This window comes from Dendrobates tinctorius, unplaced genomic scaffold (assembly GCF_039654945.1).
Source record: "Dendrobates tinctorius isolate UK_male_01 unplaced genomic scaffold, ASM3965494v1 ptg000042l, whole genome shotgun sequence".
NCBI classification, from domain to species: Eukaryota; Metazoa; Chordata; class Amphibia; order Anura; family Dendrobatidae; genus Dendrobates; species Dendrobates tinctorius.
The window spans coordinates 5,944,685-6,016,773 of NW_027361710.1; the positions used below are offsets into that span (position 1 = coordinate 5,944,685).

Below are 72,089 nucleotides of genomic sequence, written 5' to 3' on the forward strand. Positions count from 1 at the left end.
ATTCCGAAACGTGTAAGATAGTTTGGTCCTTTCAGCGTTCCTTAGCCAGTCATGTGACATTTCAGGTGACCGTGGCGTCATGCAATGTCCTGCAAGCTTTCTGCTTCACCTTGCCGGCTACAGCTTACACACTGTGCCTTTACCGCTTTATAGTAGCGGCTGGCACGCGGTAAATGGGACGTCTGTCACCGGTCAGGACAGCGTCCAATACCCAAGACATCACCTTGTGTTTGAAACAACTGGAAATCCATATCCCTATCTGGGCTGCGGCATACATCGGTGTTTTTTCATTGGATCTTCACAATCAAAAACTATCGCCTTATGCTTCACTGAGTTTAAGGTAATTTTAGACCGCCGTATGACCTGGCATCAGTAGTCATCTGGCTTTTAATAACTATTGCTATCTAATAACCGATGCCGGCATTGCGCTGCATGTATTGTTATAAACTTCACTGCTGTGCAGGTCCTCCAGAGAATTTTGTTTTTTAAATTATTTTTATAATAGCTGCAGGCATTTTTGTGTGTGCATTTATATAAACTTCACTGCTGTGTAGGCCTTATGATATATTCCTTCTTTCCGGATACCACTCTAGCACAAATAATTATTTTATTTAGTTTCTATATAAACCTTTCTATATAAATTCCATGACGAATTTTCCACTTGCTGTCCGACGAAAGGAACCTGTAACATTTTCATGTAATTTTATAGGAATTAACAATTGCGGACCTATCCTTAGAATAGGATAGGGTGAAAGGTGTTAGACCGCCACCAATCTCATATTGATGACCTATGCTACAGCTGGCGCAAACGCTAGAGCAGATGTCAGCTATGGGTAGAGTATTGTTTATTTAGTCCATGACAACCCTTTTAATCTCTTCTTGACCAGCTATGCATCATAAATAAGTCATATGGCTGCACAGGGTCTATGGCGTAGACTCATGGGTTAGACTCCTAAGTAAACAATGAACACCCTCCGATCTCAAGTCGATGGTTCCATGATGTTGGTAAACCAATCTTACGTCTTGCTCCCACATGTACAGTATTCATTTGCTAAAATGGTAACATTACTACAGTGAACCAGTCACTGAAAAAACAAAATAGAGAGCTGAAGGCCAGAAAACAAGGGTGCAGATAGGAAAGGTAAGGGCAGTATGTTAACTTGTTCATTTTATTGAAAACAAATGTTTTGGGCTAGAAACCTCTCTGGATAGGCTTTACCTTCAGGTAATCAGTGGTAGTCTATCTAGGATTAGAATTAAGTGTTCTCACGTGTACCTGTGTTACATCTAACAAACTTTTATTTTTGTAGGCTTAATACATTTAGAGCCAATGCTTGTAGCTTTATGTCAGTTTCAAACTAAAGTCCCTCGTATGCATTAGAGATGGTCAATTTGCCAATTTTAGCAGGACCGTCTGATGGGTAATTGGGGCCTGATACTCTACTAGGTTAGAAGATTCCAGGGGAGAAAAGAATAGAGCTGTCTGACAGCAGCTTTCTCCCCTCTGCCCATATGGGGAGTCTTAAGAAATACTAGTCATGCAAAAGCCATGTAACGTAGAGACAAGAGAATCAATTAGCAGAACATGGTGAAGTGGCCAAATCAATAATGCAAGGCTATCCTTCAGGAGTCAAGTGACCCATCTCCCATCTACTGGAATCCCTGGCACCTCTCCTGATCAGTAAGCTTGGCCTAACAAGGGTGCGACAGAGGCAGATCCTGTGCGGCACCCGTGGACCTCAAATTTAGCCCACTGGTCCTTCAAATTAAATCATTCATCTTTAACCTCACGTGTATGCGCCATCTTAGAAGAAAAGAAAATAGTTAACAGAAGTTGTTCTAGTATTAAATAGATCTGGCATTAAAGTGATTGGTATCAAAGTATCAGATATTCTAGAGAATTAAAAAAAAAAAAAAAAAATCAGAAAATTTTAAATTTTAAAGACTAGAATACCAGAAGGATGAAATAGCAAATTCTAAATTTCCTGGGTCACAACAATTTGGAGATCTATGGTGTTCATCATACAGGTCTTATGAGGCACAAATGGCATCTGGAACAAGGTTTTGGAAAAAAGTTCTGTGCAGGCCACCAATTTAAACACAGGCATCAAAGGCCAGGTAAGCAAAGCATAATTTTGGGAATGGGATGGGCTCCTTCTCTACATCTATTATCTCTCCCCAGCAAGCGTAAGTGATTTGAAACCTCTCAAAAACACTAAGAAAAATAAGATTATGAAGTATTTTTGTAAATGAATTACAGTTACCATGATACAACCCCTGGCAAAAATTATGCAATCACTGGCCTTGGAGGATGTTCATTCAGTTTAATTTTGCAGAAAAAAAAAAAGCAGATCACAGACATGGCACAAAACTAAAGTTATTTCAAATGGCAACTTTCTGGCTTTAAGAAACAATAAAAGAAATCAAGAACAAAAAATGTTGTAGTCAGTAATGGTTACTTTTTTTTAACCAAGCACATGGGAAAAATTATGGAGTCGCTCAATTCTGAGGGAAAAAATTATGGAATCATGAAAAACAAACCAACAAAAAACACTCCAACACATCACTAGTATTTTGTTGCACCAGCTCTGGCTTTTATAACAGCTTGCAGTCTGAGGCATGGACTTAATGAGTGTCAAACAGTACCCTTCATCAATCTGGCTCCAACTTTCTCTGATTGCTGTTGCCAGATCAGCTTTGCAGGTTGGAGCCTTGTCATGGACCATTTTCTGCAACTTCCAAAGATTTTCAATTGGATTGAGATCCGGACTATTTGCAGGCCATGACATTGACCTTATTTGTCTTTTTTCAAGGAATGTTTGCACAGTTTTTGCTCTATGGCAGGATGAATTTCATCATCCCCAAACATCCTTTCAATTGATGGGATAAGAAAAGTGTCCAAAATATCAACAAACTTGTGTATTTATTGAAGATGTAATTACAGCCATCTCCCCAGTGCCTTTATCTGACATGCAGCCCCATATCATCAATGACTTTAGAAATTTGCATGTTCTCTTCAGGCAGTCATCTTTATAAATCTCATTTGAATGGCACCAAACAAAAGTTCCAGCATCATCACCTTGCCCAATGCAGATTCGCGATACATCACTGAATAGGACTTTCATCCAGTCATCCACTGTCCATGATTGCTTTTCCTTAGCCCATTGTAACCTTGTTTTTTTCTGTTTAGGTGTTAATGATGGCTTTTGTTAAGCTTTTCTGTATGTAAATCCCATATCCTTTAGGCGTTTTCTTACAGTTCGGTCACAGACGTTCACTCCAGTTTCCTCCCATTTGTTCATTTGTTTTGCTGTGCATTTCCTGTTTTGGAGACATATTGCTTTAAGTTTCCGGTCTTGACGCTTTGATGTCTTCCTTGGTCTACCAGTATGTTTGCCTTTAACAACCTTCCTATGTTTGTATTTGGTCCAGATTTTAGACAACTGACTGAACAACCAACAACTTTTGCAACATTGCGTGATGATTTACCCTCTTAAGAGTTTGATGATCCTCTCCTTTGCTTCAATTGACATCTCTCATGTTGGAGCCATGATTCATGTCAGTCCACTTGGTGCAACAGCTCTCCAAGGTGTGATCACTAATTTGTAGATGCAGACTAACGAGCAGATCTAATTTGATGCAGGTGTTCGTTTTGGGAATGAATATTTACAGGATGATTCCTTAACTTTTTCCCCTCAGAATTGAGTGACTAATTTTTCCCCTATGCTTGGTTAAAAAAAGTAACCATTACTACCACATTTTTTGTTCTTGATTTTTTAGTGATTCTTAAAGCCAGAAAGTTGCCATTTGAAATGACTTTAGTTTTGTGCCATGTCTGTGATCTGCTTTTTTTTTCTACAAAATTAAACAACTGAATGAACATCCTCCAAGGCCACTGATTACATAATTTTTGCCAGGGGTTGTAATTGTTTTTCAGATTCCAGTTTGAAATATCTTTTAAAAAAAAAAAAAAAAAGCAATAAAAACAAAATTGAGGGAAACATTTCAGGTTAATTGCTGCAGGAAACAAATTCTTGTTTACGTTTCCAGTGACAGACCGGCTGATAGAATGATGAATCAGCAATATGACCAGGGAAACCTTATCTAAGTAAAACTTCTGAGGAATTATTGCTTGGTAGTCTAATCTGTGAAAGCCAACTACAGGACATGTTTTAGAGACAGATGTAGGAACAGTTTATGAATTACAAAGTCAGCTATTACAATATGTCTAAAAAACAAATCCTGTATCATTTCTAAACAAAGTCTAACAGCTCATATGATCACTAGATGAATGCGTTACAAAAAGCTGGTCTTACCATCATGAATATGCCTTCTATGACATTGACGTGTAAGACCGGTTTCACATTTGTGTTAAAGGCCGCAGCGTCGGCCTGCGCACGGCCGCCGCTAAGCCCCGCCCCCTGCCGCATGACGCAGCATGCGTTCCCTATCTTTATCACTGAGGACGCAGGCCGTGCGCAGTAAGCGTTTTGGTGGCGCCTGCGTCCTTTTGACAGTGCGCCGACCAGCGCCAAACACAACCTGTTGCAATTTGGTTGCGCTCGGCGGGGGCGTGGCTTAGCAGCGGCCGTGCGCAGGCTGACGCTGCGGCCTTTAACGGAAATGTGAAACCGGCCTAACCCTTTTACGATTGCTACTTCCAATAGGTGACACTAAAGTTGAAGCCTTTTTCCTCTGTGAAGAGAACTTGCAAATTTTAATTTCCCAGAGAAGCATTGACCTACAAGTCTCCTTACACTGGCCAATTAGGCACGTCATTCTCCATAAAGAGACACATTACTGCTTCAACCCGAGAGGACTCTCAGCCAGCCAAATCAGATGTCATACTTTACTCTTAGGAGGGGAAACATCCCCAAAACATGTCTGCAAACAAATTCTGGTTTGGCTTTTAAGTACTATCGCTTGGTTCGTTAAAGGGTCATTATTCACTTTTATGATTGCAACTTCCACTAGGTGGCACTAGAGTTCAAGTTCTCTTCCTCTCTAAAGAGGCAATTTGTATATTGACACGTAAGAAACGCCACTGGATAGGACATTAACCTTCACATGCCTCCCCAAGTGACCTTTCTGCAACAGTCACACAGTAGTATGTTAGTAAGTTTTCCACATCACATCAAAATTTATATGTCAAATTCAGGAGTGGAACAAGTATAATAAACACGTGCACCACTTCTGCATTTGTCACCCACTCCTGGATATTCGTTAGTGACACAAGCACAATAGGAAATGTTACAGTTCATAAAATACATTACTACTACTAGGTCATTAGTGAGCCCTAGAGCTTCAGATACTCGCTGACCAACAAGCCTTTTTATATTCTTGAATGACTGGTCCCCCTGCTGCCCCTTTATATAACTGTATTAATCTATAATTATATGCCAATTTGTTACTGTATGTTTATAAAGATCAGAGCTCAATATTTCTTTCAGACACAGGACCAAATTCATTAAGACTGGCATTTTGAACAAGAGACTTGCAAAAGGGTGCACCAAATTCATCAAGAGGCAGGTTTTCAAGATGCTTTTGGGTAGATTCGTCATTTGCGACTTTTTAAAAAGGTTGCATTTTTTGAGCAAGTTCACTCCAGTGCTCCCTTGGAGTAACTGTATGTACGTCTCTAATTTTTGCAACATTTTAGTGGAACATTGACTTTCTGTTCTAATAAGGCACAAAAAAGGTAAAGAATTACAGAACACTTAATTTTGCACAAAATTCATAAACATTTTAAATAATTTAGCGCAAAATAAACCTGCCAAATGATGACTCATGCTTTATGTACTTTTGTTAATGAAGGCATTTGTTATGCTTGTATTATGTAATTAGCCCGACCTGGAAACCAGTACAATAACCTTACATTTTTCACTTCCAAATCTTTTCAAGATATCCGAACAGACCGGCTCTTTACAACCTGCGCTGCCTTAGGACCCCTTCACATATACGTGTCTCCAGTACACGTAGCATCCGTTTTTACACGTAACAATTCTAACCTATGGGGTTGCACACAAGTCCATGTGACCCACATGTAGATATGTCAATTTTTTTCTGGTAGCACAGATGACAAGGGCCAATACACGTCAATGGGTCTATTGTAGATACATACAGCACACGGATGGCATCCGTGTGATATACCGGAATAGAATGCAGAATGGAAATTACAGATTATATATATAAAAATGAATGTATATGTGTATGTACTGGCAATCGGCATAATGGTGCTTGGGGTTGATGTCAGCTGTGTTTTTGTACAATTCACAGCTGACATCAAGTCCAGTGAATCAGCCATACAAAGCCTATGGAGCCTTGCTCCGAAGCTTCATAGGCTTTGAGATCAACCACTTCGAGTGAAGCAGCGCTGTGCAAGACCTGGCGTTTCTGACATTACCGCTTTTCAGAGTCGCTGGGTCTTGCGTAGCGATGAATGACCCGAAAGTGGCTGTCCGCAAAGCCTATTGAGCATCAGAACGAGGTTCCATAGGCTTTGTATGGATTTTGCTTGGACTCAGACCTACATGGGAACACCTATATTATACACACACGGGAAAGTGTTAGGGAGTGTCAATTCAAATGTGTGTTTCGTTTCTATTACCCAGTTAGAAATGGGGTGTCTGATAGATGCCTTTCCAGTATTAAAAGCAGGGCTTGATGTCAGCTGTGTTTTTGAATTCACAACTGACATGAACCCCAAGCACCATTACCCCATTTGCCAATGCACCAGGTCATCAAGAAAAGCCAAGGCTAAGCGCCAGAATTGGAACATCAGTGGTAGCTGTGATATTTTTTGGCTGGGACGGGCCCAATAACCAAGGACATTCCCAGCCTTGTATCAGCTCTCAACGGTCTGCTTTAACTTTGCTGGTTACTTGTGTTAAATGCAAGTGCTCGCTACTCAAGTTTACATCAGGGGCCTGGGAAGCACATATCACTAGTGTGAGTGTTTGAGTGATATGCTTAAGTCCCAGCACTGTCTGTCTGACAGCCTCCCAAAAATGCAGGAAATGCCTGCCATACATGGGCAATCCAAGCATGTTTTTGGCTAACACCCACAAAACATGTGGGGCGGGGATTTGAGCATCTCACCAGAGTACCTGAGATGCGCTACATACCAGAGCAACCAATGCAAATCCCAGTAGGGAGAACTTGCACTCAATACCACTGGTTACCAAAAATGGGGGAAGGGATCCACTTTATTTATTAGGTTAATACATGAACGGTAAGCTACACTTGCAAGGCACAAATTATCTACATCTTTAAACAATTTTATTTTCTAATCTGCATTTTATTCTGGTACATGTCATATGGACAGCACAAGGATTTCACACGGACAGCTTATAGAAAACCACACTGATTAAAGGTGGTGTCATCACAAAAGTGGGAAATGCACAGCATATGGGGATATTATGTAGACTGCTGATTGAAGAAAGCCAGCAATATATAGATTGTAAGCTCACAAAGGCAGGGTCCTCTCACCTCTGTATCAGTCTGTCATTGTTAGTTTGTTTACTGTGATACCTGTAAGGCCGGTTTCACATTAGCGCTTTTTAAGCGCACGCACGGCCGGGGGTAGCTCCGCCCCCGAGCCGGCTCTCTGCCCGGCGTGCCCGCCCCTTGCTTGTAGCGCCGCCTCCTAGTGGACAGCGGCGCCTGCGATCGGCGCACCCTATCTTTAGCATAGGGTGCGCAGATCGTGCGCAGGCCGTGCGCTAGTTGCGCTTTGACCTGCGCTGCGCACTTTTGACGGTGCGCCGTGCGCGCCAAAATCCGAAAAGTTTGATTTTGGCGCGCACGGCGCACCGTCAAAAGTGCGCAGCGCAGGTCAAAGCGCAACTAGCGCACGGCCTGCGCACGATCTGCGCACCCTATGCTAAAGATAGGGTGCGCCGATCGCAGGCGCCGCTGTCCGCTAGTAGGCGGCGCTACAAGCAAGGGGCGGGCACGCCGGGCAGAGAGCCGGCTCGGGGGCGGAGCTACCCCCAGCCGTGCGTGCGCTTAAAAAGCGCTAATGTGAAACCGGCCTAATTTGTATGCTATCCTTTCTCGTGTACAGCACCATGGAATCAATGGTGTAATAATAATAATAAATGCAGTGAATGGTGGGGGCAGGGAGCAGCAGCCCCAATTCTCTTGCAACAGTTCTTTGATAGCCTTCCTGCTGGGTCTAACCAGGAGGAAGGGGGGAGAAGACTTGTAAACATCTATAGGCAACCACTGACGGGAAAACTTCTGCATACTTCAAGCCTCCCATAGGCTAAGGAAGGACATGGGCATGTCCATAATGTTACAGTGGCTCACCAGAAACATTTATTAAACAATGTCTGCAATTACATGGTTGATTTAGTCCTGCTTTTGTGCATTTCCTTAAACCCAGATGCTCAGGGAAAGGCAGCAAGCGTAAGGGGCTGACTGCTTCCCAGGAAGAAAGGGGAAACCGGTAGATTTGCACAACAGCAGTTACAGTCTCAGCGAGAGTCCTTTGGATCAAACCCCCCTAAAACAGTAATGCGAAACCTGTCAGCACAAAATGACTGTTCAAACAAAGCTGCTTAATGAACCTTTTCACTTACTTTTGCATAAACCTTCCTTAAAGATTCAGGTGTGTCACAACCCACCCGATCCTTGATGAACAGGGACCATAGTGTGTACGCAATTTCCATTAAAATCAATTGACTAATTATTTCAACAGGGGTAGTGCTTCTAGCAAATTCAGACATTCCCTAATACAAATTGCCATAGGTGTTTACAGAAACTATAACAAAGAAAAAAAGAATGATAATTACAACTTCTTTGTGTATGAGAAGCAAATCTAAAGGTGCTGTCACACTTAGCAATGCACCAGCGATCCCGACCAGCGATATGACACGGTCAGGATCGCTGGTGCATCACTAAGTGGTCGCTAGTGAGCTGCCACACAGGCCGATCTCACCAGCGACATAGCAGTGGTTGGGGGTCGCTACTTACCTGTCACACAAGGCGATCCTGCGTCCTCCCGCCCGCGTCCACGCATCGCTCGTCAGCGCCACAGGAAGCCCAGCAGGAAGCTGAAGACGAGAAACGGCCCAGGACGTTCTCGTGCGATCAGAGATAACCAGCGGGGCCGCCGGTCGGAGGTAAGTATCAGACATAGCGATATTGCTAGCAATATCGCTGCTACGTCACAAAAACCAGTGACGTTACAGCGATATTGCTAGCGATATCGCTTAGTGTGACAGGCCCTTAAGACGAGAAAAGCTGTGCACAACAGTACAAAGGCCTTATATACGCCAAAGTCCAAAGTGTCATATGGCAGAAAAAGTAGTTCTGTAATAATTGAAAAAAGTTTGCTCCTTAGTAATCCGAATCTGACATTTATGCTTAGAAGATAGACGAATCTAAATTTCAAATTATTGAAAACTGAATGAAAATTAAAAACTTTTATTTGAGAACAAGTTACACACAGTACATCAATCTTATGGGCCCAAAACGCATTATCCGGGTTGTCAACTGTTTTTCTGGCAGTGGTTGCCACAAATGATCCTTTAATAAGCCAAACTGCATGAAGCGGCAGATTGCTTTTATTACGGAGAGGAGGGTTTTGCATAAATATGTTGGTGACTTTATCAATACTATTACTATACAAGACACTAGCAGATCACTAAAAAGATAGAGGTAGCAATAGTACAAGCCAGCTGGCCAGGTTAAGTGATAGGAGGTAGGGAATTAAAGCCCCACGCTACCATTTTTTCTCCCATTTCATTATTTGTTAGCCATCAGTAAAGTATGTTCAGCGTGCATTGAAATACATACCAGTTGCCGTCATCTGCCGTTTGCAGCGTAGCTCGGGACCGTCTCTTCAATCATGTTACTGCAGACATTTGTTGCCAGATCACACAGTCAGTTTCTTTTCCTAATTTTAGTCTACAAGAGCTTCAAAACACACTAAAGCCGAACATAGATGACTGTCAGGCAAACACTTCCGACGATTATTTTGCGCAACGGCATCTCAGCAGACTCTCAAATGCACAGGAGCACTTGTTCAGCTGAGCGCTCCTGTGACCCGAGAGCCCCCACCGGCTGACATGCCAGACAGCTTATCTCCGGCAAAACAATGCGATCGACATCTCCCTTAACCATTAATCAGCCGGTGCCCCCCATATACATAAGGTTGGTCGAATCCATCAATATTGGTGGGTCCAATCGACATTAGGCTAAAGGCTTGAAAAAGTGACTTCCGGTCACACACAGGAACGACATGTCAGTAGGGTGGTCAAGGTCACAACAACTGTCACATAATCCAGGGAGAAAACTGGAACAGTGCTGGAAGTGGCAGAAGACCGCAGCTGGTAAGCATTTTATTGAACACCCAGAACAAACTTTACTGATCGTTAACAAATTGGGGAAAAACAAACAAAATAGAGTGGGGCTTTTTAAGCTTGTTACCATAATGTCAACTCCATTATTAAATGGCAACAGCATTTAGCCTTAATTTTCACTTTCCGCATTTGTCACAATATTATTGGCATAGACAATAAGGGGATCCATTTGATGATGGGGGTCACACTATACCTGTACCTGTCTGTGGTCCCTTCCATGTAGCATTCACAAATGAGCACTGTACGTCACAGGCAAGAACAAAAAAAAGCAAAACCAATAGTACAGCTCACCCCTAAGAAAGTGACATGGAATGAAGTAGAGGAAATTGTGAAGACCAAAATTACTACATTTTAAATATTAAATAGGATTGGAAATAAAAATACACCTTAAAAAAAAAAAAAAAAAAATAGTTTTTCCACATTTGTGTGGGATTGTATTGTAGCTTAAACCTGTCCAACTTTAATGGAGTCAATAGACAATGACTTTTCAAACCAAACAGGGGCACTAGGGTGCAACCTTGACGTGGCCCAACTGTCCCAACTATCTCCACCCCCTCTGACAGTTGTTGATTCACAGGGGGAAAATAAGTATTTGGAAAGGTGCACTGAACAGTTTGGTCACGAAAAGGGTCCACAAAGTGCCTGTGCTTGGGTTGTTGGTGTTGACGGACTCCCTTTAAAAGGGAATCTGTCAGCACAGAATGACTGTTCAAATCAAGCAGAGGTGCTCTGTGCTGCAGTGAGCTGCCAATCATTTAAAAGGAATCTGTCACCTAATTTTTCCTATATGAGATGTGGCCACCGCCATCAGGGGCTTATCTACAGCATTCTGTAATGCTGTAGATAAGCCCCTGAAGTAACCTGAAAGGCTAAACTAAGACTAACTAAACATCGCGAGCGCTTAGTTACCCGCTGTTTACCCTGGATATCAGCTCCCAGCGTTAGCACGCTGATATCAGGTAACCGAGTGACACGCGTGCTTGTTACCCGCGTCGTCGCTGGTCCTGATCACTGGTGAGATCTGCCTGTTTGACAGCTTACCAGCAATCATGTAGCGACACACCAGCGATCCTGACGAGGTCATATCGTTGTCGGGATAGCTGGTGCGTCGCTTAGTGTGACGGGGGCTTTAGTCATTATGTGCTGACAGAGTCCCTTTAAATGGGCTGAGCTGCAATTCCAATATTACTCCGACATGTGTGGGGCCATTGCTGGTGGGATACGGCTATGTTCTTAGTTTTCTACAATCCTTTTAGACTGTATCTGGGGAGATTCCATATATTTTGTAACTGGCAAAGAAAAATTGGGGGTAGTAGACAGGATAGATCATTTTAATGTTTATTTGCCACTTTAAAGTAAAATCGGCATCACCCTAAATATTAGGGCTGATTGAATGTTGGTTTTGAAGCATACATTAAACTGCATGCACACTGTTGTTGTTACATCCGATACCCATCTGCCACTCGTTACCACACAAGGGAATAAAACCTATCACCCAGAACTTCTGAACACTACTGTCTATGCAGCCCAAAGTGAAAATATACAACTAGCTGTCGGTCCTGTTACCAGGCACATATACCCCTTTTAAAATGCTGCCTCGATTATACGAGAAAAAGCAATTCTATCCTAAAGTTATACAGCTCACAATAGAGTTATACTTCATCAGTCACAATACAATATACAAGTTACTAGTCACTTGTTATGAAATCAATGTTTGTTAGATTTTGACATGATTTTAAAACTGTTCTGGTAGCACATTGTTATAAAAAAAAATATATATATATCAAGAACTGATTCGTAAGATACGTGTTAAATAGCTCATTAATTAAAATGCTTGGAATACTTTCATAGGGCAGAACATGACTGCCTTATCGGCTACTGGAAGATTTTACACACGGTCATTAATACTGGAAACCAGCACTACATCCCCCCCACAGAAAAAACAAAGGCATTAAAAAAAATTTTTTTTATAAGAGGCTAGATCCTCTGCCATGATCCATTCAGAAACCTGCCAGCCGAGACCCTGGAGATTATTTCCAATGATTGATGTATTGTAGCAGCATCTTATCTAGTGGAAGTAGTCCTTGGAAGACAGAATCCAAGCGTTGCATATGGGTTAACTTAAGTTTTCTCCAATTGTTCCTGTTAATTAAAACCTTCCGGTGGGTGGCAAGACCATGGCCACATAAGTCAAATATAAAAAATAAAAACAAATGCTATGGTTTACAGAAGGCTCCTTTTGGAGGAAAAAAAAAAAAAAGTTAAATGGATTTGTGAACAACAGCATTAATAAGGCACAAGTTAACGGTCCAGACAACTGAAGGATTAAAATTGCAACGTTTAGTTTCTGTCTGATGAAATGTTTGTTTTTTTTGTGTTTTTTTTCATAGATCGGCTAAAAAAAAAAAAAGTTTCAAATAAGGCTTAAAAATAAATCCTATCCTAACATGAGACTACTGTGCAGTATCAGTGTCCTGTGACTGTGTCCAGCAAAACCAGCAGTCTCATATGTTACTTTCCTCCTCTTTCACCACTTCATCAGAATTCTGAGGAAGGACTGAGAGTTCATTGTTGACTTTGTGTTCAGATTCCCCACCATTTGCCTCCTGGCTCTTCTTTTTCTCTTCGGCTTTTTGCTCTCTTGCTACAAGTCTGTAGTGGATGGTCATTCCAATAAAGAGGTAGATGGAAGCAACAATCAACACGATCCCACAAGCTCGGTAAGTGTACTCGTAGTCTCCATACACATCGTGCAGTCTACCTAGAAGTCAAAACATCACACAAGGTTTTAGTCAGCAGTAGACTGAACTGACAGCTCAGCCCATATGAACAAAATCCAGTCTAGGCATCTAGTAATGGCAAGCGATTTAAAAGTGATATTCTGATTCCAGCAAATAACTTATTCTTTGTATACTGTAGGGCTATATAGAATTTAGTATAATTTCTTTATCAATTAATCAGTATTTTCAAAACGTCTGCTTGCCATCATTAGGAAATCGCGTGGACACTGCACCATTTTCAGCTTAACTGCATATATTCTTCATAACGTACTTGAATTACAAAACGTGTACATCAAAATAGTGAGGCACATATACCTATACTGCATCTATCTACGCTCACTGTGGATAGAATAATCATTTTTCCAAAAGGTAGCTGTATAATGCTTAAGTTGAATATAACCCAATCATCTAAGTGTGCGATCTCTTGCCGTATAAACCTGTGCCTCTACCAGCATCTCCCAGTCAAGCCCTGTACAGCTTCCTTTGGATAAAGGATTGTTCTACCCACAGTGGCTGGCGATAGATGCAATATAAGTATATATGCCTCATTGCTGTGATGCTCAAGTTTATTTTCTTATAGTCAAATAATGAATATATGATATATAATCTATAATGAAAAACGTGATCAATACAGAAGCTATAAAAGACAATAAGAAAATGTATGAAAAGCAAAATGCCATATAAAACAACCTTCACATCTGAAATACATTGTAGTTTACATTAAAATATTTTGCTTAACATATTAATCTGAAAACAATGCAGTGCCCTTAGGGTTTCTTCATTTGTTGGAATCCATTACATAAGATTTGAGAGGATATTTGCTAGCAAGTGGGTGCTAGTGGCTGTGAAGCAAATGGTCATCACTGACAAATGGCCCATCATTTGATTGGAATAATCTGTGGGTGCAACGGGTCCATCAGAGTGGATGTGCAAGGCCAGATTAGATGTGCTACATGATAGTTCGTAAATTAGGGACTGAGAAGACAATGGATCCTAACTTCCCTGTTAAGTTTGTGCATACATAATGTATGCCAGTCATGCAATTGGCACAAAGGCAGGTCCACTTACAGTTACATATGCAAAATAGTCTAAGGGCCCCAATACATAGACTTAAAATCGGCTGAACCAGCCAATATCGGCAGTGTCAGCTGATTGTCTAATGTGCATCGGGGTGTGCCGGCCAGTTGACTGTAGGGAGAGATGTTGATCGTGCCTTGTCAGATTTCAGACTGCCAATCTCATTCTTCTTCCTGGGATAAGCCACCGGCCGAAGGGCCAGCCTGCAGCTTTCTCAGAGAACACCAAAGCGCTCAGCCAAGCGAGAACGCCTGCGTCTTTCGAGAGACAGGAGAGATGGCTGCCGTCCAAACGTCCGGTTGACAACTGTCTAATGTGTATGGCCAGCTTAAAGTGTATCCGTAATTTTTAAATGTACAAGCTTTTATCTTTTTGGGTATAAATACTGAAGGTTTTTATTAGATAACGACAAGCGTACATCTTGAAAAACGTGATCAATACAGAAGCTATAAAAGACAATAAGAAAATGTATGAAAAGCAAAATGCCATATAAACCAACCTTCACATCTGAAAGACATTGTAGTTTACATTAAAATATTTTGCTTAACATATAAAATTTTAAGTGAGACAAAATACCATTGTCTGACAGAATGCTACATTTAGAAATCTGGTGAGTTTCAGTTATAAGTGTATCACGGGATCGCCAATTGCTTGGTATAGTTTGCTTCATGGTTCATTTTCAAGATCGGATGTTATTACAGGAGGTGGCTTATGAATGGCACCCCCGTCAATAAGATGAACCAGTCATGTGCCATCCTCTTTCGACTTAATGTTCGGTGTCATCCACTTTAGAATGCCAACTGATAGAAGACCTAGCAATCATATTCCAATTAGCCTTACCTAAAATGGGTGGTCCAAGGAGGACAGGGCAGCACTCCACAATGGTCACCAATCCGACAGCACTGGAAAATCTCTGTGCACCAACCAAGTCCATCAAAGTTTCAAAGAGGACTGAGCTTAGCCAACCAAAAGCAAATCCAAAAAAGGCAGCATATAAGGCAAAACCTAAATAATTTGTTGATATGGGAGCCAAAAGGTGACATATCCCATTGAGAAGCACAGCAATGGCAAAGAAATACTGAATTTTTGGTCTGATCCACTTTGTATTGGCTACCAGCCCCATGGATGGCCTTGCAACCATATCAACAAAAGCAAGGATAGAAAGCAAGAAGGCAGCAGACTCATTTGAAATATGCTTGCTTTTTGCATAATTGCTAAGGAAGACTAAAGGTGCAAAAAGTCCAAAGAACATGATTGTGTGCCCAGACAGGTAAATCAGAAATCCCCGATGAGTAAAAAGAGAAAAGTCCAGAAATTTGTTGATTGTCTGAAAAAAGGTTGGCTTTGTTTTTGCCTTGCCATCAATTAGATCTTTATTAACATCCCCATCATCCTTTGAGGTGCATTTCCCTGCTTCTTCCAAAACCTCCTTGGTCACTTTCTTTTTCAAGTCCTCAGGTTTTGGTCCAATGGGACGCATTAAAGAACCAGCAACACAGCAATTCAGCAGAAGACCACCCAGGATCAAGAAGCTTCCTCTCCATCCAAAGATGTTATAAAAGTATTGATTCATTGGAGCCAATGTTGACAAAAATACTGGGCTTCCTGCCATGGCAAGTCCATTAGCTATTGGTCTTTTCTTAAAGAAATATTTACCAATCATTGTTAGAGCTGGATTCAAGTTAAAGGCCAGACCAAATCCTGTGGACAAAAAAAAAAAAAAAAAAATTATATATATATAAAATTTTGATTGCATTACTCTTTACATTTTTTGATGTCTAACTTTCAAATTATTCTTAATAAGGCACTTAAAAATTGGGAATCCCCCTTCCCCCCACTAAATCCTTACAAATCCTCCTGTTCTGATGCCTACTTGGTCCTTGTCTCTTCTTCTGGACACCATCTCAACATTGGCTTGGCAGGCAGTTTGGCAATCAATGAAAGCAGTGGTGACCTGCCTGTTCCAAATATTGGCTGTTTGAGACATGTTGAATACAACAAAGACCAGTGAGGACCAGGAAAGCATGAAAACAGGAGCAGCAAGAGGAGTGTTGAGGGTATCTGAGCTCATTAAATAAATACCATTGATGATTTCAATGAATTTTAGGGTTTACAAAAACATCTGATCTGTAAAATTGCAAAATTATAGTGACGTGCAGCAGACTTTGAAAGCTGGATAATAAACGTGTTTGCTTGGAGGATGTCATTTGTGAAGGGAGGTCTCTGTCAAGATGTAATAGGTGAAAAAAGAAAAAAAAAAAAAAAAAAACTTTGGAAAGGAGAATAATTAGCATAAAATACTACATTACATGGACTCCTAGACCGCTACGAGCGCATGTGTGTAACATAAAAGCTCAAGAGTAATACTCCTAGAAGGGCACAAGCTAATATCTTGCCACGTGAAACATTCTAATATTAGACCCTTGAATTCTTCAGAGAATGCATATAGTCAGCTTGCATAAAACAAAAAACACTTACCACCAATAACACCAATGCAAAAGTATAACTGGCTCACAGTATTACAAAATGAGGCTGCGATTAAACCAATGCCTGCAAGAAGGCCACCACCAATCATGATAGGTCGGCTTCCATATTTGTTCACCAAAACGCTGCTTATGGGACCTGAGAAATGAGGGAGGTGGGGAAAAAAAAAAAAGTTACATTCTTTTATAAAACATTAAGAGCAACTTTTAGCACATGAAAGAAAACAAGTAAACAGAAAGTAATGCAAACAAGATTCATGAAAAATGATTGATTAGTGATTGTTGTAGTGCAACATCGGACACTGGGCAGTGTTCACACAGATAATAGTTGTGATAAAGGGTTAAGGCCCCGTCACACAAAGCGACTCACCAGCGATCCCGATAACGATATCAACGTGTCAGGATCACTGGTGAGTCGCTACATGATCGCTGGTGAGCTGTCAAACAGGCAGCTTCACCAGCGACGCCGAGCGCACGGCGTCGCTGTGTACTTTAGTTACCAGTGTGCTGATGCAGGGAGCTGGTAACTAAGGTACACATCGGGTTTCTAAGGGGCGTGCGTCACTTAGAAACCCGATGTGTACCTTGGTTACCAGCTCCCTGCATCAGCGCACTGGTAACTAAGGTACACATCGGGTTTCTAGGCACAGCGCGCCCCCTTAGAAACCCGATGTATACCTTAGTTACCAGCTCCTGCTCGCTGGTCTCCCACCTGTCACACGCAGCGATGCGTGCTGGCCAGCGGGAGACCAGCAACCCCAAAAATGTCCAGGGCTTTCCATCAACAATCAGCGATACCGGCAGGGGGGCTGATCGCTGTCGTACACAGCGATCTAGCTGGTGAGATCGCTGTTGCGTCATAAAACTAGTGACTCAGCAGCGATCTCGCTAGCGAGATCACTATGTGTGACGGGACCCTTAATCCCAACTAGGCACTTTAACAGCAATTAACATGAAAATGTTCATATACCGTACTTGTTCATTTAAGGGAATTAAATTAACTATTTTTATTAAAAGCAGATAATAGTAACAGACACTAAGGCCCCGATTCATCATTGCCTTTGTGCCCGTTTGTCTAGTTTTGGCCTTTTTATTTTTCTTTGCCCTCAATCCTATTTTATATGTGCTATTGTATTTACTTTTTTTTCCCTAGATTTGTGGACGGACTTTAATTCCAGGTGATCAATTGCAATTTCACTTGAAGTATATTTCAGAGTGCACAATTTGTAACTTGGCAATTTTTTTTTTTCTAATCAAATGTTTTATTTGTTTTGGATAATTTTTCAAACATTAGAATCATTTAAAGAACATAGTCCCCACCCCTACAACATACACCACCCTTAAACTAAAAAAAAAAAAAACAAATACATGGAATGTTTCCTGGTTTTTCACAATGAGAAAGTTTTCTATGGGTAAATAGTTATATGCTAAATCACATTAACAACATTCATCTTAGGTAGTGATAATCACATTAACAACATTCATCTTAGGTAGTGATAGGCGGACCCCTGTATGAGCAGGTTCGGCCGAACAGCAAAAAAAAAAAAAAAAGTCGTCTCCGGGCCCCACACATCCAGTGTTTGCCATGATAAAAAGTCTCAGTGCAGCGCTGATCTTTGAGGTCACCAGGAGAAGAGAGAAATTTCTCCTGGTGAACTCACCTCTGCACCGTGAGACTCACTGTGCTAGCGGTGATCTCACCGGGGTCACCGCAGTTCAGATGCCTGTCCATTGCTAAGCCATGGGCTTGATGACAATACAGAAGGTGACAACCCCACAAATAGAACCCCACTTCCCACTGTCACAGGACAAGTGGGAAGAGCTGGGCAAAGCACCAGAATTGGTGCATCTAATAGATGTGCCTTTTCTGGGCAGATGTAGGCTTCTATTTTTAGACTGGGGGGGGGGGGGCATTTTTTTTTTAATTTAGCATATTATGAGAACGGTTAAGTGCATTAATCAGAACAGACCTAAATGGAATATTTGCAATTTTCTAGACACCAATACATGTATCGCAGTTTATCAAATTTAGAGATTGTGCCACTTTTTTTTATTTTAGATAAATGCCCTTCTCCATACTTAAGAGCCAATTAATTTTGTTTATAAATTCTGATACCGAAGGCGCCTGATCAGACATCCAGTTCTGGACTATTAATTTTCTTGCCATATACAACATGCGTGACACTGCCATTTTCCATATTCATCAGTATTCAAATCCTCGACATTTCCCGGTAGGCGCACAAAGGGTTAAAATTCTACATTGACTTAAACTATTAAAAAAGGAAATACTCCTTCCCAGGATACCAGTTTCATATCTGCTGAGTGTGAGTTTTGCATCTAGCACAAATAGGACTTGACCGACACCCAATGTTGTATAGTAATTGAGGCATCTATCTTATACACCTGGTGCATCACATATTTGGGTTATCTATGGGATTCGTTAGGGACAATTGTGCAACGCTTTCCAAAATCTCATGCCAATGGCTTTCTTCGATAGGACCCATCACAGCCTCCCATTTTTCCCTTAAACGCACAGGGTAATCGAACATAATCCAACATAATATAAAGAAATGAAAGCAACCCACAGGAACTATGCAAGTAGGCTATCATCTGTATTATATTTTGAGGCACACCAGTATCTAGAGTGAGACCCGATATGAATGCTGCAATTGGAGGTACTTATGAAATGCAGTGTGGGGTAGTCCAAATTCATTTTGCAGTTGTGAAAATTCCTTAAATCGAATCGCCCACTAACACATGGTTGAATCTGTTCAGTCCCTTTGAACTCAAAGTTTTAAACCCTACTAATTGGTACAGATTTGTAAGCCATGGGATCTCCCACAGCGATGTAAGTTGTGAAATCCTGCATATACCTTGTACTTTTTTCACCATCCACCAAAATTTGTGAATTAGTAGTACAGTTGGAATTTAAACTACAGAAGTCTTAAGCTTTATGAAGCGTTGGAGGCGCACAAGTTTATCTGACTGAAGATGGTGCTGGAACAAGACGCTGAGCCCCTCCACCTCCACGATCATCCCACCCCTGAATATGTTGGAGTTGAGTGGTCATAATAAACCCACGGGTTTGGGACTGGAAGGCCACCCACTTATATCTCTGCAGTAATTCCAGCCTTATTGGGGAAGGAGGGGTTGTCTTCCCCATATTAAATCTCTAACCTCAAGATTAACCTTGACAAAAACATCTGTGTGTTAACCAGATTGGGGGAATTGTGTAGGACATACAATAACTGTGGCACCCAGATCTTGACCAGGTTAGCACGACCCACTACTGATCTTGGCAATCTGGACCGGGCATCTAGTTTACTTTAAAACTTCATTAGTAATGGGTTGAGATTTAACCCCTCAGTCATTCACTCTATCCATTATGTTAATGTCCAAGTACTTAAATATAGAGACCACTTGTAAGCCTGAGCCAATATAATGGGGTGCATTATTATCTACATTATCTAATGGGAGTAAAAAAAAAAAAAACGTTTTCTTCCAGTTTATCACCAAGCCAGAACAATTTCCCAATTTTTCAATCACCTCCATTGCGGCAGTCAATCTGAAACTATGGCCAAAAATAATAAGGTGTCATCAGCTAAAAGTGCAACTTTCTCCTCTACTTTCCTTGACATGAGAGCTGTATGCCTTCTGTGCCTCCCTCCATACCATCAGATCTTCCTTTATGCCAGACGGGACAAATTTCTCCTCTCTAGATCTAACTCTACCATGTAGAAACTCTCCAAACTGCTTCGTCTTGGTTTTAGATCTATTAATGGCCTGTATCAGGGCTCCCCTCAAACAAGCCTTCATTGCACCACACACTATTTTGTGACGCCTGGCCGTTATCTTCTTTAAAATATTCGAGAGTAGATGCAATGAAGTTCACATCTATAATAGCAGCTTTTGCCGTCAAAACAAGCAAAGGCAGTTCAAGACCAGAAGAAAAAAAATACACCCTACACAAATGATGAATCAGGGCCTATGTTTCCTTCCCCACCATCCTGTAGCATGTATTTATTTATTGAAATTCTGTACAAGTTAATCATCACCAATACAAAATTTAAAGGAGGGAATTACCAGTGATGTCAGGATGGACTCCAGGAAACAATATTACCGGTAGGTCTAATCCCCATTTTCCAGGACGTCCTCCCTGACAGCACCATGGAGAATACCAAAGTACTCTATCTCTAGGGTGGGACTACTGCCTGCAGAACCTTTCGGCCGAAGGCCATCTGGCTAGCCGCTAAGGTATCTAGCTTATAATATCTACAAAATGTGTTTAAGCTAGGCCATGTAGCTGCACTACAAATCTGATCTACTCTTTCGGCCCATGATGTTGCTACAGCTCTGGTGGAATGGGCTCTGAGTCCTTCAGGAACGGGCAATTTCTCGGCCTCATATACTAGGAAGATGATGGCTATTATTCATCTAGCTAAAGAAGATTTTGATGCTTCCCCCCCCCCCCTTATTTTCCCCCATACTGGACAAATAGATTAGTGTCCCGTCTCCACTCATGAGTAGCTTCCAGATAGTGAATGACGGCCTAGCCTAGTTGAGGACTAGATTTAAATCCCACAGAGGAACTGATCCCCTTATTGTGGGCCTTAATTTCCGAGTGGCTCTAGAAAAATGTACCACCCGTGGGTGAGATGCCGGGGGGGGGGGGGGAATATAAGAAAATACTCAGGGCTGCTATCTTCAGAATGCTTGGCTTTTAACCCTTTATTAAATCCTGCCTGGAGAAAACCCAGGATCTTTGGGATGTCAGGCCGGGAAGAGTCTTTGAAAGAGCTACCACATTCCAGACAAAACCTCTTCCAGATCTTATGGTAAATTGCGCAGGTCACAGGTTTACGACTGGCCTGGATCGTGGAAATCACCAGGTCGGAGCGACCATTAGCTCTTAAGATCTTCCTTTCATTATCCATGCTAACTGGACATCAGATCTGGATGAAGAACTGGTCCCTGAGAAAGCAGGTCTCTCTGTATTAGCAGGATCGGATCTCCCCAGGACATCATCCTCAGCAAGGGAATTCAGCATCACCAAATCTCTCTCCTCCTGGATCTTCCTGAGGACTCTTGGGATCATGGCAATGGGGGAAAAGGCATACAGGAGCTCTTTCAAAATACCTGGTTTAAGGCATCGATCCCTTCCAGGTTGTCTGCCGGATTGAGGGAGTAAAGCCTTCGGACTTTGGTGTTCCTTCTGGTTGCGAAGAGGTCCAGATGGGGGGTTACCCACTGACACATAACTGAATATCTCTCCACTTAGGTCCCACTCAGTGGGTAGGATCTTCCATCTGCTCAGAAAATTGGCAACTGTGTTCCTGAGTCCCTGTAGATGTACTGCAGATACTGACCAGACTTCTCTGCCCAGGCAAATATCTTTGCAGACGGATCTTGAAGAGCCCAGTATCTTGGGCCTCCTTGGTGACAGAGAAACGACACCGCCGTCATGTTGTATGACAATCTTTATATGCCGACCTTGCAAGCAGGTCTGATTCCGCTTCGGGTCTCCCATACTACCTGTAACTCACTGAAGTTTGAGGACTGGATCCTGATGTCTGGAGATCAAATTCCCTGGAAATACTTTCCTTCTAGATGGGCTCCACATCCTTCCTTGCATCCGTGATGATCGTTATGCAAGGCGACATTATCCAAAGAACTCCCTGCATGATATTCCTGGAAACGGTCCACCATCTTAGTGACGATTTTAATGCCGGGCATAGACGGATCTCTTTGTCCAAAGACGTCTGGCTTCTGTCCCAGGATGAAAGGATCCCTCTCTGTAGTCCCTATGTGTGGAACTGACCCCAACGAACACACGATATGCAGGTTGGTAGTGTTCCCAAGACTCATTGCCGTCCTTATGGAAACCCGATTCTGAAGGAGTAGCTGGATCTTGTTCTTCACCGCCTCTTGCTTCTCTTCGGGTAAAAGCGAGACTCTGTCTGGAATCCAGAATAACCCCTAGAAACTTCTTTCTGGTTCTAGAAGGTCTGATTTTTCTCGGTTTAGGAGCCAACCTAAGCCTGCTAAAGTAGAGATCACTAGACTGAGCTGCTCTTCTAGTTCTGCTTCTGAACCAGATATCAGTAAATGAAAAAAAAAAAATCATCCAAAGATGGAACAATAACCATGTCCCTCTGTCTCAAGTAGACCACGATCTCAGCGATCAGCTTTGTAAATACCCAAGGAGCTTAATGAGACCGAAAGGAAGAGTGCAAAACTGGAAGTGGTAGCACCTGTTCCTTATCTTTAGGGCGAACCGTAGGTATTTTTGAAAACGCGGGTGAACCGGAACATGGTAGTATGCGCTTTTTAGGCCTATTGTGCACATCACTGTGTTCTTGTCTATGAGGGGAATGGTGGTCTTTAGAGACTCCGTTCTGAACCTCTTGTATGATTATCCATGATGATATTGTATGATTTTTTTTTTTTTTGTTATTGTGAACAGCGTTGAATATGTCCCTTACTTCTTGTTGGGGAAACCACTCCTGCTTTTAAGAGGTCTTTTTACATCTGTCCATATAGGGGAGGCGACTGTTCTGGATCGGGGATTTGTCACAGCAAACCTTGCTGGGGGGAGGGGGGTGTCTGACAAATTCCAAGGTTTAGCCCTGAGAAATAGTGTTTATGACCCACTGCTTTTGGGAGACGAGTCTCCATGAACCTACGAATTTCCCGAGGCGACCCCCTACCGACATGTTGTCATTGTCTCCTGCTCTTTGAACCAGACCCAAAGCGTGAGGGTGGGGATCTACTTTTACCTCTGGGAGGGGCGGGTCCTCTGAAAATAGAATTAGTCTTACTGGTAATTCAATTTCTAGGAACCTTCCACGACCGCAACATCGGAGGATGTCTCCCCGCTCTAATAGGGGACAGGAACACAAAGAGGTTAAATACCTCACCCCTTCCTGCAACCACCAGTGTTATCCTGGACACAATAGCATGTATAGTTACCACCAAAGTGCAGGAATCATCCAATAAGAACATCATATAGGGGAGGGAAATTAGTGCTGTCGTGAAAGGTTCCTAGAAACAGAATTACGAGTAAGACATTCTATTTTCTCTAGTCACCTTCCACGACAGCAACATCGGAGTAATCCCAACAACTAATTTCTTTAGGGAGGGACCACGGCCTGCAGAACTCGTCTGCCAAATGTTAAAGCCCTATTGAAATTTAGCCTGTAATGTCTGGTGAACGTGTGAACAGATGACCAGGTAGCGGCTCTGCATATCTGCTCTGAAGATGCATTCCTTCTCTCTGCCCATGATGTAGCAACCACACGGGTAGAGCCAGATTCTGTGATGAGTACACCAGGCAGATAGCTTGTCTGATCCAGTTAGCAATAGTATTTTTTGCCGCCTTTTTGCTTCTTTCGTCCCGAAAACTGGATGAATAGATTCTGGTCGATCCGCCAGGCTTCAGTCTATTGGAGGTAAAAAAGAACCACCATGTGGACGTCGAGGGTGTGGAAGGCTTCCTCCTTAGGGTTGGAAGGGTTTGGGCAGAATGAGGGTAGTACAATATCCTGGTCTCTGAAAATTTGAGACCACTTTGGGCATAAAGGAGTGATCTAATTTCAGGATAAAACTGTCAGAAGTGATTGTCAGATAGGGTTCCTGTATTGACAGGGCCTGCAATTCTATGCACCTAGCTGTAGTGATCGCAACTAAAAATATAGTTTTGAGGGACAGGTTCTTTAAGGTCATGCAAGTAAGAGGTTCAAATGGATCACGGGTTAGACTTAAGAACTATTTTCAGATCCCAGGGAGGGACCCGACTACAAAGCCTATGATGAATCCTTGCAGCCATAGTCAAAGCATTTGATCCAGCGGTGGCCGGCTAAGTCTACATCAAAAAAGGTACTAAGGGCTGATACTTGTACCTTCAGTGTACTAGGTGTGAGCCCCATTTCTAGACCCTTTTGTAAAAAGTCTAAGATATGCGCTATATTGTCATGAAAGGGATTGGGGGTGTTTGAGAAACACCAAGATGAAAATCTTTTCCAGACCTTGGTGTAGATGGCATTGGTTATTGGCTTTATAATTTTCTGGAGGGTTTGGATTACTTTATCTGCAAGCCCTTTGGCTCTCAGGATTTCAGCCTCCTTAAGCAGGCTGCCAGGTTCAATTTGCGTGGATCCAGGTGTAGTATGGGACCCTGGTGAAGAATGTCGACTTTTTGAGGTAGAAGCCAGGGGTCATATTGAGCCATGTCTAGTAGAGCACTGTACCAGCTCCTCCCTGGCCACAGGGAGACGATTAAGATTGTGGGAACTCGGTCTTCCCGAATCTTTTGTAATGTTGTTTTCCAGCATCGGTATGGGTGGAAACGCATATGCGAGATCGAAATCCCACAGTTGGGAGAAGGCATCGACTCCCTGTGCACCATCTACGTGACGGAGAGAGAAGAATGTCTTCACTTTCTCGGGAGTCCCCCATCTTGAGGTCAGGGACGAGAAGACGGCTTGGTCCAGGCACCACTCCCCTGGATGGATGTCTTTCCTGCTGAGGAAGTCTGCCTGGATATTGTCTGATCCCTTCAGAAATACTGCTGTAATCGATAATAGGTGTTTTTCTGCCCAGGAAAAAATCCTGGATGCCATTTTTAGACCGGCGTATCTCGTGCCTCCTTGGTGTTGGAGGAAGGCCACTGTGGTCATGTTGTCCAAATAGACACAGACGTGGTGATTTTGAATCAGCGCTGATGCGGCTTTTAGCACCTCCTCTACAGCCTTTAGCTCTCAGATTTGAGGAGCTGGTGCTGATGTTTGGGGGCCACCGTCCCTGGAAGTAGGATCCCTCTACTAATGCACCCCAACCCCATCGACTGGCATCTGAACGGAGTGTTTTCAGGGGAAGCTGGTCCCAGCTGACCCCCTTCTGAAGATTTTTGGTAGTTCAACCACCACCACAGGGCTGATTTCACATGTCCGGGAAGTGGGATCCTCTTGGTCAGTGGGATCCTCTTGGTCAGTGGATTTTGACGTCTTCTGGAGTATAGGAGTACGTGCGTTTGTAGGACTCTTCTATGGGCCTGAGCCCAGGAGACCGCCTGGATTGATACAGTCAGAGATCCTAGGACAGACATTGACTCTCAAGGTTGGTGACCTCTGGTCCCTGAATCTGGTTATCCTGCGGACAAGGTCGACCTGATGATCCCTGGGTAGAAAGGATGTCCTTTTCTCTGAGTCCAAAAGAACCCCCTGAAACTTCTTCCTTGTGGAAGGGTGAATATCTTATTTTTCCAGGTTCGGGGTCCAACCCAGGGATTTCAATATTTCCAGGGTCTTTGCCACGTCCATGTTCAGACGAGGGATAGACGGTGCGATAAGAAAGTCGACCAGATATGGGATAATGCGGAAGATCACTGCTTCCGCCATGATTTTGGTAAATACCAACGGTGCCGATGAAATGCCAAAGGGTAGGACGTTGAATTGGAAATGGCTGATCTGATGACCGAGAGAGAGACTGCAAATCTGAGGAACTTCCTGTGCTCCAGATGGATTGGCACAAGAAAATATGCACCCCCTCAGATCCACTGTATCCATCACCCAATTCCGTCCGATGAGCGGGATTGCAGACCTGACTGATTCCATTTTGAATCGTCTGTCTCGGACTGCTTCGTTTAAGGGTTTCAGATTTATGATGAACCTGTTTTTTCCCCAAAGGTTTTGTTACCAAAAACAGACGAGTAAAGACTCTTCCTCTCTCCTGTTTTGGCACTCGGGAGATCACTTTTGTACGAAGGAGGTCTTGTACGTCTTTTAGCAGGGAGTTTTGGAGATATGGTGATTGTAGAGAGGTAACCCTCAGGCATTGTGGGGGAGGACTCTCGAATTCTATCCTCAGTCCATCTCGTAAGGTACAGAGGACCCATTGGTTTGTAACCCTCATGCATTGTGGGGGAGGACTCTCGGATTCTATCCTCAGTCCATCTCGTATGGTACAGAGGACCCATTGGTTTGTGGAGATGGACTGCCACTGGGTGAGAAAAAGCAAGAGTCAACCCCCGACCGGAGCGGTGTCATTGTTTGTCTGGGGTTTGTTGTTGGTGTGGGACAAGGATGTTCTTGCACTTGCCTCCCCTGCCATCTCCCCATTTTCCCTTAAACTCTCTTCTGAGAGGGTTGGTCATGGGAGGGTCGAAAAAATGTTTTGTTTTTTTATTTTTGTGTTCGGGAAGAGATTTCTTATCTGTAGCCTTGTCTAGGATATCGTCCAGGACCAGACCTAACACATAGTGGCCCTGGAAGGGAATAGCACATAGCCTGGACTTGGAGGTAAAGTCGCCACCCCACCATGATTTCAGACACAGTGCTCTCCTAGATGAGTTGGAGAGGATGGTGGATCTCGCTGCCACCCGGACTCAGCAGAGGCGTCGGCTAGGAACACCCGTTGCCTTCTGAATGAGGGGAAGGGAGTCAAGCATTTCCTCTCTTGAGGTGCCCTGTGTAAGATGATCCTCCAGTGTATGTAGCCATAGGAATAGGGATCTGGTGACGCACGTTGAGGCTGTGTTTGTTGTAAGCAGATTGGTAGAGGTGTCCCAGGACTTCAACAAGCTCTCAATTTTTCGATCCATAGGATCTTTGAGCTGGGAAGAGTCTTCAAAGGGAAGTGCTGTCTTTTTGGCTACCCTGGACACCTGTACATCTAGTTTTGGGATTTCCCATAAGGTGCTATCCCTGTTTAGGGGGAATCTGTTTTATCAGCTCTGAGGGAACGCTAAGAACTTTTTCAGGGAGGCCCCATTCGTGGAGAATAAGATTCTGTACATTTTTGTGCACAGGAAACTCCTTTTGATCTTTGGGTTTTAGCCCCCCAAACATCTCGTCCGGAATAGAGTATTTTACTTCCTCTTCCTCAGCCCCCACAGTGCTTTGCACCATGCTGATCAGTTCTTCCATAACCTCGGAAGCGAAATATTTTATGTTCCCTGATTTAGCGGTGGAAGTGGAACCCTCATTCTCCCAAATGTCCTCCGAACCTGAGGAATGAACCTCGCCCGAGTCTGAGTCAGAGTCTACCGGGGCCCTCTTCCTTTTTCTAGAAGGAGGTGGTTGTGGTACTGGGGTTTGAGAGAAGGTAGCCATAGAGGACTGAACTTTTGTTTTATGAGGGTTCTGGTGCTATCCAGGAGAGAGGGCTGCTCAGAACATAGCACCTCATCTGTACAGGGCTGGCAGAGCTTTTTCCTATGTGGAGGGGAGCCTGGCAGCGCACATCTTACATTTGCGGCTGGGCTTCTTAGGATCATAGACTTTTTCTCCCTAGTAAGAGAGAGAAGGTATACTAAAGCCACTGTAGGTATAATTCTGGAAAGCAAGGGCGAACACCCGCTACTTACAGTAGGAGGGGGAATGCTGGGCTCTGCAGACACAGAGAAGGAGGGTTTGTCGCCATCCACGTCAGTCTGTCCACAGTCAGCGTCAGACAGAATGTCTGATGTGGCGGATCCCTCTGCTAGGATTTAAAGCAATCGAGGGTCCAGAGTGATGTTGTACTCCTCCTCCCCACCTGGCCCAGTGGGAGGAAACCGCCACAGGTACGCCCCATGGAGTGGCCACCGATCCGGGTGTGCAGGCGCCGGCAGGCGCACGCGTGCGTTCCAGCGTGGAACGCATAGGGATAAACTGGAGGTGCAGTCGCGTCACTTCCAGTACGAGCAAGCTCCCCAGGTCAGCAGCACGGGGGAAGGAGGATGCCAGGGAGCTACTGGAGGACCCCAGCTGCACATCACCGTCCCGGCTTTACCCCCCTCGGGGGGCGCAGGAGAGGCCGGAAGATCCCGAGTCCCGCTAGTGCACAGACGGGAGGAGCCACAGGAGGAGAGCAGAGCCCCCGACCTTAGCTGCTCGGCATTTTTTTTTATAAGGTAACGTGGGTTGCCCCGCTCGCCGGCCACGGCAGCACCATCAGAGACCTCTTCATGATCCATAGGGGACAGGAAAACAAAACACTGGTGGTTGCAGCATGGGGAGGGGTATTTAACTTTTGTGTTCCTGTTCCCTATTAGGGCAGAGAGACATCCTCCGATGTTGCTGTCTTGGAAGGTGACTGGAGAAAGGGGTAGTATCTCCTAGTTTTTTCCTCAGGAAACCCTTTCTTCTTGTCATTGGCATTTTCTAGTATATTATCTAGAACTGGCCCAAACATCCTTAAACCTGAAAATGGTATGGCACACAGCTTATTCTTGGACTGGCAATTACCCGACCAGGTCTTCAGCCATATGGCTCTATGAGCTGCGTTGGATAGAGAGTTATAACAGGCAGAAAACCGCACAAATTCTGCTGAGGCATCTGCCAAGAACCCAGTGGCAAGTTTTAACAGGGGAAGACTTTCTAACATGATATTCCTAGAAGTTTTCCCTCTTAACTGATCCTCCAGCTGGTCGGTCCATAAGTGCATGGATCTGGCCACTGACGCAGCAGCAATATTAGTTTTCACGATTGCCGCTGCCGTCTCCCAAGCCCTTATAAGGAGTCCATCCACTTTCCTGTCCATAGGCTCCCTGAGGCTTGACAAATTTTCTAAGGGGATTGAAGTCTTTTTTGTACACTCTGGCCACCGAAACGTCAATTTTTGGAATCTCATCCCAGGTCTTTATATCATGTGGGTCAAATGGTAGACGGAGCCTCAAATCCCGAGGAATGACTAAACGCTTCTCGGCGTCCACCCACTCCGCCATAATTATTGCCCGGATGTAGTCGTTTACAGGAAATGTATTTGTGACCTCAGGCCCTCAAACATCTCGTCCTGTACTGACTGAGGTTTCTGGAATTCCTCTATCTGCATTGTGTTCCTAACAGCCCGCAGCAGTTCGTCTGTGTCATCTGAAATGAAGAGGTACCTCTTACCCACCTCAGGAGGTTCCGAGGTAATCTCCCCTTCTTCCTCAAAGTCCAAGCTTATGGACTGGTCCTCATCTTCTGAGGATTGATCCATTTTCCATATAGGTCTCTTGGGACGGGGACCCTGTTGGGGTGATTGGACTGGTAAGAGGTCTGAGATGGAAGCCGGGACCTCCTCTCCAACCATGGTGCGCATTTCCGTCAGAAAAGACTATTCGTCCTTGATGACTTTAAGGATGCATACTTCACATAGCCGTTTAGCCCATGCATCTGATAGTTGCTATTACAGATGGCGCACTTCCTGGATTTCCCAGAGGGATTGCCAGTCCTCTTGGGCGCAGGTGTCATCATGGCTGGTATGTCCTAATGCAAAATACAGGACCGTTTTACTAACCCGTGGAATCCTGGTTCTAGTACCCCCGCCTTTAAGGCTACTCACAATCATTGGTGATTCGGAGGGTACGACAATCTTTACAGGGTCCTCCATGCTGATACAGAGGTTCTCTCTGTCACAGCCTCCTACCAATCAAGGCAGCTTTTTTTTTCCTACCTTGTCTTCCCCAGTCCGGCATCATCTGGGCTGCATACCGGCTTACTGACGTCACCCCTGATCTCTGGCACACACTGCGTTCCAGCCTGGAACACATCCGAAAGTTCTTCTTCCGCGTCCGGAAGTGAAGTATGCGGCTGCGGTCTGCCGGTGGACGCCGAGAGCCCTCACTGGGAGGGAAGCGGCTCCAAGCCTGGAGCTCCCGCTCCACTGGGCGTATGGCTGAGGAACCCCCCCCTTTGGGAAGGGTGTCTGCCCTGGAACTCTTGACAAGAGGAAGGAAAGGATGGACCCACCTTGGAGATTGACAGTGTCGATGGAAAAGTGTCCCTTGTTGCAAGGTAATTCAATTAAGGTTATTTTATTCAGACGACACAGTTTAACGCCATACCGGTGATTTTTTTTTGTTTTTAGGAAAACAGGGTCTGTGCGTTTTTCAGAACTTAAAAGACACAGATACAGTATATAGTTGAAACAAGCTTGAATAAAAGAACCTTCATTAAACTACCTTGCAGCAAGACTCTTTTCCATCCCTGCAGCCTTTCATAGCACTTTTATTGCGTATACGGAAAATTGTTGTCAGAAGTAGCCATTTTAAAATACTGCAAAATCAACACTATGCTACATAAAACTCCAGATGTCCTCCCTGTAAACACACAGCATAATTTTGAAAGTGGTTCTCTTGTATGGGAAAACTATCACAATTGTAAGTGATACAATTTTAAAACTTCATTTTTATGGCTTCACAAGGCAACTGATCGAATGTAAAGGTTCATAAAAAAAAAAATAGAAGTTTTCATAGCATCTTGCTTTGAAATCTTACTAGTGCAAACCACCGGCATTGATGTAAAGTGCGTTAATATGCATTTCCCACTGAAAAGTACATTAATTATAGATAAGGCCATGCCTGACACTCCAGGGAAAAAAACAGCAACAAATCCAGAGCCCGAGAGTGAACAGGCAATGAACCTGCAGAGGATCAGGCCATGGCTTGGGGAGGGGCTGCTGGATACAAAGATCATTCTGTAAGTCCAACACTCGCCAACACTGCAGCACGAGGCTGTATGGCTTACTGAAGGTTCCAAGATATCAGGATGTTTCTGAATCCATTCACAACAAATTATTCCACATTTTATCACTTACATTACAGGGGCAAAAAAAAAGTAAAACGGGTAGTCGCTAATACAGGGCATATGGACATCACCGAGCTGAGAAATTGCCCTGCTAGCAGTAACTGACTGGCAAAGAATGCTGGTTGCAGGACCCAGGGCCATTAGCTCATCTTCCTGGAGACCACCGCTTGAAAGGGGGTTGTCTCAGTAACATTTAAAGGGTTAATCTCAAAACAGGAACTCATCCCCTAGCCATGCATGGTCTCCTAGGAATGTCAGAAAGAGCACAATTCTTGGCTTTCTCTAGCAGCTCCACAGACAAATGGGAGTGGACATCAAGTATGGGTTCCTCCATGGCATTGAAGATCATGGTCTTGTGAGGCCTAATCACTTGATTCATTGCATCACTCAAGATTGTTGCAGGACCCAACAACGGGTCCATTATCTCTTTTCCTAGACACAGGTGATAGCCATGTAAAGCCTCAAGAACATGACAAAACAACAAGTTCCTATGATAAATTTTATGTAGAGGTGAGAACTTGTTTTATGCCGTTTTATGCTTTATTGGGAATCTTAAAAAGAAAAGATTATACCCAAGAAGCAACACTTCTAGAGAAGAGCATCTCTCGAGTACAAGACTTCTGATGGTAGACTCCACAAAAACCTTCATGAAAGTCAGACATCGGTACAACAGGGGCTCAAATCTGAGTGAGGATATCTTGTTTGATTAATAACAAAACTGCTTTATCTGGCTCTACTCACAACTGAAATTGGATTTACTACTACTACCTAGTTTTGTGTTTTTACATGGCACTAGCTGAAGAGCCCGGCGTGGCCCCAGCATAGTAACTAACTACGGTTAGTTATAACAAATTAATAGATATACTATAATATAATAATAATATTTATTTTTATATAGCGCTAACATATTCCGCAGCGCTTTACAGTTTGCACACATTTTCATCACTGTCCCCGATGGGGCTCACAATCTGAATTCCCTATCAGTATGTCTTTGGAATGTGGGAGGAAACCGGAGTACCCGGAGGAAACCCACGCAAACACGGGGAGAACATACAAACGCCCACATCATCCCGTCAGCCAGAGCTACCAGACTAAAACCCCGAATATCCCACATCATCCCATCAGCCAGAGCCACCGGACTACTCCCCCTAATAACCCACATCATCCCGTCAGCCAAAGCTACCGGACTACTACCCCTAATATCCCACATCATCCCGTCAGCCAGAGCCACCGGACTACCAATATCCCACATCATCCCGTCAGCCAGAGCTACCGGACTACTACCCCTAATAGCCCACATCATCCCGTCAGCGATAGCCACCAGACAAAAACCACTAATAACCCACATCATCCCGTCACAGCCACTGGACTACTACCCCTAATATCCCACATCATCCAGTCAGCAAGAGCCACCGGACTACTAATATCCCACATCATCCCGTCAGCCAGAGCCACCGGACTACTACCCCTAATAGCCCACATCATCCCATCAGCCATAGCCACCAGACAAAAACTACTAATAACCCACATCATCCCGTCACAGCCGCCGGACTACTACCCCTAATATCCCACATCATCCCGTCAGCCAGAGCTACCGGACTACTACCCCTAATATCCCACATCATCCCGTCAGCCTGGGTTCAGAACCAGAGTGCTGAGTGGAATGGCCCTAACTTCCATACTGGGGATCCCTTTAAGAGAAGCCTGGAGTCAAAATGAAACTGAATGGGAGGAGACACAGATTAGATATTAGAAAAAACTTTTTGACAGTTAGAGTGATCAATGAGTGGAACAAGCTGCCACGAGAAGTGGTGAGTTCTCCTTCAATGGATGTCTTCAAACAGAGGCTGGACAGACATCTGACTGGGATGATTTAGCGAATCCTGCTTTGAGCAGGGGGTTGGACCAGATGGCCCAGGAGGTCCCTTCCAACTCTACGATTCTATGAAAACCAAAGCGCTGGATGTATTTGCCCTGACTTCCATACCAATGATCCCTTTAATAGAGGCCTGGGGTCAGTACCTGAGCATTTGAAGGCAATTGCCCTGACTTCCATACTGGGGATCACTTTAAGAGAGGCCTGGGGTCAAAACCAAAGCGCTGGATGGATTTGCCCTGACTTCCATACCAATGATCCTTTTTAATAGAAGCCTGAGGTCAGAATCAGAGCGCTGAGGGATTTGCCCTAACTTCAATACTGGAGATCCCTTTAAGAGAGGCCTGGGGTCAGTAATAATAGTAATAATAATAATCTTTATATAGCGCTAACATATTCCGCAGCGCTTTACAGTTTGCACACATTATCATCACTGTCCCTGATGGGGCTCACAATCTAAATACCCTATCAGTATGTCTTTGGAATGTGGGAGGAAACCCACGCAAACACGGGGAGAACATACAAACTCCTTGGAGATGTTGTCCTTGGTGGGATTCGAACCCAAGGCTGCAGTGCTATCCACCGAGCCACCGTACTGCCCATACCAAAGGGCAGAGTGGATTTGCCCTCACTTCCGTACCGGGGATCCCTTTAAGAGGGGCCTGGGGTCAGAACCAGAGTGCTTAGCGGAATTGCCCTAACTTAAGTACCAATGATCCCTTTAAGAGACCCTGGGGGGGTCAGAGCCACAGAGCTGAGTGGAACGGTCCTAATGTCCATACCGGGGTTCCCTTTAAGAGAGGCCTGGGGTCAGAACCAGAGTGCTGAGTGGAATTGCCCGGACTTCCACAACAATGATCCCTTTAATAGACTCTGGGGTCAGAACCACAGCGCTGAGTGGAACGGTCCTAACTCCATACTGGGGATCCCTTTAAGAGAGGCCTGTGGTCAAAACCAAAGCGTTTGATGGATTTGCCCTGACTTCCATACCAATGATCCCTTTAAGAGAGGCCTGGGGTCAGAACCATAGTGCTGAGTGGATTTGCCCTGACTTCCATACCAGAGATCCCTTTAAAAGGGAAGATGTACCTATGGGATGGAGGAGATGTTATGGGTATATGGGCACGGGAGGGGGTGATTCATTTCGGTCATGTGCTCTCTGCTTCTTTCTGCAGGGCAGACAATGGCTGGGAGCTTATGTTCCCGGGGATGCTAGATTTCTCCCACCCGGTCAGTGTCTGCTGAGGTGTTGTAGAGTTGGGAAAACTATTGCTCATGGCAACCAATCACAGCTCAGGTTCTTTTAAACAGCTCTGGTGAAATGAAAGATGCTTAGTGATTGGTTGGTGACACACACACATTCAATTTTATATATAGAGATAACAAAGTCTAAAAACATTAACATTAAAGCCCAATTACATATTGGATAGCTGTTGGCCGACAGCCATCTTTCCCCTCCGTCCCCATAAATAGTGACACAAGTTACATTTGGATGGTTATTTCAGATTGGAATATGAACAGATCACTGTGGTATCATTAGGTAATAAAGCATGTCATATACTAAATTTAAGAAAATGAAAAAAAAAAAAACAAGAATATTGTTTACCACCCTAATCCCCCCCAATAATGTTAATAAAAGCCTTACCTCCAGCATACATCACAGCCAGCATAATTGAAGAAATCCATGAGACCTCACTACTTGTTGCACCAAATATTACTTCTATGTCTTTGAAAAAAACGGTAATTGATTTGGGAAAGGCGTAGGAGAAACCAATGGACACAAAGGCGCCAACAACCACAACCCAGCCCCAGCCACCTTCTGGCGGGGTGTAACCCATAGGTCCTCCAACTGCAGGTGGCATCTTGCTGCTGTTTTAATCTTTTTCTGAAAGAAAAAAAAAAAATAATAATTATGTTGCATTGGACAAAAGGTAAATGCTGGGCAATTACATTCATTATATGGGAAGGAGGTGTATTCCCTGGCAGTGTCGTCAATATCTTCAGATTTTTCTTCTTCTCCATGTCCCTGGAATTACTCAAATCATTGCCAAAGGCTATTTTCTATAAACTGCTTTCAATCCATTAAAAGGTTTGTCCGGTGTAAGAAGCAAGTTCTACAGTCGCTGCACAATATCTAGAGACGCCGGCCAAGTCTAGATGGCATGTGACCATAAGTATGAAAATCTCCTCCAAGAAGTCACGTGGCCGCTCACTCGCATGAGAAATACAGGGGTATCGTGAGCACATCATACACTGTCACAAGAAGAAGACGGTGTGTTCTGCAGAGAAGGAGTTACACGGTTTAGCGTTGCAAACTATTATAGAAGACTGAACCAAGAAGTACACAAGCAATTGCCAAAAATTCCAGCACTCATGACCAAGTTTTACCCTATGATCACCAAGTATGGATGCCTTCTGTCTAATGTTAACGAGGACAATGTTATATTAACTAATTTTCAAGGAAGCAATGGAGGGCCGCCAGCAGCACGTCTTCATACATTACTGGCTTCTGAAAGTTGGCCAGCAATGACAGCCAAAAAGGAGAGTTGCACATCCAGGGGAAGGATTTTTCTAACAATTCAATCTGAAGACTGAGCAAAATCAGAAACCAGGGGGCGAGTGCATAAGGAAAGCTGCAAGTACTTTGGATTGATGGGTTATAATGAAAAATTGCCGAGTACTAAGCGAATAGCAGACGTACTACAACACCAACATTGCATTTGTGTAACCTCTGCCTGGTCGCACTAAAGTCAGTAATTTGAATATCTGCTTAGCTACACCCCATGTACAAACATGGGTGGATGCCCCATCAAAAGATAAGTAGCAATACCAAAAAGGAGTTGTCTACTACTTGACATGTCTCTTTCATGTAAACTAACTGCCATAGGTATGCACGTTATACCTTGCTTCCCCAAATTCCTCTGGTTGCATGAGAGCCTCCTGGCTTTCTGTGATGTCACATCAAAACCTCTCAGCTCCGTAAACTCTCAGGTGGGCATGGCGCTATTCCTGTGCATGCTGCTGCTGACACAGGTCTACCTGCAGAGCTAGCCCCCCCCTTATATCTTTCCTTTTATACATTGTGAGGCAAGGATGGGAGCCATATACAAGGGTCGCTACATGTCCCCAGGATGTGTCTGCAAACATACTGGACCAGCTGGAGAGCACTGTAATTACAACAAAAAATAAAAGTATGTGTAGACTGGATCCAGTTATTTGACCAAGTCATATTTAGGAAAACCTGATATGGGCTTATTTTTAGAAAGATCTGTAGGAAGGTAGTGGGACGGATCTTTGCCTCCAAGGTGGGGTCTTGCAAGTGGCCCATGGCCACGATTCACATTTCAACCTGCAGGTAAGGGTTGGGTGTGTCAGTCTTGGTTTCATGTGCACCAGAGCTGGAGGTTCTGTGTGTTATTGAACATAGACCAGAGCCTTAGGAAAAAGACATTACCGCTAGGGACGATAGAGTAGCTTCAGATAAGAGCTTATACGAATAACTATAGCGCTTACCAAATGGTAGCATCGGGAACCCGGATACCTAGAGCGCTCCCGATGATCAGCTGTATGTGTAGCGGCTGTTTCACTGTCACAACACATGTATGGAGAGCCCAACAGACAGGCTCTCCATGCATGTGTTGTGACTATCACACAGCCGCGACACATGCAGCTGCTACGCTGAACAGATGATCGGGAGCGCACCAGGTATTCGGGTTCCCCCGATGCAGTTATTCGGTAAGCGCTATAGTTATTCGGATAAGCTCTTATCTGAAGCTATTCAATCAACCCTAATTACTACACTAGAGATTCCTATGGTGGTGCAGGCACCCACGGCATCGCACTGGATATGGACGTTCCAGATGATAAAGCTTTGAGTTTATTTTGTAAGTTTGCAAATAAAGCCCTTTATGTCGAACCTACTTGGGTCATTGCCTCATTAACATGCTTATGTGAAAACCCCTGCCTTATAATGTACACACACATTGCTGTATACCCTGGGTAAGGGGGAAAAAAACCCAAAAAAACCACCCTGTTGTATACTCTTTATTACATGAATACATTCACATATCTCTCCCCATCCAATCAATCTTCTTTATCTGTTAGGGAGGGGGGAGTAGGGAATAAGAATTATCAGGGCTCCTGATCTGGGGCATTTCTTTTTCCTGTAACAGCATCCAGTAGAGACTATCATGCTGGGCCTGAGTGTGATGCGGAGTAAGGAGTGCGACGGGTTTACGCTGCGTTAAGGAGATGTGCTCACTGCTGGCTTGCAACCCAGCACAAGGAACGATGGAAATTGGTAGACAGAAGGGATGATTGACAGTTAATGCTAATGTTAGGGCTAATGTTAGGGCACAGGAAGCAAAACAAGAAACTTGGCAGAAAAAGGTATTGGGGATCTTTAGGGGCATTAGCCTTAAGCATTTACAGCAAACTCAGTAATTGAGTCAGGGTAGTGGACAACCTTTTCAAGTCTAAGGAGAAATAAGAGACAATATTCAGGATACAATTATTGGATTGTTGTCAACCCCTGATTGGGGCATAGATTTGGCGACTTACTTCCTGATCAGGGTGAACTTCTGTAATTATTTTGCAAAATTCCTTCAAGTTCTATTGCACTAAAAAGAAGCACCAAGGATGAGATGATAAAGAGCAGCATGGCAGCGTTGGTGACGCGTCGGAGAACTGCAGCAGTGCTGAGCCACCGTAACGAGAAGTTAAAAGATCACTTAAAGTGGTTGTCCACTACAGTAAACCCCTTTTTTCAATGCTTCTAGTGTGGCTAGAAGGGGTGAGGTGGGGAGCTTACTGGTCTGGCGCCATTACATCTGACAGAAGTTGGACGGCTGTAACACTCACAAAATTGTATCTGTTCTGCAGGTGTGACATTACAGAGGAGGAGCTGGTCAAATTGAGATACAACCCCACCAAAATGTAACAGTTTTGTAATATAGGACCACCCACTGGACTCGAACACAAGGGGTTTCAGACAATAAAGTACAAGTTATAATGAATCTTTCCCAACAAACCTATACATCAGCTTTATACCATGCTGTGCACAGATCAGACTGCATCTCCAGAGCGACAGGTGGATCTCTTACAAATACACACATATGCGCAATCCAATTTTACATAAACTTGTCCTACAAAAACACCATGATATAGCCAAGTGCCCATTTACACTGCCTGATTCTAACTGTTCAAGACCGCCGATCGGCTACAAGGGCGATCGGCTTATGTATACCGGCAGAGCGGAACTTTAAGCACAGAAAAAAAAAAAAAATTAAAATCATAGCAGCCGATGAACTAGTGTTTTGCTTGTTTGTAAGGAATTTGCCATTCTGCCTAGACGGGCCAAAAAGTTGTCCATCATAGCCATTATTTCAGTCTGCAAAAAATCAGACTGCACCTGGAAGTCATCCGAGTGCAGTCCAATGTTTTCCACTGACTCGGACATGAATGAGAGAGTGGCATCTGACTCCGAGGCAAATAGCCCCGTAGAACAGCATGGGTATGAATGTGATCCATAAAAAAACTGAGATAGGACTCATCTGATTAAAACTGTAGTCTGCACATTGTTTGAGCAATGAAAAATACATAGGTTTCCATGATGGGATTTTGGAGAGTAATTAACTCTAATATGTACCTCCTCGAAGCAATAAATCTACAGAGGAATAAGCACAGGCTCAAAAACAAGTTTGCCCCTACAAGGCAAGTCCTGGGACAATTTTGCAGAACTTTTTGAAAGTTGTGAATAAATATTTAACAAAGTAATTAAGAGTCCTGAAGATCCCAAAACAAATCGGGCATAAGTGTCAGATGGGTAAGACACGGAGCTAGGTTTTCAGTAGAGCGGAGCAGCAGAACCTTTCTCCTGCTGCTCTCGGGGTAACATCAGGACAGATTCCGCTAGTGATACCTGACACTACTGTGATTACGTGCAGTGCGTGCCTCTGAACAACCTATTCAAGGGTTTTTTGCTTCTTTATTTAGGAACATGTGGCTTCATTAGTAAAGAGCTACGTAGTCAGGAAGAGGATGAGCACATAGACTTCCCTGACATGATGACGTGTAGATGCTTAGTCACTATGGGTTTGCCTGCTAGTGGCATGAAAGCCTTTAAAGCTAATGACAGTGTGAAAAACGGAAGCAAATATGGACTTAAGGTTACCACACCACACTGCTCATCCTAATATATCTGTGTGACTATACAGGAGGAAAAGGTGGGGCAAAATATATGTAGCGTTCAATGGAGGATGTGCTGTAAATACTTTCATAAGAATTTGGGAAAGTTATGAAACGTCCTATAAATGTCTGTTCTGTTTCTGATCGAAGGATCTCGGCTTTTAGTAGACATGAATCCGTGCTGCCCTTTATGTCCATGCTCAGTGATGACCAGTGCTGTGGAATCGGTAGTCAGGGAAATTGAAGAGCGAGTCAGTCGGTGGTTTGGCTTACCAACACCAGAGCCCTGGTTGAACGCAACCATAAGCGTCAACGATTTTCATCAGTATTTGGTGAGTGTTTCAGTTTTTATCATCAGCGATTCTCATAGGAATAAGAGCAAAATATCAAAGCCAAGCACGGTCCGGAGATGCCGATCAATCTAAAAGAGTCTGTTCCGCTGCATAATTTCATTGTTTGGGGTCTTTGCAACCTATACCCCACAGCCTAGGTGATATGATGGGCTCATCAGAAATGCAGTAAAAGCTGGAGAAGGTGGTGGCAATGGCTTCTTTTCGTAGGTAAAGCCTGATGCTCAGAAAAGCTCCCCTTCATGGGCTTCTCCATAGAAAAAACAGTGAATGAACCCTTTGATGAGCCTGATGCAAGGAGATCAATTTTAATTCTTGTTCTAGAGCATGGATCCTCAACTGGCTCTGTGCGGCTCTCTGTCAACTTGGTGTATTAGCAGCAAATTTAGCCAACAACTATGAAGAGAAGGTCTACAGATTGTGACTTGTGAGTAGGCCAGAAGAGCAGATGTGGAGGTGTATGTACTGGTGTGGAAGAGCATAAATAGAGTAAACTGGAGATCAGAAGATACTGCCAATAAGAGGGGTCCATGACGCTGGGTGCGATATGGGGGTGAAGGCATTGTCTTACTCTTAATGGCTGCAGTCTGTGGCAGAAACTAAGAGAATTGCAGAACTGCCTCCTGGATCAGCACGGTGCCGGTGGACCTCCCACTGGCTGTGTCTCTCCTAGCAATCATGTGACATTCCTAAATTAAATGACTGCAGCAGATCTGGTGCAGTGTTTCAGGATTTTAATAAAACAAAGATGGCAGAAAACCAGTAGCTATTGAATCTAATATTAAAGGACCCCCGGGGGCAGGGGAAAATAAAATGTATAAAATAAATAGGAGTGGTGCTGGTTTGGGAGGCAAGAACTAGTTGGTGACATCTTAATAACAAAGTCCTCTGAATTTACAGCACACGGTAAAATCTGTCTCCAATAAAGAACACCAGCTCACCTAGCAAGCAGAAACCAGTGACCCAGCACTTCTGATGGCTACAGATAGGGTTAATGCTCAGGCTCAGAGCAGAAAGATCACCCGCTAACCAAAAAGGTCTACATGAAAATAAAGGGCGTAAAAAAAAAGATCTCGTAAAATGGATTCACGATATCTTGTTACCTGCTAATCTGACAGAATGCTACAGAGCTATCGCTCCTCTGAGCCAGATGCAGCTCAGTAGGCTGAAGCATGCCCTGGCACCAGCGCAGCAGCAAATGAGGCTAGAACAGACTCGGATTGTTCAAGTTACCGCCAAGTCTCGTGACAAGGACAAGCATTTATAGCTGAAGAGGCCACATGGCTGGATTATGCATTCACATCAGATGGTTCCAGGTTGGAAATAGCACTGGGACGTCATTCGGAGGAGGGTGCAGCTATTGCATCACTAGTCGGTAAAAGGGACTGTTCATTCTGGCAGCTCACTGTCTGTAACATATGGAGCACAGAGGAGCAAGGAGAGGAGCATGTGTCATGGGAAATGTCTTATTCTTCTAGGATTCTCATTATTTCACCAACACATTTAACAAGAGGAAACATTGTCAACCCTTAGCACGAAATTTAAAAAAGTCCGCAGAATGAAACCTGAATAGAGACTAAGACAGCTAGATCTTTTGTTGTTTCTCCATGCACCTGGCGTGTAACGGAAAGATTCACACTGCCAAACCACAGCAAGATTAACACTTGTTAAGCGAATTCAGGCGGTTGTTTGCTTCCTACACTTGGCTAAGAACCAACATGGAACTAGACACTAGCTTCAAGGGGCGGCTCCCTTTTAGACTTAGGCTGTGTGCACACGCTGCGGATTATGTGCGGATTCATCCGCGCGGATTTTGTAAAATCCGCAGGTGAAACCGCAGGTCAAAAGACCTGCGGTTTTACCTGCGGATTGCTCTACGGTTTTGTCCTGCGGTTTTTCATCTCCTCAATGGAGGAGATGGCAAACCGCAGTAGAATCCGCAGAAAGAATTGACATGTCAATTCTTTCTGCAGATTGAAAACCGCAGATAATCCGCGCAGAAAATTCCGCACCATCTGCACTGCGGTTTTTGATTCCCATAGGGAATCATGGTACTGTACACCGCAGCAAAAACTGCTGCGGGTCCGCAGCGGCCAAAACCGCTGCGGAACCGCAGCAAAATTCGCAGCGTGTGCACACAGCCTTATTGTCCTTGGGTCCACCCTTGAATCTCCCGATATCTGGCATTACCTGGGGCGCTGACGTCACGTTGACAATCAGTGATCTCATTGGCTCTGCCGGTGCCGCCTTCAGAGCCGCCCAGGTCACCGATTTACTGTGACATCCGTGTCTCAGCCAATGACACCAGGAGCAGTAATGGAGACTCACTGTGACCCAGGGGATGGTGAAGACAGCTAAGATTGCCACTTTGTAACAAACTGCAGCTGGGGCCCAACATTTAAAGGTTTATTCCCTTTCAGAAAAAGAGGCATTCCAAGCAAACATTTTATCCCATAAACCTTTCTAAATACTTCTGTTATATTAAAAAAATAACTCCTTGCCGTTTTCCTCACTTTCCAGACACCACCATTGTGCTCTTTAAATCAGTACGATGCTTTATAATAAAAGTTTACCTACAACAGTGACTTCCAGTTCACAAAAACACACAAACCCCCATGTGATCGGCAAACTGATCTTGAAGTCACATGACTCAGAGGACGAGAGTGGCGCTGGAAACCAGAGACAACATTTGTTGGAGGTGCATTCTTCAAAAAAATAAATACAAAATTGAACGTATAACAAACAGGCATGTGTTGTGGCTGTCGGACAGCCGTGAGACAAACATGCGCAGGGACTCAAACATATTTTTCGAGCACGGTTAGCATCCGAGCGTGCCAGTTAGCCCACCACACTGGGAGAGGATTCTGTTCCAGGACTGGGTGGACCCACACAGATCGCGTCAGAGCAACAACTTCATGTATACAAAGGTGGAGGAATCCATTTAACCATTAAAAATATGCAGGAGCAGCAGCCGACTGGTCAGCGAGATAAAACAGGTGGCGGGACGGACCTACGCGTTTCGAAGGCAAGTCTTATTCATGACCTCTAGAGACTATAAATAGAGACTTATTCTATAGACAAAGAACATGACTTACCTTTGAAACACATAGGTCCATCTCACCACCGGTTTTATCTTGCTGACCTGGATGTTTTTAATGGTGAAATAAAAGCTTTACACATTTTACCCGTAATGATGTCTCACCGCTGGATTCCTCCTACTTTGTATAAATATTATATAACCACGAAGCTCTGTACAACAGGCAGTGCACGGGGCAACACACCCAACTGACAGTATCTAGACTATCGATTTATATATAGGAGCTTAAACATGAATATCTATCGTAACTATGAGTGAAGTTGTGGTGGGAAGAGGGGGTGGATCACCTTCTCCTTAAGGGCCCCGTCACACATAGCGACGCAGCAGCGATCCCGACAACGATATGACCTTGTCAGGATCGCTGGTGTGCTGCCAAACAGGCAGCTTCACCAGCGATCAGCACCAGTGACACGTGGGTAACAAGTGACGCACGTCGCTTAGTTACCCACTGTGTACCTTAGTTACCAGCGCACTGGTGCAGGGAGCTGGTAACCAAGGTACACATCGGGTTTTAAGCAGTGCGCGGAACTTAGAAACCCGACGTGTACCTTGGTTACCAGCTCCCTGCACCAGTGCGCTGGTAACTAAGGTACACATCGGGTTTCTAAGTGCTGCGCGACGCTTAGAAGCCCGATGTTTACCTTAGTTACCAGCGGCAGCTCGCTGATTGCTGGTCTCCCGCCTGTCACACACAGCGATGCATGCTGGCCAGCAGGAGACCAGCGATCAAAAAAATATCTTGGCCATTCCAGGACAATCAGCGATACCCGGCAGCGAGGCCGGTTGCTGACAAGTGTCACACACAGCGATCTCGCTGGTGAGATCGCTGTTACGTCACAAAACTTGCGACTCAGCAGTGATCTCGCTAGCGAGATCGCTATGTGTGACGGGGGGGGGGGGCTTAAGTTCCTGGGCTTTTGTGTATCACGTGTAAATCATATGTTTTCAGGCTATTTAGTTAAGTGTCATCAGCTAGATCAAAGATGTTTGCACTGGACAGGTAGCTTTACGACTGCAATTTAGGTTACTCAGAGAACTGTGTTAGAAGTCACCACGGCCAAAACATCATTAAAAACTGAACTGTCATGTTATCACACAGTTCAAGAAGAACAGTGGGAAGGCAAGAAACCTCTAGAGCTGCTGCTGTAGACCAGACTGGCTCCAAGTGGCGGAGCCAGAGAACAATCCCACGGAGTCCTGACTGTCTGCCACTTTGTGGCCGCTAGGACGAGTTCTCACACCTGAATGCCAGAGCTCACTGTCCTCCAATCATACCCTTATGGTGACTCGCACATTTACAATGAATGCTGAGGATCTGCAGCAAATGCCTACACTGTGGATTTTGTTGCAGAAAGTCCAACAATCCTATTTACCTAAGACAATCGCATTCAGATAAGTGATGTCAGTCAGTCACAAATTTCTGTACCAAAATCTGCAGTTTGGGAATTCAACCTGAAGCTTGCAACAAAGCAAGCACATACAAGTTAGCTGGTCACGAATTGTGTTGCCGCCCGATGAAAACACAAAAGGGAACATACAAAGCAAAAATAGTTGAGAATTTAAGAACCATACTGAAGGTCAATTTTCTCTACAGATTCTGCTCCAAAACTCACATTAAAAAAATGCTTAAAATCCTCTGAACAAACTCTCTCTTGATTTCAATAGGAAACCAAACTTTGCTGTTCAAACAGTCAAGATCCCACACTTACCCGGCAGTTTTATGTGAAATCCACATCCCAAGCTTTAAATAGCGCCATTAATTCCACAGCGCTTTACAGACATCATCGCTGTGCCCATTGAGGTTCACAATCTAGATTCCCTACCAGTATGTCTCTGAAGTGTGGGAGGAAACCAGAGAACGCGGAGGAAACAGATGCAAACACGGGGAAAACATACAAACTCCTTGTAGATGTTGTCCTTGGTGAGATTTGAACACAGGTTTTGAAGCGCTGGGGGTCTACAGTGCTAACCACTGAGCCACTATGCTGAAGACCGTGTATGTTCAGACTGCACCACTCCATGTGAACATACCCTGAAGAGTTCAGATGATATTTGGTAAATGTCACCCACATTTTAGTTACTTACTTCAAAATGCTACTGATTTCCCAATCCAGAAACTCGGACTGGGAATCTGCAAAGTACCCGGCCTATATACAAAGTTCAATTTAACAATTAGGGTAAGTGCACACGCTGCGGAATCTGCTACGGATTCATCCGCGCGGATTTTGCAAAATCCGCAGATAAATCCGCAGGTCTGCGGATTATCCTGCGGTTTCACCATCTCCACAATGGAGGAGATAGGAATCCGCAGAAAGCATTGACATGTCAATTCTTTCTGCGGTTTAGAAACCACAGATAATCCGCGCGGAAAATTCTGCAGAATCTGCACAGCGGTTTCCATTTCCCATAGGGAATAATGGTACTGTACACCGCAGCAGAAACTGCAGCGTATCCGCAGCGTGTGCACACACCCTTAGGCCAGGTCCACATGTTTGTGTCTCATGTCCGTGGATGCTTTGGGGCTTTCTCCTGAAGCTCAAAAAAAAAAATAAAAAAGGTTCAAGCATATCCACTAACAGGGCAATTGACTTTAACGGAGCAGATGGAATCAGCTGGGGCTCTGGCAGACCTTCTTTTCAGTACTGTCCAACTTTTCAAGGCAGGCACAAAACCGCAGTGGAACCCATTTTTATGATTAGTAATGAGCGGACGTGCCCTGATAAGGTGTTATCCGAGCATGATCGGGAGCTAACCAAGTGACTTCAGCGTGCTCGAATACTATGCTCGAGTCCCCGCTGAGGCATGTCTCACTGCTGATCGACAGCCGCCACACATGCAGGGATTCCTAACAAACAGGCAATCCATGCAAGTGTTGCCGCTGTCAAACAGCAGTGAGACATTCCCCCCAGCTATGTTCGGATAACACCGTATCACTGCACGTGCGCTCATCACTAATGATCACCTCACATAGGAGGACAGTACTAAAAACAGTGTGACAGCACAAGGCGATTCCATCTGCCCCATTAAAGTTAATGCCCCTCCATCAAACATGATTGAATCTCATTTTCACAGATCCATAAGGAAGCCCTGACATTCACCGAATGCGATGTCAACACAGCCTTATTTTAACATGGGTCAATTTTAGGGACATGACAACACTCAGCAGGCACACTAACACAAGCAGGTTGTCAGAAACCTCACTCTGGAAAAACTTCTAAAGGAGTCAAGTTAATGGAAACAGACTCCTCAGCCTGAAAAGCTCAGATACATCGGTGACGTAAAGAATCTTGGCCAGATCCGCAGCCGGAGGAAGGACATTTCTCACTCGCATGCAAAAAATTCCTGTCTTGGATTTGTACTGTCTTATATTACCTTTGTATCTTAAGACTGAGCTGTGGATTCAGCGCTATGGTGTCACCACTTCCACGCTGTCAGTTGCCAAGCGACCAAGACGCCCTTTCATTAGACACTCCGTGAACAGCACGCACACACTGATGGGGGCAGAGCCACCCTCCGCAGTACCTGCTCATCTGGCAGACGGAAGGACAACCAGCATCACCGGGGTGGGAGGGAGGACGCGGGCTGCGGTCTAGTGGGACAGGGAGGACGCTGGCTGCGGTCTAGTGGGACAGGGAGGACGCAGGCTGCGGTCTAGTGGGACAGGGAGGACGCAGGCTGCGGTCTAGTGGGACAGGGAGGACGCAGGCTGCGGTCTAGTGGGACAGGGAGGACGCAGGCTGCGGTCTAGTGGGACAGGGAGGACGCAGGCTGCGGTCTAGTGGGACAGGGAGGACGCAGGCTGCGGTCTAGTGGGACAGGGAGGACGCAGGCTGCGGTCTAGTGGGACAGGGAGGACGCAGGCTGCGGTCTAGTGGGACAGGGAGGACGCAGGCTGCGGTCTAGTGGGACAGGGAGGACGCAGGCTGCGGTCTAGTGGGACAGGGAGGACGCAGGCTGCGGTCTAGTGGGACAGGGAGGACGCAGGCTGCGGTCTAGTGGGACAGGGAGGACGCAGGCTGCGGTCTAGTGGGACAGGGAGGACGCAGGCTGCGGTCTAGTGGGACAGGGAGGACGCAGGCTGCGGTCTAGTGGGACAGGGAGGACGCAGGCTGCGGTCTAGTGGGACAGGGAGGACGCAGGCTGCGGTCTAGTGGGACAGGGAGGACGCAGGCTGCGGTCTAGTGGGATTAGGCGAACACACCATAAACGGAGAAACCTCTAGTACTGAGCAGGCCTACGCCGCAGCAGTGTGCACCCAACGATAACGCGGAGTAGGAGCAGAAATGGCAGCAATGGGACAAGCGGAAATCACAACAATCTACCCACTACTAAATGGGTAGTCATTTATGGGCGCACATTCACACCTGGAAGAACTTGTGTACACAGGATCTATCCATGGGTCACTATGTCCCACCAGGAAAAATCCCTGTAAAGTAGGAGTTGTCCAACAGCGGAGAACCCTTTCAATCACTTTAGTGCCCCATATAAGAACCACCATCAATATTTGAGAGATTTTTGCGCTGCTATTCTTGGCGTGACACAATGTGACTTGACCGGCTGGGAATCGCAGAACACATCACAGAAACGGTGCCGCCGCAGGAGGAGAGTAGCCATTGTTTTTATGTTATGGGACACTAAAGTGATGAAGCTGGGGTAAGTCCAGTAGTGGACAACCCATCTAATGCAACACAGTAGACACATCAAGGTTAGACGGGAAACATTCAGATTCAACATGGAAGTCAGAAATCCCACCCAAATGTCACAATCCCCATAACTCGGATGAGAATGGGTTTCCATAACGCCTTTTACAAGCAAATGAGAAATCCCATACAGGCGTTAGGCATCACAGCAGGAAAAAAAATGCACAGAAAGCCGAGGCTCAGTGCTACGGAATGACAATAAGGCCAATTATTGTGGGGAATTATGGCAGCAGTCCAAAGGCCAGCCTGGATCTCTGCCACGGCCAAACAGTAAGTGTACCTGACATGTGAACAGATCCCGTGCTATCGCTCTACGGACCTTGCAGCTACCGTGAATAAGGGCACACACAGGGTCATGTGTGGCAGGGGACAAATCATTAAGAAAACCTAAAGATCACTCATATTACCAGGCTAAAGACAATTCTGCCCGTTTTGTGGGGCAATTGGCCGCCTGATTAGACTGATACTTTCTCCCGATAATAGTTCAGTGTAAACACCGGAAGAACCCGGAGGTCTGAAATGCATCAACGACCTGTGGCCATTCAGAATATATTATATACAAGAAGTTTATATCATAATTCCACAGGGCTTTACAGACATCATCACTGTCCCCATTGGGGCTCACAATTAGGATTCCCTATATCTTTGGAGAGTGGGAGGAAACCCACGCAAACATGGGGAGAACGTTCCAACTCCATGTAGATGTTGTCCTTGGAGGGATTTGAACCCAGGACCCCAGGCTGCAGTGCTTACCACTGAGCCACCGTGCTAATCACTGAGCCATCCTGCTAACCACTTTGTGAATACTAAAAATACTCTACATTCCCTCTGTGTGCTAGACACGTGCATCTAATTATGCCACTTAGTGAGCCGGCATGGTCTTCTCCATGAAGGCCTTTGTAAGAACAGCTATCCATGAAGTTGTAGTCATTCTTTTAAAGGAACATTGTACCAAAACCAGGCCAGCCTCTGTGTCACACTGCAGTCAGTGACATGTGGAGCAAGTCTCCAATAGTAATCATGCCATGAAGTTCTATCAGAAGCTCTAGAGCGTCGTCATACAAGACCTCTGCCTGCGGTCTGTGGAAACATCTACAGGACTGGACTAGTGATCAGGTTCTGCTACATATGTCTCCACCCTACATCAGTAGCACAAAGCTGAGGGTCTGCTACAATGTATCATGCTCCATAGATCTGGACTGTGGACTTGCCCATGACCCAATCCCAAGGAGTAACTCACAATCAGGCAGGAGAGAACATCCATTCCGTGAGGAGATGAAACACTTACTATAGGTTACTCCTGATCAATACCTGTGTGTAATCTAGACCTAAGGTCACCATCAGGGACAGAGGTTTCCAGGGCATTGCATCACTCACACACCAGCAGTCACACTGATGAAAGGCGAGGCGACGCTGGAGGGAGAAGTGGGGGGTCAGGGGATCTCAGGACTGACCTATGGCCACACTCGGCGATATGGAAGAGGAAGGGTTAAGGCAGCAGCGCTCAGAGCTCGCCCGTTACACGTGGAGGAGAGCCGCCCCCTCCACCAGGCAGCACAAACAGATGGAAGCCACGGCGCAGCGGAGACACGCGTGGAGCCTGCGGCACAGGCCGCCGGTCACTCACCTCTCTGTATCCCCGGAGTCACACGCGAGAGCGCTGCAGCAGCCCCGCACGATGCGCACTCAGCACAGCAATGGACTAATCAGCGGAGTCACTAGAAGCAGCGGCTCGGAGGGTAGAACTGAGCATGCGCGTCCCTCCCTCTCCCCGGCCCCGCCTCTCAGTCACACATAAAGGTGACCGCTCGGCTGCAGATCCTCTGTGTGTCGGCGGCCGGGCTGGAGCTGAGGCGCTGCGCTCCTGTGCGCTCCTGTCAGACGGTGCGGGGCGAATGTGCCGTTATTTAGGGGGACGTGAGCGGTTGTCCTCAGCAGCCGCGCTTTGTCTTCCACCTCCATAGAGGATTTTCCTCATAAACGCCCCATTATGGCACTAAACCCCAAAGCGAGTTGCTCTTTTTTTTTGTCACTTTTAATCGTTTTGAGCCGTGTTGGATGATGTTAGTGCGCCAAAGTCTTTACAATTGTCTCCAAATGTGAAGTGCCCTCCTGGCCCAATTCTTTATGGCGTTAGCGCCTTTCTTGATGCGTTTTTGGCGCTTTGCTCCTGCTGTCTTTTGGGCTTTAGTCTTATAATTAGCCGATTTTTTAATATCCATGTGTTCACCCTTTTATTTTTCTTTATTAGCCATTGTGGACGGGATTTCTGCTTTCCGAATGCTGTTGTCTGATTCGTCGGTTTTGACTTCTTACTGTTACTAGATTTTATGTACACTGCACATTTTGCAACATTTTAGCAGCATGGGCCATTTTTATGCTAAAATGTCACCAAAAATGGTAGAGAAAAATAAAGAGCGGTTTAATTTTTGGGCAAAGTCCATGAACCAGGCCCATTGTGTTGAAGAATACGACAAAAAAAAAAACATTCACAACAAAAAAGATATAGGGTTCATTGTTTTGGAGAGGTTCGCCACGTGCATACGTCGAGTGTTTTATTTATTTTTTTTTTTTAATTCTGTATTTGTTAGCGCAAACTGGGAGTGGAAAAACCAGAGAAACAGTATAATAGAAATACATCACCATTTCTGTATTTATCACCCTCTCCTGGTTGTGTCTTAAAAATACTGAGGTTATAAGCTCACCAAATACTGAACCATGTGCACATGGCTTTACAGTCACTACTCAAATGTGATGTTCGTGTGATGGCATACTCATTGTATGTATATGATGTCTGTGTGATGGTATACCCAGTGTGTGTGTGATGTCTGTATGATGGCATGCTTGGTGTGTGTGTGTGTATGATTGTAAAATAAACCTGGCACTCAAATGGATGCTTTCAACCTAATTTTAATGCAGTGCAAAAACATGTTTCGGTCTATAAGACCTTCCTCAGTGTACCGGCTGGTTTCACATTAGCGTTTTTGGGCGCAGCGCATTGTGTGCTATTGGGCACATGCACCCCTATGTTTAACATGGCAGGCGCATGGTCTAGTGCTTGCACGCATTTATGTGCGATTTCGTGCGCATGCGCTTTTTGCAGGTGTGCGCCTAGACGCTACATGTTGCATTTTTTGTTCCACCCAACCTCGTCAAAAAAACGCATGTGATCGCGTGCGCACAGAATATGCCAAAGAAACACATTAGTCTATGGGGTCGCAGGTGTGCGCATGCAATTTTTGAGTAAACAATGTTTAGACTCTGGTTTAAACCACCCCCTACACAAAGAAACATTGGTGGGTAGTGTAGATAAAAGAAGGTGTTTGCACTGGTAGACCACTACTCTACAGACAGCCTACAAGCGATACAAGAGGATCCAGTCATTTTGAGACAAGCAGGAACTTCAAGAATGTGCGTATTCTACCTAATGTCTGTCTGACCTTTTTTAAATTTATTATGTCCTAATGTATTTTTTTTTTTTAATTTCAGCATGTCTTCTGGAGAGGAGTACACACCGGCCCGGGGTGAACTGGCCCAAGCAGAGCGTGAAGTGAGTATCTTCTTGCCCGAAGTACCTATATGAGCAGGATTCAGAAAGGTGCTTCTTAATGTCGGCACGCTGTGTAAGATGCCTTTCTGAATCCTGTTCATATAGGTACTGTTCACATAATCAGGTTTTAAATACATTAGATGGGACTGCTCCGAGATGGGTATACCGTAACGTTGGTAGAGTGCCTTAGTATGTTTTTTGCAAAAAACGTATCAACTAAATACCCTGTTTTTGTTATTATTTTACTAGCACTTGCTGTCTACTGTTCTATTTTTTTACAACAGAGTATTTTTGCACGTTTGTCATACTGTGTTTTTTCTTTGTGTTTCAGTCTTTGGGTGGTGTGAACACTGTCCAACCGACTTGTTCACTTTTGTGCGTGTCACACGTGTTTTTAATCTATTAGTTCCTTGCTCATGCAAGGTTTGGGAGATGCCCACCCTTCTCTTGTGTGACATGCACATAAAAAGCCATCTTACACAGCGTGCCAACATTAAGAAGCGCCTTTTTGAATCCTGCTCGTATAGGTACTGTTCACATGATCAGGTTATAAAATACATTAGGCCGGTTTCACACTAGCGCATTTTCAGCGCGCGCACGGCCGGGGGTAGCTCCGCCCCCGATCCGGCTCTCTGCCCGGCGTGCCCGCCCCTTCCTTGTAGCGCCGCCTCCTAGCGGACAGCGGCGCCTGCGATCGGCGCACCCTATCTTTAGCATAGGGTGCGCCGATCGTGCGCAGGCCGTGCGCTAGTTGCGCTTTGACCTGCGCTGCGCACTTTTGACGGTGCGCCGTGTGCGCCAAAATCAAACTTTTCGGATTTTGGCGCGCACCGTCAAAAGTGCGCAGCGCAGGTCAAAGCGCAACTAGCGCACGGCCTGCGCACGATCGGCGCACCCTATGCTAAAGATAGGGTGCGCCGATCGCAGGCGCCGCTGTCCGCTAGGAGGCGGCGCTACAAGGAAGGGGCGGGCACGCCGGGCAGAGAGCCGGATCGGGGGCGGAGCTACCCCCGGCCGTGCGCGCGCTGAAAATGCGCTAGTGTGAAACCGGCCTCAGATAGGACTGCTCCGAGATGGGTATACCGTGACGTTGGTGAGGTGGCTTAGTATACATTTGTTGCAAAAAAAGTGTCAAATACCCTGTTTTGTTATTATTTTACTAGCACTTGCTGTCTACTGTTATATTTTTTACAACAGAGTATTTTTGCACGTTTGTCATACTGTGTATTTTCTTTGTGTTTCATGTGATAAAAATATGTATTATCTCCACTGTCGCTGCACATTGAGCACAAACTGTAGAGATGATACAGGTCATACAACTTGTGTGTATGTAGTCACCTGGCCAGGAGTGTTAGTAAATTAATGATGCACAAAACACAGCATCATGAATTCACAAGTACACTTAGGCAGATGATTATTGTACTGGATTGTATAAAAAAACAAAACAAAAGAGTGCACTTGGTACAGGTATCCAAACAGGCTTTTTATTAACATACACACAAGAAAACAATTTTACACCATTTGATCTTGCCATTCCACACGTCCTACATCAGAGATAAAGTAGGCCACAAATTGGTCCCTCATTTGGCCAACTTCAACTGATGACCTGAGAGGATGCTGAGTGAATTCAGGCAATGGGTTTGCAGCTGGTTCTTCGAGTTCAAAGTTAGGGTGCTCTTTAGCCATAACAAAATTATGAACACGCCTTCATGACCTCATCCACTGTTTCCAGTTTTAGATTAATGGTTGTGCCGAGAATGCGCCAAAAGCACACTACAGTTCTTTGGGCCCTGGTCAGTCTGTAATTAAAGATTTTTTTGGTGTGGTCCAAGTCCCGACTGGAGTAGGGTTTCAGCAGGTTTTGGCACATTTGAAAGGACTCATCCCCAACCATTACAAATGGCTGTGGCGGTCCTTCGTTGTTGGGAAGAGGCCGTGGCATGGGGAAATTAAAACGGTTGCCATACAACCTATGGCCCATGTCAGAGTTCTTAAACGCCTGGGAGTCATTCCCACGGCAAAATGCCCCAATGTCCACCGCAACAAACAGTCTGCATCCGCAATGCCCTTGAGTACTGTAGAAAAGTACTTTTTGTAATTATAGTACTCTGATCCACTTCATGTGGGTTTTATAATCCGGATGTGTTTCCCATCCACCGCTCCCAAACAGTTGGGGAAATTGCAGACTGTCCAGAATTTTTCAGCGATTTCCATCCACTATTTCGCTGTGGGCAGGTGTTTAAATTCTGGACAGAGAACGTCCCACAAAGCCCGGCAGGTGTCCGCAACTATTCCCGACAAGGTGGATATTCCAATCCAGTACTGGAAGTAGAGTGAAGTCTCTCCAGTAGCCAGGAATCTGCGAAACAGAGAACAAAAATTAATATATAGGTCTAGGGTTTTTTAAAACAATAGCATAAAAAAGTATTAGTACCTGGCATAACAATAATTCAGCAGGCTTTTGTTTAATACATGGCAGAACAAAAACAATTATGCAGGCATTGTTTTTTAAATATTACGTACCGTAATGTGACCAGGAGCCGTTCCTCAGGAGGAATCGCACGACGGAGCTGTGTCCTGTCTTCGGATGGCTTCTTGAACACGATCAAGCAAATCCATGAAGCTTTCTTGGAACATCCGGGTATAGTCAGTAAATTTCTCCGGGTTTCCCTGGAGCTCACTGTAGAGGGTGTGGTACGCTCCACGGCTCTCACGGACTTCAATAATCGGATGTATCCACAAGCGCCCCCGCTGCCATCTTCGCTGTCTCTCTCCCTTTGTTGCTGGCAAGCAAAAGCCTGAGCCAGCGCGATGTCCAAATCCAAGTTAAGGTGAAAACTCCTCCAACACAGATCCATGTTCACAAAGGAAAAAGCAAGCAAATCTGAAGAATTCAGCTGTAAATAGGGTCTATATAAAGAATTCCAATGACACACGCCCACTGGTGTCCCATTGGTGTAGTCTGTTGCAAGAATTTTTCAAGGATTTTCCTTCTGAGAAATGTGACACCTAGAGAACACATGCGCATAAAAAACGCAAATGCATGAAATCGCATACAACTGCTGCGTTTTTTTGTCATGCGCACACTGATGCATCAAAAAAATTGCTGCTTTTACATGCGTTTGCAAGCATTTTTTGATTGCGTTTCAAGTGCGCACGAAACGCTGCACAAAGGCGCAAATGTGAAACTAGCCTTAGAGAGGTTTAGGAAACATAAGGACACAGCATCCGTTTCAGTGGAATCTGAAGATGTTAGTGCTGTGATCGCAGTTATGACCACAGGGGACTCCACGGTCATAACTGCGATGACAGCACTAGCATCCTACACACACCGGGTACATCATCACATGGACATCATATACATGGTGACTCAGTGGTTAGCACTGCAGGAGTCCTGGGTTCAAATCCCACCAAGGACAGTATCTGCAAGGAATTTGTATGTTCTCCCCATGTTTGCGTGGGTTTCTTACCACATTCCAAAGACATACTAGTAGGGAATTTAGATTGTGAGCCCCATCGGGGACAGCGATGATAATGTGTGCAAAACTGTAAAGCATTATTATTACTGTAAAGTATTATTATATACACATCCAGGTACGCCATCACACAGATATCATACACACACTGGGTACACCGTTACATAAATATCATACACTCCTTTTGGAAGTGCATTGAGCAGCAAGGTGGTGTGCTGGTGAAAGGGGGAAAAAAAAAAAACTCTTAAATCTTCTACCTGAGCGTAAGTGTGAACTGTGGTAAGTGTGTGACTTGAGATTCTGTGACTTTGGATTCAGGGAGTTTCCAAGGGAGGTCTTACTGAATTGCTGTTATATTATATTAATACTTTTTTTTAAATTTATTTTTGCTTATCTTATTGTCTGGTGCAATCCCCATTAGGATGTGCTCCACTATTGCCAATGCCATCCAGTGCACGTCATGCCGCATGTATGAAATCCTTGAACAGCCGGTCGAGAATGCATACTGCTGTGCAAGATGTGAGCACGTTGTGCATTTGGAAGCCCAGATACTGGATCTAAATGTGCAGCTGGCAACACTGAGATCCATAGACAATATGGAAAGGAGTCTTCTGCTCACTGAGCAGACGCTCAATGGGATAGATGAGGGGGGATGCTAGGTTGGAGCTGCAGGACAATGAAGCAGCTAACTGGGTGACAGAAGGCGGGGTAGAGGGAAGAGCACCAGGGAGGCTAGTCCTGATCTGGCACACCCCAATAAGTTTGCTAAGTTGGCAGATGAGGGGAGTGTTAGTGCAGGAGTAGCACTGCTGCAGCAAGGCATGTCCTCTGAAAGCCGGAGGAGTGTCTGCTCCAGTAAGGGGGGGAAATAGGAGAGCAGGGCAGGCCAGACAGGTTCTGGTAGTGGGAGACTCAATTATTAGGGGAACAGATAGGGCAATCTGTCACAAAGACAGGGATCGTCGAACGGTGTGCTGCCTACCTGGCGCTCGAGTCCGACACATCGCTGATCGGGTTGACAGATTACTGGGAGGGGCTGGTGAGGATCCAGCGGTCATGGTGCACATTGGCACAAATGACAAAGTTAGAGGTAGGTGGAAGGTCCTTAAAGATGATTTCAGGGAATTAGGCTGTAAGCTTAAAGCAAGGACCTCCAAGGTGGTATTTTCGGAAATACTTCCTGTGCCACACCAGAGAGGCAACGGGAGATTAGGGAGGTTAATAAGTGGCTCAGGAATTGGTGTAGGAAGGAGGGGTTTGGGTTCCTGCAGAACTGGGCCGACTTCTCAGTTGGCTACAGGTTCTACGCTAGGGACGGGCTGCACCTCAATGGGGAGGGTGCAGCTGTGCTGGGGGAGAAAATGGCTAGAAGGTTGGAGGAGTGTTTAAACTAGGGGGGGGAGGGTATTCCTTTTATAAGAGGGGAAGACAGTGCAGCTAGAGACCTGGGCACAAATAATGACATTGGGGGTGGGGGTGGCATGGGGGGTGGGGTTAGAACAGTTAATAATTTAAGAAAGAATAGAGGTACAGAGAGATACATGAAGTGCATGTATACTAATGCCAGAAGCCTCGCCAACAAAATGGAGGAATTGGAGTTAATGTTGTTGGAACATAATTATGACATGGTTGGGATATCTGAGACATGGCTGGACGAGAGCCATGACTGGGCGGTTAATTTACAGGGCTATAGTCTGTTCAGAAATGACCGAACAAATAAGCGAGGGGGAGGTGTGTGTTTATATGTAAAATCATCCTTAAAACCCATCCTTCGTGATAATATATATGAATCTAATGAAAATGTAGAGTCCCTGTGGGTAGAGATAAGGGGAGGGGGGAAAAATAATAAATTACTGATAGAGGTTTCTTATAAGTCTCCAAAAATAATGGAAGCAACAGAGAATATCCTCATAAACCAAATAGATGAAGCTGTGACTCAAGGAGAAGTCATTATTATGGGGGACTTCAACTACCCAGGGGAAGAGTCTTGAGGAGATCATTTGCATATTCCCAGTGCCTTCTGGGATAAGTGAAGAGTCTCCGCGAGCTCAACGATCACTGGGTTTTGGTGGTTGCAGCTGAAAAGAGGAAATCGGAAAACCAGGGGAAGAGTCTTGAGGAGATCATTTGCATATTCCCAGTGCCTTCTGGGATAAGTGAAGAGTCTCCGCGAGCTCAACGATCACTGGGTTTTGGTGGTTGCAGCTGAAAAGAGGAAATCGGAAAACCAGGGGAAGAGTCTTGAGGAGATCATTTGCATATTCCCAGTGCCTTCTGGGATAAGTGAAGAGTCTCCGCGAGCTCAACGATCACTGGGTTTTGGTGGTTGCAGCTGAAAAGAGGAAATCGGAAAACCAGAAATTTGGCGAAATTTGGCTCATCTTTCATCGTTTTTAAGAAATCTCAAGATGGAAGAGGCCAGGAGCCATTTGGTGAGCTGCATTTCTTGCTACATGTTCACAGATTTACCAGTGGAAAAGCCAAACTTCACATGCCACAAATGCAAGCTTGTGTCCCTGTTGGAGGAAAAGTTGCAAAATCTCGAAGAGAGGTTAGCTACGTTGAAGATCATTAAGGAAGGTGAAGAGTTCTTGGACAGAGCAGAATTATCTCTTCATGTTACAGAAAGAGAAGAAATTCGAAGTGCACCTGAAGAAACAGAGGAATGGAGACATGTGACCCAGAGAAGCAGGAGGATCAGGAGGCAGTCAGCACCCATACTTCTCAGGAACCAGTACCAGGCTCTCACGCAGGAAAACGATGAAGAAATACATCAGGATAAGACTTTGCCAACAAACAGCAACCTTGTACGCCCTCAGAGTCCTCCTGGATGGAGAAAGAAAAATGTTGTGAAGAAGAAACGGAGAGTGGTGGTCATGGGGGATTCCCTGCTGAGAGGAACAGAGGCCGCTATCTGCAGACCGGATATAACTACAAGAGAAATGTGCTGTCTTCCAGGTGCAAAAATTAAAGATGTGTCTGACAGGATATCAGGACTCTTCAGACCTACAGATGACTACCCATTCCTGCTACTACATGTGGGGACAAATGACACCGCAAGAAACGACCTGGAAATCATCTGCAGAGACTTTGAAGACTTAGGCAAGAAAGTGAAAGAACTGGGAGCGCAGGTGGTCTTCTCTTCCATCCTCCCAGTGGATGGCCATGGAACAAGGAGGTGGAATAAGATTCTGCAGGTGAACAACTGGCTACGTCGATGGTGCCGTCAGCAACGATTTGGATTTATGGATCACGGAGTGAACTACTTATACGATGGACTACTTGCTAGAGATGGGGTGCACCTTACGAAGACTGGAAAGCATGTATTTGGAAGTCGCCTTGCTACACTTGTAAGGAGAGCTTTAAACTAGAACAACATGGGAAGGGAAGCAAAAGACCAGAAAAAGCCATACACCTGACAAATGCTATTGAGAACTCTGCTATTAGAAGTGGAAAGGAAGAACAAAGACGAAAGAATCGAATTAATACAAATATTGGAGAAAGAGAAACCAATCACAAACTAAAATGTTTCTATACTAATGCACAAAGCATGGGCAACAAACAAGGAGAATTGGAACTACTAACACAGGAAAAGAAATATGATGTAATTGGAATCACTGAAACTTGGTGGGACAATACACATGATTGGAATACAAGACTAGAAGGATACAACTTATTTGCAAGAAACAGACTTGATAAACGAGGAGGGGGTGTCGCATTGTATGTTCGAAACGCGTATATCTGCACAGAGATTGAAGCTTCAGAGACTGGGAGTTCTGTGGAAACTGTTTGGGTAAGAATACAAGGACAGAACAATGGAAAGGACACCATTGTAGGCATTTACTACAGGCCGCCTGTGCAAGCCGAAGATATAGATGAACTCTTTATGCATCAGATGGCCAAGTTCTCCAAAAAATATGACATAGTTGTCATGGGAGATTTCAACTATCCAGACATTTGTTGGGAATCTCTCTCAGGCAAAACTAACAGGTCAAGGAAATTCTTATCCTCTCTTGCTGACAACTTTATCTTCCAAAAGGTAAGGGAGAAAACAAGGGGAACTGCTACCTTGGATCTAATCCTTATAAACAGGGAGGAAATGGTTGAGGAGGTAAAAGTGGCTGGGACCCTAGGAGGTAGCGACCATGCTATTTTAGAATTTTGGATAACTAGAGGTGGAAGACCTGTGAAGACTCAGACGTCAAGGTTAGATTTCAGAAAGGCAGATTTTAAGGGATTCAGAAAGAGAATTGGAGGGATCCAATGGCTGGATATCCTTAAAGACAAAAATGTCCAGGAAGGATGGGAAATCTTGAAAAATGAAATTCTCAAAGCACAGTTGTTAACAATTCCGAAAAGAGGGAAGAATAGGAAGCATTTAAGGAAACCAGGATGGATGAACACAGAACTTAAGCACATGCTAAAAAGGAAGAAAAAAATGTTTATAAAATGGAAAGAGGGAGGCATATCTAAAGAAGAATATAATGCTGTCTGTAGAACCTGCAGGGCACAATTCAGATTAGCTAAAGCTGAAAATGAACTGAGGCTTGCAAGAGATGTCAAAAGCAATAATAAAGGATTTTGGGGATATGTCAAAAGTAAAAGAAAAGTCAAAGATGCTATAGGATTTTTACAGGATGAAAATGATGAAATGGTAAGACAGGATGTTGAGAAGGCTGAACTTTTAAATTCCTATTTTGCATCTGTTTTCTCTCAGAAAGGAAATGCAACATCAACTGTTATTCACTGTCCTATTATGGGAATAGAAGAATCCAGGATATCTATAAACAGAAAGATAGTGAGGAAACACTTAGCTAACCTAAATGAATTCAAGTCTCCAGGTCCAGATGAATTACACCCCAGAGTACTGAAGGAGATAGCAGAAGAAATTTTTGAACCCCTCTCCATAATCTTTGAAAATTCTTGGAGAACAGGAGAAGTGCCAGAAGACTGGAGAAGAGCAAATGTTGTTCCTATCTTCAAAAAGGGGAAGAAGGTGGACCCAGGCAACTATAGGCCGGTGAGTCTGACTTCTATACCAGGAAAGATCTTTGAACAAATTATTAAACAACATGTATGTCAATACCTGGATAAGAATGAAGTGATTAAACAGAGTCAGCATGGGTTTCTAACTAATAAGTCATGTCAGACTAACTTAATTTCCTTCTATGACGGTATCACTGATTGGGTGGATCAAGGAAATGCTGTAGATATAGTATATCTTGACTTCAGCAAAGCATTTGACAAAGTCTCTCATACAATCCTTATTGAAAAAATGACTAAGTATGGAATGGACAAGGCAACTGTTAGGTGGATTCATAACTGGCTTAGTGATCGGACCCAAAGAGTGGTCATAAATGGCTGCACATCCAGTTGGAAGAATGTCTCAAGTGGGGTACCACAGGGCTCTGTCCTGGGCCCTGTATTGTTCAACATCTTTATCAACGATTTAGATGAAGGAATTGAGGGTAAACTGATTAAATTTGCTGATGACACAAAGCTAGGAGGGATAGCTAATACTAGAGAAGAGAGAGAGAGGATTCAAAAAGATTTAAATAAACTGGAGAAGTGGGCAGCAACTAACAGAATGGTTTTTAACAGGGAGAAATGCAAAGTACTACATCTGGGCAATAAAAATGAAAAAAGCATATATAGAATGGGAGGAATAGGGCTAAGTGACAGCACATGTGAAAAAGACTTGGGTATACTAATAGATCACAGACTGAATATGAGTCAACAGTGTGATGCAGCAGCAAAAAAGGCAAATGCAATTCTAGGATGTATTAACAGAAGCATACAGTCTAGATCACGTGAAGTCATTATTTCCCTCTACTCCTCTTTGGTCAGACCTCATCTGGAATATTGTGTCCAGTTTTGGGCACCACATTTTAAAAAAGACATCAACAAACTGGAGCAAGTTCAGAAAAGAGCGACCAGAATGGTGACCGGTCTGCAAACCCTGTCTTATGAGGAAAGGTTGCAGGATTTGGGAATGTTTAGTTTGCAAAAGAGAAGACTGAGAGGAGACTTAATAGCTGTCTACAAATATCTAAAGGGCTGTCACATTGTAGAAGGATCAACTTTATTCTCATTTGCACAAGGAAAGACTAGAAGCAATGGGATGAAACTGAATGGGAAGAGACACAGATTAGATATTAGAAAAAACTTTTTGACAGTTAGAGTGATCAATGAGTGGAACAGGCTGCCACGAGAAGTGGTGAGTTCTCCTTCAATGGAAGTCTTCAAACAGAGGCTGGACAGACATCTGACTGGGATGATTTAGCAAATCCTGCTTTGAGCAGGGGGTTGGACCAGATGGCCCAGGAGGTCCCTTCCAACTCTACGATTCTATGATTCTACCCTGAAATACATTGGGGAACAGAAACCTGCAGTTCCAGCAAAGGTAATAGGTTTTTGACTACTATGAGAGACAATTACCTTTCACAACTGGTTCAGGACCCAACAAGAGGGGGGGGCACTGCTAGACCTAATATTAACCAACAGGCCAGACCGCATATCAAATGTAAGGGTTGGGGGTCACTTGGGTAATAGTGATCACAAATTAATAAGTTTTCATGTATCCTTTAATAAGATGTGTAGTAGAGGGGTTACAAGGACACTAAACTTCAGGAAAGCAAATTTCCAACGGATGAGAGATGATCTTGGTGGAATTAACTGGGATGATATCCTGAGACATAAAAATACACAAAGAAAATGGGAGACGTTTATTAGCATCCTGAATAGGACCTGTGCACAATATATACCGTATGGGAATAAACATGCGAGAAATAGGAAGAAACCATTATGGCTAAATAGAGCTGTAAGGGGCGCAATAAGGGACAAAAATAAAGCATTTAGCGAATTAAAGCAAATAGGTAGTGATGATGCATTAACTAAATACAGAAGATTAAATAAATTCTGTAAAAAGCAAATCAAGACAGCAAAGATTGAGACAGAGAGACTCATTGCCAGAGAAAGTAAAAATAATCCCAAAATATTCTTTAACTACATAAATAGTAAGAAACTAAAAAATGATAGTGTTGGCCCCCTTAAAAATAGTCTGGGTGAAATGGTGGATGAGGATGAGGAAAAAGCCAATATGCTAAATGACTTTTTTTTCAACAGTGTTTACACAAGAAAATCCCATGACGGATAACATGATCAGGGATAAAAATTCTCTGTTAAATGTCACCTGCTTAACCCAGCAGGAAGTACGGCGGCGTCTAAAAATCACTAAAATTGACAAATCCCCGGGCCCGGATGGGATACACCCCCGAGTACTGCAGGAATTAAGCACAGTCATAGATAGACCATTATTTTTAATCTTTAAAGATTCCATAATAACAGGGTCTGTACCACAGGACTGGCGTATAGCAAATGTGGTGCCAATATTCAAAAAGGGGACAAAAACTGAACTTGGAAATTATAGGCCAGTAAGTTTAACCTCAACTGTGGGTAAAATCCTGGAGGGTTTTCTAAGAGATACTATACTGGAGTATCTGGAGAAGAATAACCTCATGACCCAATATCAACATGGGTTTACAAGGGACCGTTCCTGTCAGACTAATCTGATAAGCTTTTATGAAGAGGTAAGTTCCGGACTGGACCAAGGGAATGCAGTGGATGTGGTGTACATGGACTTTTCAAAAGCTTTTGATACGGTGCCACACAAAAGGTTGATAAATAAAATGAGAACAATGGGGATAGGGGAAAATATGTGTGGGTGGGTTAAGAACTGGCTCAGGGATAGGAAACAAAGAGTGGTTATTAATGGAGCACACTCAGACTGGGTCACGGTTAGCAGTGGGGTACCACAGGGGTCAGTTTTGGGCCCGCTTCTTTTTAACATACTTATTAATGACCTTGTAGGGGGCATAGAGAGTAGAATTTCAATATTTGCAGATGACACTAAACTCTGCAGGGTAATCAATACAGAGGAGGACAATTTTATATTACAGGAGGATTTATGTAAACTAGAAGCTTGGGCTGATAAATGGCAAATGAGCTTTAATGGGGATAAATGTAAGGTCATGCACTTGGGTAGAAAGAACAAGATGTATAATTATGTGCTTAATTGTAAAACACTGGGCAAAACAGTCACTGAAATAGACTTGGGTGTATGGGTGGACGACAAACTCACATTTAGCGGCCAGTGTCAGGCAGCTGCTGCAAAGGCAAATAAAATAATGGGATGCATTAAAAGAGGCATAGATGCTCATGAGGAGAACATAATTTTACCTCTATGTAAGTCACTAGTGCGACCACACTTAGAATACTGTGTACAGTTCTGGTCTCCGGTGTATAAGAAAGACATAGCTGAACTGGAGCGGGTGCAGAGAAGAGCGACCAAGGTTATTAGGGAACTAGGGGGTCTGCAATACCAAGACAGGTTGTTACATTTGGGGTTATTTAGTTTGGAGAATCGAAGGCTTAGGGGTGATCTTATTACAATGTATAAATATATGCGGGGACAATACCAAGAGCTTTCTAATGATCTTTTTACTCTTAGACCTGTGACGGGGACAAGGGGGCATCCTCTACGTCTGAAGGAAAGAAGGTTTAAGCATACTCAGACGCGGATTCTTTACTGTAAGAGCAGTGAGACTATGGAACTCTCTGCCATATGATGTTGTAATGAGTGATTCCCTACTAAAATTTAAGAAGGGACTAGATGCCTTTCTTGTAAAGTATAATATTACAGGGTATATACACTAGTTTCCTTAATATTGCATTGATCCAGGGAGCAAGTCTGATTGCCATATGTGGAGTCAGGAAGGAATTTTTTTCCCCAATGTGAAGCTTACTTGTTGCCACATGGGGTTTTTTTTGCCTTCCTCTGGATCAACATGTTAGGGCAAGTTAGGATAGGATATGGGTTGAACTAGATGGACAAAGTCTCCCTTCAACCTTAATAACTATGTTACTATGTTACCATTACACAGACATTATACACACACCATATAGAAGTATACCATGGCACTACTGAATGAGGTGCTCAGATAGGGTCCCAAATAACATTAAAATATATATATTGTGAGATAGCGCTCACTGTATGTGTTGGGGGACACTCGCTTGGCAACGGGATTAAAGGAATCTGTCACCTCATTTTTGGCCTATGAGATGCAGCCACCGCCATCAGGGGCTTATCTACAGCATTCTGTAATGTTGTAGATAAGCCCCTGATGTAACCTGAAAGATAAGAAAAACGAGTTAGATTATACTAACCGGGGGGCGTGGTCCGGTGCGGTGGGTGTTGCGGTCCGGTTGCTTTCATCTTCTAGCGATGACGTCCTCCTCCTTACTTCTTCCGCGGCTCCTGCACAGGCGTACTTTACCCTATTGAGGGCAGAGTAAAGTACTGCAGTGCGCAGGCGCCGGACCTCTCTGACCTTTCCCGATGCCTGCCCACTGCAGTACTCTGCCCTCAGTAGGGCAAATAAAGTACGCCTGCGCTGGAGCCGCGGCAGAAGAAAGGAGGAGGATGTTATCGCTAGAAGATGGGAGGTGCCGGACTCGACCGCGACACCCATCGGACCGGACCCCGGGGTGAGTATAATCTAACTTGTTTTTCTTATCTTTCAGGTTACATTGGGGGCTTATCTACAGCATTACAGAATGCTGTAGATAAGCCCCTGATGGCAGTGGCAGCATCTCAGGCCAAAAATGAGGTGACAGATTCCCTTTAAGGCACACAGGAACGGTTTCTCACAAAAACAGTCTATTCGGTTTATTTACTCAACATAAACCGCATAACGTAAAGTCCATTTCATTACATCCACGAACCTGTGATGACCACCAGTCTGTTCATGTAGCAGATAAACCTCTCTGCTGTTTCTTACAACCCGCTTGTCTGAGGTTACCTTTCCAGGAGCTCCACTCCACACGCTGACTCATTGTCAGTCCTGGCTTCCAGGGTAGCTACCTTAATAAGATCACTGTCCCCTATGATGACTTGCTCAGCAAGGTCCACCTGACAGTTCCAGACCCTTAGAAGGTTGGTAGCTTCCCCAACACATTTAGCCGTCACAGGCTCTGCAGGTACATCGTCTCATCACGTGCTATTCAGGAATCTGGTCCACTCGCAGGACCTTCCAACACAGACCATCCAGGTACATGACCTCACCACGAGCTCTTCAGGAATCCAGTCGACTCACAGGACCTTCCAACACAGAGATCTGTCTATCAGGACCTTACAACACAGACCATGTGACCATACCACAGTCTCATTATATCGCATGAGACACACCCCTTGATGGGAGGTGTGTGGTTGGCCAGTCCCGCTGAGCTCTCCAGCCAATCCTGTCAGCCCAGCCCCTTAAGCTAAACAAATCTTGTGGAACTACAGGTCCCAGAGCAACATTTCAGGCTTACAGCGCAGAGGGCCTCCTCCTCTGCGACACATACCGGCCATTCACAACAACGCCGGTCACTGTCTCGCATACCCCCTCCCTCTGTTCAAATATGTGGGGTTGAACACTTGTCATAAACCAGGGGCACCGTCAGTCCCCGAAACATAGTCTATCACTGTCACTAAACTCCTCTCTGTGAACAATGCACAATGGACTTTGTCGCCTCATTCTTTGGAGTCATAACTTTAAGCCTCCCCGGCCCCCAGCGGTCAGTATGCAGGTACAATTCCCTTGTACCTCTAACTTCTGTCTGGCCTTGGGCTTCAGCCATTGAGTCATAGTCTGTCCGTGTCACCAGACCCTTTTTAGTCACCACTAGTGATGAGTGAGCATACTCGGTAATGCTCGGTACTTGCCTGAGCATCGCTGTACTTGCGGTACTCGCAGATCGCTGAGCATTTCCGAGTTTGCTCTGCAGGAGTTCGGGTCCCCGCCCTGCATGTTTGGCGCTTTTTACAACATGCAGGGATTGTCTGCCACACACTAATGCCGCAGCCATGTTGATTGTGGCATTACAGTGATTGGTTGACCAGACAGCGTCATCAGGTGTATGAGACCTGCCGCCACCCTGCTCCTCAGTCACCTCCGGAATCAGACAGGGCAGATATTAGTATGTCTTTGGAAGCAGACAGGGAAGATATTTTACACTGGGTTTTAGCCCGCTACACGGATCTCATATCATTGCCCTAAAAATTGTGCCATTTCAGACCTCCATTGAGTTTTTTTGTTGTGTCTTAGCCTACTTATTGACATAATTTAGCTGGGCAAGAAAAAAAAAATACAGGCCAGATACTTAAGTGGGCTATCTCCGTCAGATGCCTCATCTATCTGTGGGCTAGAAATTGTGGCAATTGAGACCTCCATTCAACTATTTTGGCTGTCTGTTACCTTAGTTCTATACAATATTTTGCGTTAAAAAAACAAAAATACAGGCCACATATTGAACAGTGTGGTATCTCCATCATATGCCTCATCTATCTGTGGGCTAGAAATTGTGGCATTTGAAACCCCCAAGCTGTTCAAATGTGTCTTTAATAAAACCTCCTTGCCCTTTCTCTGCTCTAGGGTATGTTTCCATGTTAAGGAAACGCTGCGGAGAGGATGCAGCTCCGCCCAAAGCATGGCCCCCTTTTCTACGTGCAGTGATTCTGCATGGTTTCATGGAACACATGCGGAATCACCGCATCCTTTACATAGACTGTTATTTATCTTGCGGAGACTGAGCATCTCCGCAAGTTAAATAGTCATGCTGCGGTCTATAAAGATGCGCCGCATGTCCGGTTATGCATGTCTGCCACCTGCGTGTTTGCACGCATAGTGGAGATGGGATTTAATAAAATCCCCTCCACTATGCTGTAACATCTGGACGTTGGTGCTGTACATAGCGTCCAATCCGCAGCGTTTCCTTAATGTGGAAAACATACACTTATTGTTTCCAACCAAAAACTTGAGATGTATCCAGAGTAGGTTTCTGGGGTTCTATCCTGGCCTCGTCCTCAAGGTCTGCATGCCTTCCAGCTCTTCATGCGTTTCGACAACTTCTACAGGCAATTTATTCTGCACTACCTGTCCCTTATTCCACCTATCTCCACCTTAACCAAGAAGGGGGCTAATGTCAGAATCTGGCCTGAGTCGGCTGTGTCGGCCTTCTAGCATTTGGAAGAGATTTTTGCGAGAGCTCCGGGGCTGCATCACCCCAATCCCAACAAGCAGTTTCTCTTGAAGGTAGATGCCTCTTCTGTTGTTGCTTTGGTGGTGCTGCTGCAAAAAACTTCTCTGGGGAAGTCTGACTTTTGCTAGGGATGAGCGAGTACTGAAGTATTTAGACTCGCTATACTCGTACCGAGTATACCCTAATACTCGGGTATTCGGTACGAATAGCGAGTCCAATGATAGTCAATGGAAAATGTGAGTGATTGCTTGACCATACAAAGTGGTCTGTGGGCTGTGGAAAAGGCTAAAAAATGTGTAAATGTTAAAAAATGTATGCTGTAAACAAATGTCTATAACATGGGGGCACCTGGTCAGGGGCTGCACGATTGTTTTTACACCACTGCTTCACTAGAATGTACAAACACTATTTGAAGTCCTGTGGTTTTTTGCTGGAAGAGCGGGACTCGTACGCCACTTACTCAGTGCCAGTGATATATCAGAAGTGTCGTAAGAGCGAGTGATGATGGAAGCGATCTTCTGACAGCTAAGTGTGTAAATGGTGTAAGGAGAGCAATCAGCCCTAGGGGCTGTGTTATGGTTAATGCAGGAAGAAGCCACCCATCATCATCATCACAAGGGAATCACAATTATAAAGCTTGGACTACTGTCCTTGTTGTACCACTGCCCAATGTGTAGGCATATAGTGTCTTCAAAACATTAGCCCCAGGGGCTGTATCATGGTTGATGCAGGAAGCAAGGCAGGTCTGAAGGGCCAAACAGTTATGATAAAGCCAGGACTACTAGCATAGAGGTGGCAATGCCCAGTGTCCAGGCATAGCCATAGTGTCTCCAAAAATTAGCCCAAGGGGCTGTATCATAGTTGATGAAAGAAGCAAGACAGGTCTGAAGGGCCAAACAATTATGATTAAGCTAGGACTACTAGCATAGAGGTGGCAGTGCCCAGTGTCCAGGCATAGCCATAGTGTCTCCAAACATTAGCCCAACGGGCTGTTTCATAGTTGATGAAGGAAGAAGGGTCTCACTCTCATCACAAGTGCATCCGATGGGAAATATTAATTAATATAACATTGTTTTTAGCTTATTGACCATGAGTTACATGTGTCAGAAGCAGGTTTTGAAAACGTGTAAGAAGAAGAAAAGGGGCTTGTATGGGAAGGGATGGATGTGATCAATTTAAAAAAAAAAAAAAAAAATATGTGTTGGGTGACTTTAGGTTGGTATTCTGTCGTCTGGAGGGCTTAAGTACTGTTGTGAAATCCAGTCCTTGTTAAATTTTATCAGTCAGCCTGTCTGCTTTCTCTGTTGTCAACCGTGTGCGTGTATCTGTGATGATTGCCCCAGCGGCACTGAAAACGCGCTCTGGCATCACACTAGCAGCAGGGCAGGCCAGCATAAGGCATAGAAGGACAGGTCAGGCCAACTATGCAGCTTGGATACCCAGTAATTAAACGGTACAGAAGCATCAGGAAGGACGCAGGTATGGTCACTTAGATAGTCGTTGACCATCTTGTTCAACTTCTCCCTCCTTGATTACGTGAGTGTCTTGGCACAGACAGATATGAAGTGTGCCATGTGTGCCAAGCTGCAAAGAGGCAAATGTACTGTGACCCCTGATGGAGGAACAATACTCATCCTCTCCTCTCACTGACTCTCCTCCACCTCCTCCTCTTCAGCCCACCCATGCTGGACAGACATGAAGCTGGGGTTGGGATTCCCCTCTGTAACATGGTGTCCCCTCAGTACCACTGAAAAAGATGTCCTCTCCCTCCTCATTTTCCTCATCATCTTCCTCCCCCAATGTTTCCTGATATTGACTAGGCTGGGTAGGATCACCCATTGTGAAATCTTACTCCATACCCAGCTGCTGAGCACGCAAAGATTCCTTTTTTTGATTCTGCAGCGATATTTTTCAGCAGACATAGCATATGGATGGTTACGCTGATAATAGCCTGATCACCGCGCATAAGCTTGGTGCAGTACTCAAAGTTATCAAGCACCTCACAAATATCAGCGATCCACACCCACTCGACAGCCTAAACGGCAACATCTCCACAGCTAGCAACTTGGCAATGTGCGCGTTCAGTATTTGCGCTTGTGGGTGTGTGGCTTGGTATTTCCATGTCCTTTCATACATCTGGGGCTCGGACATTTGGACGCTTTCTTGGGACAAACAAGTGGATGAGCTTGTTGTGGCCTGTGTCTGTGCAACCGCAGCTTGTGAGCAAGAGGTATGATGATTACCTGCTTCCTGTCCAGCAGATTGGAAAGGACGTATCACAGGCGACATGGCAGTGGTTTGACCCGCAGTCGCAGACACTGATGTGGTACCCTGTCGTTCAGCCCACTGACTAGGGTGCTTGGCTGCCATGTGTTTCCGCATACTGGTGGTGCTTTGGTTGCCTTTGCCCTGGCCTCTGCTCGTCATCTGTAGCATCTGCCATAAGAAGCTAACATTTAGCTCAGAAGGACTACCGGAAAAATATTTCCAGAGAGCGGCTGAATGCACCCTTGACTTGACGTGGGGCACAGAGGGATTGCTCTCGGCAACAGTTGACACAGTTCGCACTGAGCTCAAACCAGTAGCCCTTGGTGCCTTTGTTGATCCTACGTATCCACCTTCATCCTCTGTGCTGGCTATGCGTGCCAACGTTCCAGGTCGGATCGGTGGTCTCATCATCGACCAACTCGTCATCCATGTCATCCTCCGTCCATGTCATCCTCCTTCCATGTTGATATTGGCAACTGGCCAGATGGCAACTGTGTGTCATCACCATCAGCCTCCACCTCTTCACCCTGTATATCACGTGGATGAAAGTGGCTTTCTTCTGGACGTGGGGTTTCAAATATATGGCCATCTTCAACAGACTATACCCCCTCATGTTCCTCTTCAATGTCGTGCAGTGAGAGAGCAGAGGCAATGCAAGGAAATGGATCAAACAGATCCTCGGAGTGACCAAGGTTGGGGTCAAATGTTTCCTGTGACTCCTGACCGGGTGATTGAACTAGGAACAGGTTGAGAATAGGATGACTCAGCGTTATCTGTATGGACAGTAGACTGTTTTGTCATGGACGATTGGGTGCTGCTAGAACATTTCGTTGCGGCCTTATCAGCCATTCAAGACAGTATCTGCTCTTGTTCTTCTGGCTTCCAGGCCCGTTTATATTCCAGACCGAGAAATTTCGCCAGGAACCTAGATGCATCAACCTTCTTCGATCTCCCAGACTCTGTGCCTTGTTGGGCACCAACGACCCCATGTCCACGTCCCTGTCCCTTCACAACAGCCTTTTTAGGAATTTTGGATTTTTCTGCCATAGTTGCAGATGTTCAGATGCAGATATTGGGGAACAAGGAGCAGTTAGTGCTTTGTGGAAGGTAGCACTGCAGCCTAGTACTGCTTTGTGTTTTACAAACGGCACTGCAGCAGCAGAAAAAAATTGCCCTGAGGTTTAAGGTGAGATTACGCACCCCAGTAACCACACAAGACAGCGGTGCTGCCACTAAAAAATTGCCCTGAGGTTTAAGGCAAGAATACGCAGCCCAGACACCACACAAGACAGCGGTGCTGGCTGCGTGTCAGTTGTGCAGTACCACGCGTGCGTACTATTCGCTGTGATCACAGCACCGCAACTGCACAAAACACTGCCCTGAGGTTTAAGGCAAGAATACGCAGCCCAGACACCACACAAGACAGCAGCGCTGGCTGTGTCAGTTGTGCAGTACCGTGCGTGTGTACTATTCGCTGTGAACACGGCACCGCAACTGCACAAAAAAACTGCCCTGAGGTTTAAGGCAAGAATACGCCCCCAGACACCACACAAGACAGCGGTGCTGGCTGCGTGTCAGTTGTGCAGTTCTGTGCGTGCGTACAATTCGCTGTGATTATGTGAACACAGCACCGCAACAGCACAAAAAAACTGCCCTGCAGCGGTACATGTGACCTCAAAAAAAGCTGGGAAAACAGTCTCTTATTTCCGTGACCTTATACTTTCAGCTTTGAAATGAGCTTTTGGGTTTCACAGAGGATTTCTGGAAGATTTGCACCAAAAAACACAACTCTCCCTAGCAGCTGCTCACACTCTCCCTACATTAGCTGTGTTCTGCATGCAATGTGCTATTTAAGTATAAAACTTATATCAAAGCAAATTATGCAGTAGCACTAACTAGCAAAATATTATCAATTGCAGCTATAGTAAGTAATAATAAACCTATTCACAAGAATGTATATCCAAAAGGGTAGGTAAAGCAATTTAAATCTTTATTGAAAGCATATACAAAGACTAATTAAAAAATACACAGTGAGCAAACACAATAGGCAACACATAGCAGTAGGAGGGGATGAAATAATTGTAAATATAGCAACAATATCAAAGAAATAGATATCTAATAAACATTAGCCAATAGGCCATATATGTAATGCATTGTTGTCACAATTAACCAATAAGGGGATAATATCAAAAGAATAGATGCATATAGATACCTGAATTTAACTCCTCCCACTGGAATGGCGCCAGGTCCCAACACGTGTTTTGGCATATTTAACCTTCGTCAGGGGGCCTGTGCAGTCCACCCAGGCGTAGTCAAGAAACAGTCTGAGGTCAATATTCCAAGAAGGTACAAAAGGGTATCATGACAAAAGGGCAAGGCAAACAAATGGTCAAGACAAATCCTGGGTCAGGCAGCAAAGATCTGAATACCAGACAAGGAGCACAGAGCAACCACACACCTCATTAGCAAAGCTATATTTGGCAGCATCAAATGCAGAGAGCTTGTTAAATAGCCAGGTAATTACTCTAGACAAGAAACACATGGATGAAGCCCTGGCACACCCTGGTCCTGTTTGGACAGCTACACTGTCAATCCAGACACTGACAGCTCAGCACAACCCAGCATCCGATTGGATGGCTGAGCTTTCCTTCACCATTGTGACAGCCCAGCACACCACATTCCTAGATTGGATGGCAAAACTGTCATTCACTGCATCCAGACTGCACTGCATTCACTGTACTCAGGAGGAATTGTGACCGTGACCCCCCCCCCTCTTCTAGGGGGCCACCAGGCTTCCAGGTGTCCCAGGAAACCTACAATAAAAGGCCTGTTTGGGTGATCAGCTTTCATGGAACAAACTGGGACCCAGAATCTCGCTTGGGGTCTGTATCCCCTCCAAAGGACAAGATTCTGGAGAGAATTTTGGATCATCTGAGAATTCAAAATCCTTTGCAACTCATACGCTAACCCTCCATTAACCAAAACTAGAGAAGGTGGAGATGAGGAAGACAATACAGAGGGGGCAAATTCTTTCATTAATGACTTGTGAAAAACATCCTTAATACGAAGTGAGGGAGGAAGCTTTTATCTAAAGGTCTAGAAAGCTTTCAGCCCGGGAAGTTTTAATCTAAAGAGTTATTTGCCTTCAGAATTTCATGTTGTCCAATAAATTTAGGAGCCAGCTTTGCCAATGGTGCCTTCGACTTAATATTTTTTTTAATAACCACACCTTTATCACCTACCCTGAAT

The 72,089-nt window shown here is 44.7% G+C and overlaps 1 protein-coding gene across 1 annotated transcript; it reads right to left on the minus strand.

Moving 5' to 3' along the window:
* Positions 1–9,413: 9,413 nt before the first annotated feature.
* On the minus strand, positions 9,414–49,249 carry SLC16A1 (solute carrier family 16 member 1). Its single transcript, XM_073575116.1, has 5 exons — positions 49,093–49,249; positions 34,778–35,017; positions 16,703–16,846; positions 15,065–15,925; positions 9,414–13,128 (listed from the first exon to the last, which is right to left on the minus strand). Exons 2-5 carry the CDS (start codon positions 34,992–34,994, stop codon positions 12,872–12,874), a joined length of 1,479 nt encoding a protein of 492 aa, XP_073431217.1. The 5' UTR covers positions 34,995–35,017; positions 49,093–49,249; the 3' UTR covers positions 9,414–12,871.
* Positions 49,250–72,089: the final 22,840 nt, after the last annotated feature.

Bases quoted from the DNA above. Each gene is read 5' to 3' on its own strand.
- SLC16A1 (XM_073575116.1), bottom strand. From the start codon at position 34,994: ATGCCACCTGCAGTTGGAGGACCTATGGGTTACACCCCGCCAGAAGGT. The intron at 16,847-34,777 runs GTAAGGCTTTTA...CTCATTTCTCAG, and splicing joins GGCTGTGATGTATGCTGGAG to GTCCCATAAGCAGCGTTTTG. The intron at 13,129-15,064 runs GTAAGGCTAATT...TTTGACTTCTAG, and splicing joins CCTTGGACCACCCATTTTAG to GTAGACTGCACGATGTGTAT.